Raw genomic sequence first — 61,104 nt, 5'->3', positions numbered from 1 at the left:
GCAAGCTCCGCCTCCCGGGTTCCGGCCATTCTCCTGCCTCAGCCTCCCTAGTAGCTGGGACTACAGGCGCCCGCCACCAAGCCCGGCTAATTTCTTTTTGTATTTTTTAGTAGAGACGGAGTTTCACCGTATGAGCCAGGATGGTCTGGTCTGGATCTTCTGACTCCGTGATCCGCCCGCTTTGGCCTCCCAAAGTGCTGGGATTACAGGCGTGAGCCTCGCGCCTGGCCGAAGCTCCTTCTCTTCTAAAAATCCAAAAATTAGCCAGGCATGGTGGCAGGTGCCTGTAATCCCAGCTACTCAGGAGGCTGAGGCAGGAGAATCGCTTGAACCCGGGAGGCAGAAGTTGCAATGGGCCGAGATCACGCCATTGCACTCCCGCCTGAGGGACAGAGAGAGGCTCCATCTCAAAAAATAAAAAGAAAAGAAAAGAAAAGAAAACTTAAGAGCAGTTGCTGAATTTATGCCTTGTGATTTCAATCATTTCTAAGTGTCCTCTCACTGACATTTACTTAAGGCCATGATACTCTACCATCTTCTAATATCTCATGATTTTCTTGATCCCTTCCCAGTATGTGACCACTCTATTTGAAATAAAGTACAGATTGACTAGCATTTTCCATCAGAGTTAGAGGAAGAGGTAGAGCTGTAAGTTTCAGGTCTATATAATTGGGGGTAGTGAATATAGTGGGTGGAAACGATTTGATTAGCATGTCTCAGTGTCCTGAAGTGCCTGGAAAGAAAATGTAGGTGAAAGGGATTTCCCTCATGTCCAACCCAGCATAGATCAACAGGTAAGTTTATATATACATATATATATGTATGTATATGTATATATAATGGAGTCTTGCTCTGTCGCCAGGCTGGAGTGCAGTGGCATGATCTTGGCTCACTGCAACCTCTGCCTCCCAGGTTCAAGCTACTCTCCTGCCTCAGCCTCCTGAGTAGCTGGGACTACAGGCAAGTGCCACCATGCCCAGCTAATTTTTGTATTTTTAGTAGAGACAGGGTTTCACCATGTTTGCCAGGATGGTCTTGATCTCTTGACCTTGTGATCCGCCTACCTTGGCCTCCCAAAGTGCTGGGATTATAGGCATGAGCCACAGTGCCCAGCCGAAGTTATGTTTTATAGATAGAAAAAAGGCAGCCCTACTGGTGCACCGGAAGCTGAGTGGTCCAAGGACATTAGGATTCTGGAGCACTCGCTTCAGCTTCCTTATTTGAGAAACACTAACCTAGAACAAAGTCAATTGAATCATTGCCTTTCTGCATTTATTTGACTGCCATTTCCCAAGTGTCAGCTTACTGAATTAAAAACCTACCCTGAAATTCTGCTTTCCTTGGACTCTCCTCTGTTGAACTTGGTTGAATAGGATGCCTGACTCCTGCCTAACTTGGCTTTGTTCATCCTGGCTCAGGCTGAAGCAACTGGACAAGTTGGCTCAGAGTCCAAGGAGTTAGAGCCTGCTGACCTCACAGCTACCCTCCCCCTTCTCACATGGCCAGTTCCTGCCCAGTCTAGTTAGTGAATAGTTCTTGGAAAATACCCTGGAGGAGAATAGAGTCACTAACAATAGCAACTCTCTTTTTAGCCTGAACCTCTTAGTACTCAGGACTGTGAACCTAGAAAAACCAAAAATAACATATGTAATTGCAGTGGGTTACCCTAACCATCTATTTCTATTATTACCAACATCCAATTATTCCAGTAGATATTTAGCTGCTTGTCGTGGAAAAATAACTGGGCTTATAGCCAGACAGAGCTAGATTCAAGACCTAGCTCAGCCATTTATTAATTTTATGACATTGGACCAATCCCTAATTTGAGCCCGCTAGAATTGAAAGAGGGAATGTACATGTAAGTGCTTGGAAACGTCCAAAGTATTATACAGTACAAAGTTAAACCATTAGTATTGGGAAATAGGGATAATTTTAAAGTTTCAGGAAACAGAATAATTTAATTGTAGAAAAACCACTTGAATCAGCCTGAAGCAAAACGGAGCTTGCTAGCCAACACCAGTCTTAAAAATAAACAACTAAACTATCCTGTAGTTAGTTTCAGTTTAAAGTTAAAGGCAGTCTTCCCTTTTGTTCATGATGAATTTGGAAATGGGGAGGGACTTATCAGATCCTTTCATATCAGGGAATGACGCAGAAGGAAGGTGGGCCCTTCCTTCTGTACAGGAAAGATGGCCACTGCTTACATGCTGGCTCTGCTGGCAAACTGGTTTTTTTCTCTGAAGTTAAGCCCTTGTTTTTGCCACTTAGAATTTTTATTTTATACATAATGAAAGGGGTTGGTTCTTCAGACTTAGGCATTTTTTATCTTATATCACTCTTGTGCATATATAAAAAGAGAAACAGGCCAGGCACGGTGGCTCATACCTGTAATCCCAGCACATTGGGAGGCCAAGATGGGCAGATTGCTTGAGCTCAGGAGTTCAAGATCAGCCTAGGCAGCATGGCGAAAACCCATCTTTACCAAAAAAGATACAAAAATTAGCCAGGAGTGATAGCACAAGCCTGTAGTCCCAACTACTCAGAGGCTGAGATGGGAGGATCACTTGAGCCCAGGTGGTCACATCATCAGTGAGCCAATGTTGTGCCATAGCATTCCAGCCTGGGTGACACAGTGAGATCCTGTTTTTTTTTTTTAAAAAAAAAAAAAAAAAGAAAAGATACTCCCCCAAGTCTAGATCCCAATGGTAGCATCCTGCTCTAGTTCTTCTTTAACAGGCTCAGCTTCAAAGATTATCATCTACCTCATTGGTCTCATATCCCGATACAATGATCTCTAGCCCCTGGCTACCCTCTGCTGTCTCCAGAGAGCCCTCAGGTTGCTGCCCTCTCTAGTCTTAGACTCTCTCTACCATGTAGTGGAGCCACTGTTCTTTCTTGTAGTAGCACTGGCTTTGCAGTAGCTTAAGAAAGAGCCTATCCTGCTGGATATCTTACTTACAGAATCTGAACTACTTTGTAGAGCAGCTTCCCAATTCCAATGCTGAAATGTCCTAGAATCTTTTATGGTGGGATGGTGCCTGAAGCTCTTGTGAGTAGAGAAGCTGTGGCTGGTGCCTTCTGGGCTGCTCCTTCCCTTGTTCTTTTTGTAATTTATTTATTTACTTTTTAGAGACAGTGTCTGGCTCTGTCACCCAGGCTGGAGTGCAGTGGCCCAATTATAGCTCACTGCAGCCTCGAACTCCTGGGTTCAAGCAATCCTCTCATCTTGGCCTCCCAAAATGCTGGAATTGCAGGTGTGAGTCACCATGCTTAGCCCTTTTTGTAATTTCTAATGGTCTCATGGCTAACGACTGGCAGGAAGATAATTTTCAGATTTGCTTATCTTCATTTGTCCTACTGCTACCTTCACACATCTCCTGTAATGGAGGATTCTCCAATTTAGAGTTCTATGTTCTGTACCTTCCCCTTGTTTCCTATCTTTCCATCTGAACATCAGCACTGACCTGGGAAACTCTATCATCCCATTCATTTATGCACCCTTTATTCTGTTATTATTATAATTATTTTCAGATCCAGACCTACAGATGCAGCCTTTACTCTATAAGATTGAAAGGAGAGATCTCCCTACTGGCCCTTTTGCTGTTTTCACAACACTCCTGCTAGTGGTCTCTACGACTGTAGTCACCACATTCATTCTGCCTTCTGGGGATCCTTGGCAGCCCCTGCCCACATGCTAGACATACTCTGTAAACATATGCATGAAGCACCTGCACAGGTAATTTAACACCCACTGAGGATGTGCTGGTGGTCCTGCTGTGACCATCCTGGCTCCTTTTCCTCCTGGGCCCTGCTGGCTGCTCCTGACATTGCTGTGCTATCTGTTCTGGGCATGTGGACTTGGTTGCAACCAAGCACCCAGCACTGCCCTGGGGCCTGCTGCTCCCCCTGCTACTCCCAACCCTGCTGTTGTCCCTGTTACTGTCCCTGTGGCAGGCCTTGTAGGTTTTGTGACTACAGTGTTCTTGGGAGGCTTCACTGGGCAATCTGCAAACATCATATGTGTGGCAGGTGCATTGGACTCCCTCTCCTACTGCATAATGGAGGTTCATCTTTATCTCCTGCTCAGCAGAGAAGCTCAGAAAGCAGAAAGTGGGACGAGGACGGTCTGCTCCACTCTCTTCCCATAAATGAGCAAACTAAGGGTTTATAACCCGACAAACTTTTGAAGTCATCAATCCAAGCTTGATGCAGGAATTTGATGCAGGAATCCCTCTCTCAAGCAGGCCTGTCAAATGGTCTGGCTAGTTTTGTTTGAACTATTCCAAAACTAGGGAGGGCACTATTAAGGCGCCTCACATACCTTTATTTTCTACATCTGTGCTAGTATTTCTGTAGAAAAGGTTTCTACAATGGTGATTGCTGAGTCAAGGATATACACATTTTGCATTTTGATTCAGGGAACAGATTGTGCCTGGTTGCACACACATATGTTTTAGTGATTTATTAAAAAGAAACAAAAACAAAAACAAAACTCAGAGCATAGCAGTCATGGGAAGACAGATTACAATTCACACAAATGAAAGACTTTCTAATAGTACAAAAATTCAACATCAAATATACAAATGTTAGAATTTTAAAATATATCCTACCACAGACTGGTCTGCCTTGATTTGAACAGTTCAAGGAGAGACTGGATTATCATGATGGCAAAGAGATAATTACAATAATTACAATATTGACTCTGAGATTAGAGCAGCTTATATCCAAGGAATGTCTGAAATTTAGCCTTGTGGCACATTCTGGAGAAGAATCAAGAACCTGTCCAATGTGGCAAATACCTCAATATTGGCCCATTTAGGCTTGGGCTCTTTGACATGAAATACATTTTCCTGGGGAGCCTTGGGGAGTACCAAAGGTTTTGCAGGACCAGCTTTTAGATGCTCTCTCAAAGCACCCAGGTCCCATTTTTCTGAGTTTCAGAAGCCTTACTGCTTGGCTCTTCTGGTCTCTCGTTTAATAATAGGCATTTCCATTGTGTCTCTAGTTGGGATTGCCTAGGGATTAGTGCAACCCTCCCCTGGTGGTCTCAGAAAATGAATGGCTTTTTCTGATAACTAAAGAAGTCTTCCATGTATCTGAAGGGATACAAAAACGCAAAACAAAGAACACACTGTGGCAAGTTCAGGCATAGCTACCGTTTCCCAAATGTCAAGGCAAAAAACCTGGATAGGTTTTATTTGTTTGTTTGTTTGTTTTTTCCAAGGCAGAGTCTTGCTCTGTCACCAGGCAGAAGTTCAGTGGCATGATCTCGGCTCACTGCAACCTCCGCCTGCCAAGTTCAAGCAGTTCTCCTGCCTCAGCCTCCCGAGTAGCTGGGATTACAGGCGCTTGCCACCACACCCAGCTAATATTTTGTATTCTTAGTAGAGACGGGGTTTCACCATGTTGGCCAGGCTGCTCTCGAACTCCTGACCTTGTGATCCACCCACTTCAGCCTCCCAAAGTGCTGGGATTACAGGCGTGAACCACTGTTCCTGGCCAAAACCTGGATAGTTTTAAAATCTTTGTTGGTGCTATGGATTGAATGTGTCCCCCCAAAAGCAAATATTGGAAACTTAATTCCCAATGCAACAGTGTTAATAGGTGGCACCTTTGAGAGGCGATTAGGTCATAAGGGCTCCACCCCTATGAATGGACTTAGGCCAGTTATAAAAGGGCTTGAGGCCGCAAGTTTGATCTCTTGCTTTCTTGCATGCATGCTCTCTTGCCCTTCTACCTTCCCCCATGGGATGCTGTAGCAATGTTTTAGGACCAACAGGTTTGCATGCTGGATGTGCAGTAACAGACTGAGACAGCAGAGTTTGCAGCAGAGAAAGAGTTTAATGATCACAGTGCACAGGACAAACAGACGGGAGGCAGCCCTTAAATTCATCTCCCCAAGGACTTCTGGGCTGGGGTTTTTAAGGGAATCATGGGGGATGAGGGGGCTGGAAAAAGGAAGTCATTAGTTGTGGTAAAAGGAATGAAATAATCAGGACATGGCAACTCCTTTATTTGGTGAGTCAGCTTCTTGTCGGGTCCTTCAGACCAGCTGGTGTCAGTAGTTTCACTGGTATGCAGGACTTGACAGAATATCTCAAAGAGGAAAACTTAATGTTTTATAACGTTCAAGTTGTTATCTATAGAGCAGGGGTCCCCAACCCCCGGGCCACAAACTGGTAATGGTCCATGACCTGTTAGGAACCAGGCCGTACAGCAGGAGGTGAACAGTGGGCAAGTAAGCATTACCACCTGAGCTCCGCCTCCACCAGATCAGTGGCAGCATTAGATTCTCATAGGAGCATGAACCCTGTTGTGAACTGCACATGATCTAGGTTGCTGAGGGGTCTAGGTTACTGGCTCCTTATCTTACGGGAATCTAATGCCTGATGATCTGAGTTGGGGCAGTTTCATCCCAAAACCATCCCCAACCCTGGTCTGTGGAAAAACTGTCTTCCACTAAACCAGTCTCTGATGTCAAAAAAGTTGGGATCTGCTGCTATACAGCATTTAAGGGGACCTATAATCTTGTAACAGGGTCTATGTGATTCTGAGGCAATAGGCAGCAAATAACTATGAGGCAGCAGGCTAGGGAGAGCAAGCTGACCTAATAATTCATGCTGAATGTGCTGCAAGCTTGGTTTATTTTTGTTTTTCCCCTTTCCTTCTTCCCTGATTAATTCGTAAAGTTTATAGGCATAGTTTCAGTTAAGAAGGCCCTCGCCAGATGTGAGCCCTTCAACCTTTGACTACCCAGCCTCTAAGACTGTAAGAAATAAATCCCTGTTCTTTATAAATTACCTAGTCTCAGGTATTCTGTTACAGCAGCACAAAATAGACTAAGACCGTAGGTTTATAATATCTTCCCTTAATAGCCTGGCCAAGTCCAGCATGCTCTTCACAGCCTGTGACTGATTGACCAACAGCATGACATCAAATGGCAGAGGATGGCACTGATGGGTGCTATGCCCACCATCGCCATTTGGACATGGTTGTAAAATTCCATCCTTTTTCCCCTTTTGCTGATCCTGATGAAGTGGTTCTCACATGTCAGTGTGTTTGGCATGTACCTGAATATATCATACTTTCCTTCCTTGTTGAGTAGTTGCTGAAGTTGCCCTTAAAGGTATTAAACCCACTGTGCAGCAGCCTCTGTGGATTGAGTAGTGCAATGACATGAATTCACTACTCACTATTGTTTTTCTTTCTTTTTTTTTTTTTTGACATGGAGTTTTGCTCTTGCTGCCCAGGCTGGAGGCCAATGGCGTGGACTTGGCTCACTGCAACCTTTGCCTCCCGGGTTCAAGTGATTCTCCTGCCTTAGCCTCCCGAGTAGCTGGGATTACAGGCGTGCGCTACCACGACCGGCTAATTTTGTATTTTTAGTAGAGCTGGGGGGTTTCATCATGTTGGTCAGGTTGGTCTCGAACTCCCCACCTCAGGTGATCCACCCATCTCAGCCTCCCAAAGTGCTGGGATTACAGACATGAGCCACCGTGCCTGGCCATGATTATTGTTTTTCAAGAAAACTCTGGCTCTGAATTCTATTCTCTTGAGGAGTCTGCAATAGTTTTCTATACCACATAACAAACTTAGCGGCTTAAGACCACACACTTGTATTACCTCCATTCCTTGGAATCCATGAGGCCAAGAACCCCGGGTCAGAGAATAAAAGGCTTGCTGCCATCTTGGAAGTGGCCGACCACCATTTTGGGAGCTCTAAGAACAAAGACCCACTGGTAACAATAGGAAGGAGCTAATTTGTATAGGAAATCAAAAGTTCTATCTTGGGCACTGTATTAATTTCCTATGGCTGCTGTAAGAAGTTACTACACATTTGGTGGATTAAAACAACAGAAATTTGGAGGCTAGTAGAGACAGGGTTTCACCATGTTGGCCAGACTGGTTTCAAACTCCTGGCCTCAAGTGATCCACCCTCCTTGGCCTCCCAAAGTACTGGTGTGTCCAGAATTGGTTCCTTCTCGTGGGTTCTTGGTCTCCCTGACTTCAAAGATGAAGACATGGACCCTCGCGGTGCGTGTTACAGTTCTTAAAGATGGTGTGTCTGGAGTTTGTTCCTTCAGATGTTCGTGGTCTTGCTGACTTTAGGAGTGAAACCACAGACCTTCGCAGTGAGTATTACAGCTCTTAAAGGTCGCACATCCAGAGTTGTTTGTTCCTCCTGGTGGGTTCGTGGTCTCACCGACTTCAGGAGTGAAGCTGCAGACCTTCACGGTGAGTGTTACAAATCATAAAGATAGTGTGGACCCAAAGAATGAGCAGTAGCAAGATGTATGGCAAAGAGCGAAAGAGCAAAGCTTCCACAGAACCGAAGGGTACCCCAGCGGATTGCTGCTGCTAGCTTGGGTGGCCTGCTTTTATTCCCTTATTTGGCCCCAGCCACATCCTGCTGACTGGTCCATTTTACAGAGAGCTGATTGGCCCGTTTTACAGAGTGCTGATTGGTCCGTTTTACAGAGTACTGATTGGTTCATTTTTACAGAATGCTGATTGCAGTTTACAAACCTTTAGCTAGAGGCAGAGCGCTGATTGGTGCATTTACAATCCTTTCGCTAGACAGAAAAGTTCTCCAAGTCCCCTACATGATTAGCTAGACACAGAGTGCTGATTGGTGTGTTTACAAACCTTTAGCTAGACACAGAGCACAGATTGGTGCATTTACAATCCTTTCGCTAGACAGAAAAGTTCTCCAAGTCCCCACCCAACCGAGAAGCCCAGCCGGCTTCACCTCTTACTGGGATTACAGGTGTGAGCCACTGTGCCCAGCCAACATCTGTTAATAGGGAAACTTTAGATGAATTAAATGTAGAAGAGTTTATTGGAGCAAAGAATGACTCGTGAATCAGGCAGCTCTCAAAATTTCAGAGAGCTCCCCGCAGCAGCAGAGGCAGTGAACTTTTATTGGCTGAATGTGGAAGTAATTACTTGATTGGCTATAGCTAGGCATTTGCCCTATTTGGGTATGGTATAGTGGAGAGTCCCTAGTGAGAGGTTGGTGGGTGGTTTTTGTTTTTGTTTTTTTTTTGAGACATAGTCTCGCTCTGTTGCCCAGGCTGGAGTGCAAAGATGCCATGTTGGCTCACTGCAACCTCTGCCTCCCGGGTTCAATCGATTCTCCTGCCTCAGCTTCCTGAGTCGCTGGGATTACAGGTGCGCACCACCAGACCCAGATAATTTTTGTATTTTTAGTAGAGATGGGGTTTCACCATGTTGGTGAGGCTGGTCTCGAATTCCCGAACTCGTGATCCAGCCACCTCGGCCTCCCAAAATGCTGGGATTACAGGCGTGAGCCATCGTGCTTGGCCGGTTGGTGGTTTCTAACTGGTGAAGTTTTGTCTTGCTCGATTTTTTTTTTTTCCTTTTGACGGAGTTTTGCTCTTGTTGCACAGGCTGGAGTGCAACGGTGTGATATCGGCCCACTGCAACTTCTGCCTCCTGGGTTTAAGCAATCTCCTGCCTCAGCTTCCCCAGTAGCTGGGATTACAGGCACCCACCACCACGCCCGGCTAATTTTTGTATTTTTAGTAGAGATGGGGTTTCGCCATGTTGGCCAATCTGGTCTTGAACTCCTGACCTTAGGTGATCCACTTTCCTCAGCCTCCCAAAGTGCTGGGATTACAGGCGTGAGCCACAGCGCCCAGAAATTTTGTCTTACTGTTTACATTGAATTGGGTTTTAGTTTGCTTAAGTAGGAGTCCAAGACCCAAGACTCTGGAGCCACCTCAACCTAATAGCCTCCCTATTAATTATTTTCACACATCCAAGTGGATATGTGAGTTAGGCAGGTAGATATACAAGACTGAAACTCAGGAAAGGTCTGAGTCAGGGATGTCCAATCTTTTGACTTCCCTGGGCCACATGGAAAGGTCTTGGGCCACACATAAAATGCACTAATGATAGCTGATGAGCAAAAAACAAAAAAATTATACATACCTCATAATGTTTTAAGTTTACAAATTTGTATTGGGCCACATTCAAAGCTGCCCTGGGTCACATGTGGCCTGTGGGCTGTGGGTTGGACAAGCTTGGTCGAGGTAAAGACGTTAATTTTAATAGGGAGAACATTTAATTTTCTTTTATTTTTTTTTTTAAATTTTTGAGACAGAGTCTCCCTCTGTTGCCCAGGCTGGAGTGCAATGGTAGGATCTTGACTCACTGCAACTTCTGCCTGCCGGGTTCAAGCAGTTCTCCTGCCTCAGCCTGCCTGAGTAGTTGGGACTACAGGCACGTGCCACCACACCTAATTTTTTTTTTTTTTGTATATTTAGTAGAGACAGGGTTTCACTATGTTGGCCAGGCTGGTGTCAAACTCCTGACATCAGATGATCTGCCCGCCTTGGCCTCCCAAAGTGCTGGGATTACAGGCGTGAGCCACAGCGCCTGGTCACATTTCATTTTCTGCTGCAGAAAAGAGCAGCAGACCTAGAACTGCTGCTGAGGAGCCAGCAATTAGACATATGGGAGAAGAGGAAGGCAGAGCCAGTGAAGTAAGGAAATCCAAGACATTCCATAGAGGATAAAAATGGGACAATGGTGGAAGGAATCAAAGTGAGATACATAAAAATATGCAATAGAAAGACAATAGGTGATGTAGATAGGATGACTGTATCAATGAAGTTCCTTGAGAATATGAAGGAGGAATGGAATTCAGAGCCCAAATACAGAAACTGGCCATGGGAAGGAAGGATGCTTGCTCCATTTTAACAAGTAGGAAAAAGAAAAGATGAACATATGAAAGTACTTGTGTACTTATGGAGAAAATGTGGGGATTTGAAGCCAATTACTGCTTTTTTTTTTGGATGGACTTTTGCTTTTGTTGCCCAGGCAGGAGTACAGTGGCCCAGTCTCAGCTCATTGCAACCTCCGCCTCCCAGGGGTGATTCTTCTACTTCAGCCTCCCCAGTAGTTGGGATTACAGGTGTGTGCCACCATGCATGGCTAATTTTTTTTTTTTGTATTTTTAGCAGAGATGGGGTTTCACCATGTTGGCCAGGCTGGTCTCGAACTCCTGACTTCAGGTGATCCACCCACCTCGGCCTCCCAAAGTGCTAGGATTACAGGCATGAGCCACCTTGTCCAGACACTTTTTTGTTGGCCAGGCTGGTCTTGCACTCTTGACCTCAGGTGATCCACCCACCTCAGCCTCCCAAAGTGCTGGCATTACAGGAATGAGCCACCACACCTGGCCCAATTACTGATTTAAAAAAAATGAAGCAGGTGCGACAAACCAACATGGCACATGTATACCTATGTATCAAACCTACACGTTGTGCACATGTACCCTAGAACTTCAAGTATAATTAAAACAAAAAGAAGAAGAAAGAAAAAAAGAAAAAAAAATGAAGCATGAAGTAAAATTATTAACTGAGAACAGAGGGGATAGAGTTTATCTAAAAACGTTAAAAGGAAAACTTAAGACAAATTAAAACAATTTAATTGAGCAAAGAATGATTCTTGAATCAGGCACACCCCCTGATCCAGAATAAATTCAGAGAGACTGTACTACTGCTGTGTGGTGGGAGAAAATTTATGGACAGAAAAAAGGAAAGTGATGTACAGAAAATAGGAAAGCGGTGCAGAAACAGGTGGATTGGTTAAAGTTTGGGTGTTTACCTTGAACACAGTTCGAATGGTTGGCCACCTGTGAATGGTTGAAGTATGGCTGCGGTGATTGGCTGAGACTCAGCTCTTTGTTACAAGAGTGGGTTATAGTTTGTTTACACATCCAGTGAGGTTACAGTTCACTACGGAGAAACCTTAGGCCAAACTTAAAGTATGTAAGAGGCAGCTTTACACTAAACTTAACAAAAGAAAGCCTCAGAGTGGGAAAGTCAACCTAAGAGAGAAACCATTTATTTTGTGGGTAATGCTGAGTACCCATTTGAGGTATGAAATTATAAATAAGGCAAAAAGTAATGTTGAAGGGAAGTAAAGGTAGTGCCAAGGGAGCAGAGGTTTCTTTTAGATGTTGGGCCACAGAAGACCATGGAGGCAGTGCCATTTTGAGCTGGGCCTCAGGTCTGGTGGAGGTAGGGTTAGTACTAACCTACTACCACCGAGGAAACTCGGGGAGAGTGAATGACAGTTTATGGGAGACCTGTATGTCCAGAATTCCCCGACTACATCTTCTGATTCTTTCAGTGGAGACCTGAAAACCAGACTCTGAGCAGTAGCATAAGCCAAATGTTATCCTAGACCTGCAGTTTGGCCATATGCCACTGTAAGCATTGACATCACCACCTACCTCTCAGATACAGTTAACTGGCCTGAGGTGTGATGAAAAAAGAGGTGAGAAAAATAAAATCCTGAGGCCCCCAACCAACTGATCAGACTCCCTCTTGGTTAGGACGAATCCTAGGCCCTTAGCCGTGCAGGAACAATGGTGAGCCTCTAGCCCAATCACGAGTGGGCAGTGGGCACCTCACTGGATCAGCAGCACGGTGAACACCCTGCTGGATCTAGAGGGGTGGAAGTCAGCGGCAGGTCTGCCACGGCAGCAAACAGCAGTGATGGACAGCGAGCGAAAGCTCAGCTCAAGCTGTAACAAACACGGACCAGAAGTGCAGTTGCAAGATTTCATAGAGTGAAAACAGAGCTCTCATACAATGGGAGGGGACCCAAAGGGGGTTGCTACTCCCTGCTCAAATGCCTGGGTTTATATCCCGATCATTGTCCCTCCCCCTGTGCTCTCAGGCGATATATGATTTGACTATTTCTTTATCTCCTGCTTTAGCCTAATTTGTATTTTAGTGAGCCCTCTTTACTACCTGATTGATCAGGTGTGAGCTGAGTTACAAGCCCTGTGTTTAAAGGTGGGTACAGTCACCTTCCCTAGCTAGGCTTAGGAATTCTTAGTTGGCCTAGGAAATCCAGCTAGTCCTATCTCTCACTATCTTGTCCACTTGGTTGTTTACTTTTTTAATTTTTTTATTTTTGGAGACAGAGTCTCTCTGTGCCGCCCAGGCTGGAATGCAGTGGTGTGATTGATTTCAGCTCACTGCAACCTCTGCCTCCTGGGTTCAAGCAATTCTCCTGCCTCAGCCTCCCCAGTAGCTGGAATTACAGGCATGCACCACCACACTCGGCTAAGTTTTAGTGTTTTTAGTAGAAACGAAGTTTCACCATGTTGGCCAGGGTGGTCTTGAAGTCCTGGCCTCAAGTGATCTGCTGTCCTCGACCTCCCAAAGTGCTGGGATTACATGTGTGAGCCAGTGCACCAGGCCACTTGGTTGTTTAAATACAAGATTTGATTCTTCTATTTTCTGTATGCTTTACTTCCAGTCCCTCACCAACTCTGCTCAACTTGATGCCCAAAAATATATCTTGAATATATCTACTTCTCTTCCAAAATTTCTGATACATGGTAGAAACACAATAACTATGTAAAGAGTGGATGCATGACGGAATCTTCCCTACCTCCATTCCAGTCTAAGCTCCCATAATTAGTCAATCAACTAGCTTGTCTTGGTTCTTTTCCCTTAGACCTTCCACAATCTATTCTTCACATTACAGGGACATTAATTTTTTCAAAACTGTAAATTAAAGCAGATTATTCTCTAGCTTAATATCCTTTACTTATTTCCCAATGCACTTTGAGTAAAATTCAAATGTTTCACTGAGCACTACAAGGCCACCTATATTTTGGAAGTTTCCTATCTCTCTGGTATCTTCTTTTGCCTCTCTCTTACATCCTAACAATGCTGTAGCTCTCCCAACCCCACCTCCCTGCCTTTAAAGTTGAGGCATAAGACATTTCCTTTGTCGAGAAGTGTCTTTGTTTAACTGGCATTTTAAGGTTTCATCTTAAAGTTTACACCCTTAGCCAGGTGCGGTAGCTCATGCCTATAATCCCATCAGTTTGTGAGGTCCAGGAGGGCGGATCATTCGAGCTCACTTGAGCTCAGGAGTTCAAGACCAGCATAGGCAACACGGTGAAACCCCATCTCTACAAAAAATACAAAAATTAACCTGGTCTGGACACTTGTAGTTCCTAGCTACTTAAGAGGCTGAGGTGGGAGGATTGCCTGGGGCAGTGGGCGGGCAGAGGAAGGTCACAGTGAGTGGAGATTGCATCAGATAGACCCCTTCTCACAAAAAAACACACGCCCTCCCCAGAGGCTTTCCTTTACCACCCAACTCCATCTTGGTTACTGTATCACAGCTCCCTGTGTGTTCCCTTTCCAGCATAAATCACAACTATTTGTCAGTGAATTCCATGACAGAAAGACTTAGCTTTGGTTTGGCAGATACTTGTTAAATGAAGCAAGTGTTGTATTTGGCTAGACCAAAATCATTTTCCCTATCAGTTTGTGAGCAACTTGAGGGCAGAGCCCTAAATCATTCAAGCTTGCGGACCTCTAGGGGGGGTTAGTCCAGTGCATGGTCTAGAATTGCTCAAATCAGCCTTTTGAAAAAATGAATCCTGTACAAGGATAAAGGTGTGGATGGGAGTACAAGTAAGGGTGTAACGATGAGCAGATTTAAGGAAAAGTCAGTCTAAAAGGAAAAGTGAGAAGCCAGTTGCAGAAGACAGCCATTTCAATTCTTCAACAACAAGGCTATACCCCCTCACGTGACGTCAGAGTAGACTTTAAGATATGAACTAACGCTTCTCGTGAGAGGAAAGACAGACTGCTCGCAAGCGTACGCCAGCTGGTGCCCCACCTTCCCTGGGCCCCACCCACTGCCTGTCCTCACTCCCACCTTGAACCAGCCTTTTGCGCGTGTGACGTCATGGCGCCGTGCGTGGCCGCGGCGGTGGCGCAGGGGGCGGGCCCGCGGCGCGGCGCCGGAGGAGGAAGTGGTGAGGTTGTTGCTCACTCAGCGCCTACCGCTGGCTCTTGGGGCGCAGAGAGGGGCCGCAGTCTCTGCGGCTGCGTCGCGCTCCCCAGCAGTCCCCTCCATGTTCCCCGGCGCCACTACTCCCCTTCCTAAGGCCGCCGCTTACCCCGGGGTCTATGGAAGTAATGGAAGGACCCCTCAACCTGGTGAGTGTCCCACAGAATATAGCGTCCGTCTTGGGTGCTTTTGCCTCAGGAGCCCGGCGCCGGCCCCGGCGAGTCGGCTAACCCTTGAGGCTGGGAGGTTGGTTTGGCAGGGGTGGTCGCAGAGGCTGTGAGGGGGTGCTAGGCAGGCCCTGGCCCAGCTGCGGCTCCAGGCCAGTCACTTCAGACTTAGCCCTCTTAGGGGATCCCCAGGAAGCTCCTGGCGCCCCCTGCCGCGGGGCCCCGGGCGAGGGGATGCCACCAGCTGGGGCTGCCACCTCCTCTCTGGCTGGGGGAAGTCCTCCTAGCGCCACGTAGCCACCTCCCTGCAGCCTGGAGAGGCACTGAAGCCGTCCAAGGCAGAAATGGTGTGTGATACTGGTTTTGAGTTCTAGCAGGAGGGTCTGAGTCAAAGTCGCCACGCTTTGGAGAGATGGAGGAATGAATAGCCTCCTCACCCCCCACTTCCCACTAATTTCTCACATACTTTCACATGCATAAACTGAGTCTACCTTCTTCCAAATATATTAGAGACAGCTGGGAAAAAGATAGCCGTTCCTGTTTTCAGCTCAGATTCATCAATTTAGGCATCATGAAAGTGTAATAGGTGTCTGCTGTTCTCAGGAAAATGGCTGATAGCCTGTTTACTTGTGTTTTAAGGCGTTTCAGGTGTTGCAATAAAAAAACATCAACAACAACAAAACAGAATCCCACTAACGGGAAACATGAGTTCTTTTCAGACTGGCCGTTGCATCTTTTAGTTTTCCAGAGAGGTTACCCATTTTGGATGCAAAAGTCAGATTACTTAAGGATGCACGCAGGAAGAACTTCTGAGTCAAAGGTTTGCAATTCTTTGCGATGGTAGGATTGAGGAAAAGCACTATAGAGGATTCGTTTCTCACATTAGAACTCTGAGCCCTAGTAGAGCAGTAGAGTCTGGTGGTTTAAGACTATAGGTTCTGAAGCTTTGCTGCTTGGATTTGAATTCTAACCTCGTCACTTGATAGCTGTGTTATCTTGGGCAAACTACTTGACTTCACTCTGCTTCAGGTTCGTTGGGAGGATTAAAGGAGTAAATAGGTGTAAAGCACTTATAACTGTACTAAGTACATAGTACAGTGCAAGAATTAGCGATTGTAACCAGACCATAAGCCCTTACTTTAAAATCTATTTGTAGAATAAAGGTTTGGACTTGAGCTTTAAAAGCCTAAGATTCTCAGACGAAATCACTGGTACTAGGTTAACTGTTGAGAGGCGCCCCTCCCAGTTTTAAGTTGGGTCTTGCCCCAGGTGATAGGTAAGAGTTATTTACGCTTAAGACTAATTGGACTACATTTGTGAGTTTTTTTAAACCAGGGAACTGGCCATGTGCCGTGGCTCATGCCTGTAATCCTAGCACTTTGAGAGGCAGAGGCCGGTGAATGACTTGAGCTCAGGAGTTCGAGACCAGCCTGGGCAACATGGCGAAACCCGGTCTCTACAAAAAAAAACCAAAAATAGCCGGGCGTGGTGGCGCCAGCCTGTGGTCTCAGCTACTGGGGAGGCTGAGGTGGCAGGATCGCTTGAGTCCGGGAGGTGGAGGTTGCAGTGAGCCGAGATTGTGCACTCCGACCTGGGCGACTGATTGAGACTCTGACTCAGCCAGGGAACTGTCTTGCCGTTTTCTTGTTTTTAAGGCGACAAGTAGTTTGCAATGAAATATAATGGATGGCTCAGTACTGAAACTTCATAGGAGTATTACTAGAAATATTCAGCTGTTTACAAAGCGCTTCAGAGTTCAGGTGTCCTTGCCAAATGACCATTGGTTCAGTTCTAGGTAGCTTCACTTTATTTGGCTGCAGCATAACCCCTGCCAACTGCCCCAAAAATGTGTGGTGTTTTATGAGGAGACTGAAACTGGGTGACAATTGCAGATGGAACTGCAGAATCACTACCAGTTTAGGAAAACTTAGTTAAATGGTGGCAATACTATTTAAATTCTCCTCTTTATAAAACGGATTGAATGTCGACACACAGTCATTTTAAGCAGGCTAGTGTAACTCCATATTCCAGCCATAAAATTTATGTGGGCAAGTGTCAGAAATTTGGCATCTTGAATTCTTTTTTTTTTTTTTTTTTTTTTTGAGACGGAGTCTCTCTCTGTCACCAGATTAGAGTGCAGTGGAGCGATCTCAGGTCACTGCAACCTCCTACTCCCTGGTTTAAGCGATTCTTCTGCCTCAGCCTCCCGAGTAACTGGTATTTCAGGCACGCACCACCACACCCAGCTAATTTTTGTATTTTTAGTAGATACGGGGTTTCACCATGTTGGCCAGATGGTCTCGATCTCCTGACCTCGTGATCTGCCCGCCTTGGCCTCCCAAAGTGCTGGGATTACCGGTGTGAGCCACCATGCCCGGCCGACACCTTGAATTCTTAAACCATTTGAGTCTTGAAAGATTTGATTTCCAGCATAGTTGTTTATTGGAAGGTAACAGTAGGACAGACATTGACAGTTACTTGAATCAGTACCAATTACAGGCCTCTGGCACTCAGAATTGTCACTCACAGTTTTATAAGATGGGGTTTTTGAAAATTCTGACATTCTTTTTTTTTTTTTTTTGAGACAGAGTCTCATTCTTTCGCCCAGGCTAGAGTGCAGTGATGCGATCTGGGTTCACTGCGACCTCCGCCTCCCGGGTTCAAGCAGTTCTCTGCCTCAGCCTCCTGAGTAGCTGGGATTACAGGCATGTGCCACCATGCCTGGCTATGAAAATTCTGACATTCTTTTATGTGAAAACACCTAACTTAGTATCTAGTTGACTCAAGATGAGAGATAGTTCTCAATGCTATAATTTGAATGTCTTTGAAAATTTCGCTAGTATTATACAAGCTTTTTCTTTTTCTATACTCAGAATTAGTAATGCAGTAAGCTGTGTCTAATGACATCGTAGTGTCATCCAAATTCATTGTATAAGGACTCATCACAGTACATGGATTTGTAATCATGTGTCCTCAGAACATCCTCGGAACTTAGTAAGATGGGTTTTCCAGTTTTACAGATAAATAAGCCTAAGCTGAGATAATTAGGTAATTACTTAGGTCAGTGACTTAAATACCTTATGAATCACTAGTTATTTTGATATCAAGACCTGTTTCTACCAATGCTGCCATATTGTACTCATCATGTTCATTTCAATGTGGTTCTCATCTATATTGAACTGTAGATTCTGTGTTAGCATTTATTACCTCTGCTCCAGTATTGATTCTTTTATGTTAGGTTTGGCAGTAAGGGCCTTAGAAATTCCTCACAGTGAATTTTTAAGATCTGGAAGAGACTAGTTTGAAATATTCATTTTAATATGTATCACAGAGGTAATGGATTCTAATTGGTTATTGAAGTTTGTCAAAAGAAAAATTGTACTTCCACTAAAAAAAAATAGCTAGTCTTTGAACTCTGAGTAAGTTTGTTTCATCAGGGTTTTTTGGTCAATTTTTCTTTAAGAGACAGGGTCGTATTCTGTTGCTCACACTCAAGGGATCCTCCTGCCTGAGCCCTCCACAGTAGCTGGGACTACAGGTTTGCACTACCATGCCCAGCTAATTTTTTCAAAAACTTTTTGTAGAGTTGGGGTCTTGCTGTGTTGCCCAAGCTGGTCTTGAACTCCTGGCCTCAAGCAATCTTCCTGTCTCAGCCTCCCAAAGTGTTGGGATTGCAGGCGTGTGCCACTGTGCCCAGCCTGTCAATTTTAAATATGGAAAAATTATAACTTAATAAAATTAGTGTATATTTAGATATTTCTTTCCATATACTTAATTTTGTCAGTGTAACTACTGGTAACAAATGTCAAAACTTATGTGAGATAATTTCTAGTTCTTTGGTTTGTTTGCTGCTGATTCGGAAAGTGATATCAGATCTTAATTTATACATGACTATTGCTCATGTTTTGCTTACCTCCGCTGCAAAGGACAGGGTCCATGTGACTGCCTGGCCACAATCGTTTTCTATGTGTTTAGCCCTTAAGAGTGCTGAGAATGTTTGTTGAGTAACAGCTTCCCTCCAGAGTGGTCAGTTCTCACATCACATGAGGTAGTTAATGAAGCCTCTTACTTTCTAGCTTCTGTAAGAAAAGTAATCAGATATCATGGTCCAAGGAATGGCCTTGTGCATACCTGGAGTAACTATCCCATTTTAATTATATTGTCCTTAAAATCTTCAAGGTAAAAAGATTTGAACCTCTTCTTTGTGCCCTGAAAAATTCCAAGGAAAATTTATTTCTTTGTTACAAGCTGAGCTAGGCATAATGAAAGCACTCTGGAAAAAGGAGGTAGAGAATACTAAGAGATATCCAGCAGTTATTGCTAAGTGGTGGGATTGGCATCGGACACATTATGTATATTTTTATCTTCCTCTTAATAGCTAAATATGAGATATTCCCCCCCATTTTAAAGATGAAGACTTTGAAATACAGGGTAAGTGGTCATGGTAGGATATGAAAGCAAGATTGGGCTGGGCACAGCGGCTCATGCCTGTAATCGCAGCACTTTGGGAGGCTGAGGTGGGTGGATCACCTAAGGTCAGGAGTTCAAGACCAGCCTGGCCAAAAGGTGAAACCAGATCTCTACAGAAAATAAAAATTAGCTAGATGTGGTGGTGGGTGCCTGTAATCCCAGCTACTTGGGAGGCTGAGGCAGGAGAATTGCTTGAACCCAGGAGGCAGAGGTTGCAGTGAGCCAAGATCGTGCCCTTGCACTCCAGCCTGGGTGACAGAGTGAAACTCCATACCAAAAAACAAAACAAAACAAAAATTAGCCAGGTGTGGTGGCGCATGCCTATAATCCCAGCTACTTAGGAAGCTGAAACAGGAGAATCGCTTGAACCCAGGAGGTGAAGATTGTGGTGAGCTGAGCTCACACCACTGCACTGCACTGCACTGCAGCCTGAGCAACTGAGTGAGACCTTGTCTCGGGGGGGAAAAAAAAAGTCTTTCCTGGAATTCTCCAACACTTGAGCTCTTATCTTAAGTATAATTGCATTATATTAGACAGTCAATTCAGTGCTTATTGATTTGAGGTAATTGTTTGCTACTTGTTTGTAGGAGACACACATTGATTGGGAAAGGGCAAGTGAGTGAGATTTCTCTTTCAACTGAAGACCTTACCGTAAAGTCAGGTGAATATTAGATTTTCCTCTGCTGTCTTTTCAGTACAGTGTTCATATGGTGTTCTTTTTCTTTTTCTTTTTTTTTTTTTCTGAGACAGAGTCTCGCTCGGTTGCCCAGGCTGGAGTGCAATGGCGCAATCTCAGCTCACCACAACCTCTGCCTCCCGGGTTCAAGCGATTCTCCTGCCTCAGCCTTCTGCGTAGCTGGGACCATCGGCGCGTGCCATCATGCCTGGCTAATTTTTGTATTTTTAGTATAGACGGGGTTTCTCCATGTTGGCCAGGCTGGTCTTGAACTCTTGCCCTTGTGATCTGCCCGCCTTGGCCTCCGAAACCAAAGGAGGATTACAGGCGTGAGCCACCATGCCTGGCCTGGTGTTCCTTTTCTTTTCATCTTTACTTAACAGCTTTTCCCAAGGACACAGAAGAAAACAAATAGAAAGTTATAGAAAGGGATACTGTTTTCTTTTGGGAAAGAAGGTGGTATTGAACATGTATTTTTGGGGCAGTTAGCATGTGGAAGTAAAAGGTACTTGTCAGTGATGGCAGTCACTTAGTAACCTAGTTGTTGTAGCTAGGATTTTGGTTATAGTTGATGAAAACCCACTTAAAATTAGCTTAAGCCAAAAGAGATAATTTATTGGACTCCAAAGAAGGGTGCAGGAAGGGCAGGGGTAAAATGTAGCTTGGTTTATGAACGTATGGAGCCTGTCAGACTTAATCAGACTCTCCCTCTCTCTTTTGCCTTTTCAGGCTTGTCTGCTTCACTCCTGCTTTCTGCAGACCTATATTTCTACCTGGCTAGCCTCTGAATGTCACATTAATTAGACTTTCTTGATATTCGCTGCTCCTAAGTTTGAAAATCGGGAGAAGGGATACTTTAGGTATCCAGACGACAAGGTAATACAAGAATGTGGGCCCAGTATGGTAGCTCACACCTGTAATCCTAGCACTTTGAGAGGCCAAGGCAGGTGGATCGCTTGAGCCCAGGAGTTCAAGACCAGCCTGGGCAACATAGTGAAACCTGGTCTGTACCAAAAGAAAAAAAAAATAGCTGAGCATGGTGGCACATGCCTGTGGTTCCAGCTACTTGAGATACTGAGATAGGAGGATCACTTGAGCCCAGGAGGTTGAGGCTGCAGTGAGTCGTTATCATACCACTACATTCCAGCCTCTGGGTGACAGAATGAGACCCCATCTCAAAAAAAAAGCAAGGGAATCATAAGAGAAAATATATTTACAGTTCTATCTATAGTTATCAATACCATAAGTTTATGTCAGCTGTTTACAAAATGAATCATCTGTCAGAAATAATGGGCAACCACAACTGTAGACCTCAATGTAACATAACCCATCAAGCAATTAAAAAAACAAGAATGCGGGAAGTCCCACAGAATCATATGGATTGCCTAGGAAGTATAGAGAGGTGGGACTGTTTTATTATGAATGTCATAACTTATTTTGAATTACCAGAGAAACATATTTATGGACTTATTACCCTTTTCTTTTGAGATAGTATCTTCCTCTGTCCCACAGACTAGAGTGCAGTGGCGTAATCATGGCTCACTGTAGCTTCAACCTCCTGAGCTCCTGATCCTCCTACCAGTCCCTCCTGTAGCTGGGACTACAGGTGCTCAGCACCACACCCAGCTAATTTTTCTGTTTTTTGTAGAGATGGGGTCTCACTGTGTTGCCTATGGTGGTCTCAAGCAATCCTCCCACCTCGGCCTCCCAGAGTGCTGGGATTATAGGTGTGAGCCACCGTGCCTAGCCTTTTTTTTTTTTTTCTTTCTTTATGAGGTGGAGCCTCACTCTGTTGCCCAGGCTGGAGTGCAGTGGCGCAATCTCGGCTCACCACAGCCTCTGCCTCCCAGGTTCAAGCGATTCTTCTGCCTCAGCCTCCCGAGTAGCTGAGACTACAGGTGGGCACCACCATGTCTGGCTAATTTTTGTATTTTTTGTTGAGACGGGGTTTCACTGTGTTGGCCAGGCTGGTCTCAAACTCCTGACCTCGTTATCTGCCTGCCTCGGCCTCCCAAAGTGCTGGGATTACAAATGTGAGCCACCGCTCCCGGCCTCAGCCTATTACTTTTAATGGCTGTGATTCTACCAAGAACAGTATTTAAAGAGAGACCAGTTTTAATATGTGTAAACTGTAAAAGTTGTTTTAAAAATAACCACCACCAAGATAGGTTTTCTGTAAAATCTTCAGTTCATAAAAAATGCAATTTAGCTGGGCATAGTGGCTTATGCCTATAATTCCAGCACTTTGGGTGAGGGAGGGAGGAAGATTGCTTGAGCCCAGGAGTTTGAAACCAGCCTGGGCAAGATATCAAGACCCCACCTCTACAAAAAATAAAACTTAGCTGGGTGTGGTGCCATGTGACTGTATTCCTAGCTACTCAGGAGGCTGAGGTGGCAGGCTTGCTGGAGCCCAGGATATTGAGGCTTCAGTGAGCTATGATTGCACCACTCCGCTCCAGCTTAGGCAACAGAGCAAGACCCTGTCTCAAAAATAATTAAGATGAAAATTTTTCAAAAAATGCAATTTAGTCTAGACCCAACAATACTGTCAACTTCTTGATGGCAGGTACTTCCGTCACTTCTATTGTCTTGTAGTACTTAACGAGGGATATATCGAGTATGTACCAGTACCAGGCACCATTCTAAGCACTGTGATGTTTCATCTAGTTTAATTTTCACAAACTCTTTTGTTTTTGGTGCCATCAAATTTACATAAGCAGACAATAACTCTCATTTTAGAGATGAGAAAACTGAGGCAGATAATTGGGAAAGCCGGGCTCATGTGTCTCATATGTGGTCAAATTGAGATTTGAACGTTGGCAGTTGAGCTCTGTCGAGTCTGTGTTTGCTGTGTGTCTAATAAGAATGTAGTAGGAACTCTACTTAAAATATGAAATTTGATTGCTCTGGTGCTAAATAACCCAGAGGAGATGGTGTGTTTTTGTTGAGCTCAGCAATAATCTGAAACTATAATAAGATTTAACTCCTAAATTGGCAGACTGATTAGAGATTGGACCCTACACGGGATGTTTTAAGGGAGTTGGGAGAGCCATGAGGACCTGCTCTGGCTGTTTGAGAACTTTTTATTTTTTTGGTGTTCAATTAACAGTTTATTCTGTCATCACAGAGTTTGAAATTTAATTATGGAGCTACATAAATATCCATAGTATAAGATAGAAAGTGATTGAAGTCATTAGTGACACACAGATAGAAAAAAAGTGTTAGAATGAAGTAACCTGAAATAGCATCTCATCCCTGCTTCTTAGAGTGTATCCGTAAGCCAGAAACTTTGACTTTTCCTGGGTGGAGTCTCAAGCCGTGCTCCAAACCTCCTGAATCAGAATCTTTTTCTTTTCTTTTTTTTTTTTTTTTGAAATGGAGCTTCACTCTTGTTGCCCAGGCTGGAGTGCAGTGGCATGATCTCGGCTCACTGCAACCTCTGCCTCTCTGGTTCAAGCGATTCTCCCTCCTCGTCCTCTCAAAGTGCTGGGATTATAGGTGTGAGCCACTGCGCCTGGCCTTTTAGAATCTGTATTTTAACCAGGTGATTTGTATTTTTATTAAAACCTAGAGCCTTTTGATTTAATAACACTTGTTTTAATAGTATCAAAACATGTTCATTAGAGAAATTAGGTTAATCATAACTGCTTGTACATACTAGCTTTCTTCATCATGTACATTCTGTTCCCAAAAGATCTGTGTAATTTGTGGGTACTAGAAAATGCTCATGTGTTCAGAATGTGTTTTTTGTTCAGTCCAAGTCTCCAGGTTAAAATTCATCCATTTTAATCCCAGAGTCTTTTTTTTTGAGGCTGTCTTGCTCTGTTGCCCAGGCTGGAGTGCAGTGGCATGATCTTAGCTCACTGCAACCTCCGCCTCCCAGGTTGTTCAAGCAATTCTTGTGCCTCAGCCACCTGAGTAGCTGGAATCACAGGCATGTGCCACCACGCCAGGCTAATTTTTGTACTTTTAGTTGAGATGGCGTTTCGCCATATTGGCCAGGCTGATCTTGAACTCCTGGCCTTGAGTGATCTGCCTGCCTCAGCCTCCCAAAGTGCTGGCATTACAGGCGTGAGCCACTGCGCCCACCCTACCCAGTCATTTCTTGTGACCTATTGTTCCCAGGCATATGTTAAGACTTAGAGGAAAGTTTGATTACTACTTAAAGAATAAAAAGTATCTGAAATCCTCTAATTGAAAGGCACCAATCTTGTCTTTAAGATTGTTGCTTGTTTGTTTCTTACAAAAATAGAAGTGGGGTGGGGGGCGGGGGGGAAGGCAAACAGCAACGCATTGCTGGAAGTGCTGTTTTCTACTTTTGTCTTCACCTGTATTTTATACTGAGTATGATTTGTAAACATGCCCAGAATATTTATAATCTCAATTGCAAACGTGATTCTGTGAAGTATTTTATGCAGCATCAAAGGGACATGTCTTTAAAAAGCATCCAAGACAAATCATTTTTCAGCTGACAGAACAGATTTGGTTTTTTTTGTTTTTGTTTTTTTGGGTTTTTTTTTTGAGACCAAGTCTCACTGTTGCCCAGGCTGAAGTGTAATGGTGCGATTTCAGCTCACTGCAACCAGTGTCTCCCGGGTTGAAGTGATTCTCCTGCCTCAGCCTCCGGAGTAGCTGGGATTACGGGCACCCACCACCATGCCCGACTAATTTTTGTAGAGACAGAGTTTCACCACGTTAGCCAGGCTGGTCTCAAACTCCTGACCTCAGGTGATCCACCCGCCTTGGCCTCCGCAAATGCTGGGATTACGGACATGAGCCACTGTGCCCGACTTTTTTTTTTTTTGAGACAGGATCTCACTCTGTTGCCCGGTCTGGAGTGCAGTGGTGTGATCACAGGTCACTGCAGCCTCCATTTCCCAGGCTCAAAATGATGATCCTACCTCAGCCTCCTGAGTAGCTGGGACGCAAGTGCCACATCCGGCTAATTTTTGTATTTTTTGTAGAGATGGGTTTTCACCATATTGCCCAGGCTGGTCTCAAACTCTTGAGCTCAAGTGATCTGCCTGCCTTGGCCTCCTAAAGTGTTGGGATTATAGGCAGGAGCCACAACACCCGGCCACTTTTCACCTTTTTTAAGTGATGTAAAAAACACGTAAAGTTTACCCTCTTAATTATTTTTCAGTGTACAGTTTAGTAGTGTTAAGTATATTTGCATGGTTGTGCAACAAATCTCCAGAACTTTTTCATCTTGCAAAACTGAAACTATGCCATTTGAATACCTACTCCCCGTTTACCCCTCCCCCATTCAATGATTTGTTCCACCATTCAACTTTCCTGTTTTTATGAGTTTGACTACTTTAGATACCCAATAAGTTGGTTTGTATAGTATTTGTCCTTTTATGACTGGCTTATTTTATTTGGTCTAATGTCCTCACAGTTCATCCATGTTGTAGTATGTGTCAGAAGTACCTTCCTTTTAAAGACAGTACCTTTCCTTTGTGTGTATATACTGCATTTATCAATCTCCATCTATTGATGGACATCTGGATTGCTTTCACCTTCTGGCTGTTGTGAATAATGCTGTTATGAACATGGGTGTACAATGCTTTTCGCTTTTTTGTGAAGCTGTGAAGCTTTGCTAAATCATGTGTGAGTTTGTAACTGAGGAAAACCGTTACATGCGGTAGGAAACTTTAGCTGATGATCTCTGCCTTTCTCCTTGCTAGTTAAATGTATAATCTTATGTAAGTTACACGACCCCCACCAGTCTTTTGGGCCTCCTTATGTAAGAGAGGAAAATGCATTCACAAAGTCGTAATTAAAGCAGCTGAAATAATGTATATTAAAGCTTTTTTTTTTGAGATGGAGTTTCATTCTCTTCACCCAGGTTGGAGAGCAGTGGCATGATGTCGCCTCATTGCAGCCTCTGCCTCAGCCTCCTAAGTAGCTGGGATTATAGGCGCCCGCCATCACGCCTGTCTAATTTTTGTTTTTGTTTTTGGTTTTGTTTTTTTGAGACGGAGTCTTACTCTGTCGCCCAGGCTGGAGTGCAGTGGCACGAACTCGGCTCAATGCAAGCTCCACCTCTGGGGTTCACGCCATTCTCCTGCCTCAGCCTCAGCGCCTGTAGCCTGGGACTACAGGCGCTCGCCACCATGCCCGGCTAATTTTTAATTTTTGTATTTTTAGTAGAGACCGGGTTTCACCCTGTTAGCCAGGATGGTCTTGATCTCTTGACCTTGTGATCCGCCCACCTCAGCCTCCCAAAGTGCTGGGATTACAGGCATGAGCCACCGCACCCAGCTAATTTTTGTATTTTTAGTAGAGATGAGGTTTCACCATGTTGTCCAGGCTGGTCTTGAACTCCTGACCTCAGATGATCCGCCTGCCTCAGCCTCCAAAAGTGGTGGGATTACAGCCGTGAGCCACTGCGCCTGGCCTTAAAGCCCTTTTGAGATTCTTAAAGTGTAAGGAGGCCAGTGACTGCTTATTTATCAGTTTTCCTTTGCAATTCAAGAGCAATTACATTATTTGCTGTTAGAACTTCTGATTTTTTGGACTTTGTTCTTTTGATGAGATATCTTTAGAACAATCTTTGTAATATTAGATGTTGGTATCATGAATTCATCAACTATGCAATGTCCAAATTTTTTATTTTAAAAACATAGTAACTTTAATGTTGAAAGAATGACATGATAGAAGAGAAGCTTGGATTTTACTACATGATGAGTGATTTCCTGATTATAGTTTTTAGACTATACAGATTAGTGAAAGTATCTACAAAATAGCTCTTGTTTTGAAAGGAGCTTGTTAAAAATCAAGAAACTAGACATTTTGAATAACAATCTATGATTGTAACTCTTGGTTAATCTCCAAAGAGTGAAAGAATGTGAGTCAATGAAGGAGTTAATTGCCTGGTGTTAACCTTGAGAGGGCTTATGGTAGAAGTGAAAGAAGTTGCCAGTTCCTTTCAGATGCTGTAGTTCCAGGCTCTACCCATTACATTTCCCCAGCTACAGATAGAGCTGTAATAGTGATTTGATATGTGGCAACAAACAGTATTATTTATCTTCTTTAAAGGTAGTTGCTTTTTAAAAGAAATCGTGTTTTATTTTATGATCCAGAGCAACTTAGGGATGTTTGTCTTCTAGGCTCATCAACAGAGCAGACGAGCAGACCGTTTATTAGCTGCAGGCAAATACGAAGAGGCTATTTCTTGTCACAGAAAGGCTGCAGGTGAGTGTTATTAAGTACTCAGTGTAAAACTGAAGAGCAGAAAGTCACAATAGTAATAATGTGTGTTGCTTTTCATATACAAGACTGATACTGCTGACTCACCAGAATATCAGCTTTGATTAGTTTTCAAGTAAGTGTGTTGGATTTCCCAGCTCCTGCTAGTCCAATCTTCTTTCTAAACCATGAAGATGGCATAAATGTGGCAAACAATTCCTGGACACAGCCTTCTGAGCCCAAAGATCCCTAAAAACAGAAGCTGATTGTAACAAGTCTGCCATTTTATCTTAGTTATTATAAAAAAGGAGTTTGGGTTTCAAATAATTTACCATTTCAGGTTCTCAAAATAGTAATTCAATTCCAACCAATTCATTTTCACTGAGTTTCTGTTTTCTAACATGCTGATAATGCAAAACTTGCTAAAGACTTTTGTTACCTAAAATGTGGGAGATTTTTCCTGTGGTCTTTTTTTAGCTTCCCTTCTGAATATCTCATCTCTACATGCATGCCTATAGTAACATGCTGATGATAGCTTTCATTTCAGAATTGTTGGCTTCTTATCAAAGACCTAATTTTACCCTAGTCAGTCAAGCAACCTAGCATATGTTGAACTCAGAAATAGATCTTGGGGGCCTGTTTTTCTTAGACCAGTTTCTGTTGGCTGAGTAACAAACTGAAAAACTTTGGGTCCTCGTTAGTGTAGTGGTAAGTATAAAAATAGAAATAAAAAAAATTTAAAAATCTTTGGGGAAAGGATGTTTTACTCATGCCACATCCAAAGTGAGTGCAGGTCATCTTTCTTAGGGCAGACCCTGAAGTCTTCTGCTGGCAGGCACGTTCCTTTCCCTCTAGGCCAGTATGATGATCAGAGCCATATTCTTTCCTGACAGAGGCTGCCCCTCTCTTGATATTTTACTTGTGAAATACAGACTGCAAGGTGGGCAGTAGATTGGGTAAGTCTTCTCACTACAGGGTTTTTTGCCTAGAAGTTAGTAATACATTTTCAGAGAAAATTTTAAGTTTTGTTTGTTTGTTTGTTTGTTTGTTTTTCTTTTTGGAGACGGAGTCTTGCTGTGTCGCCCAGGCTGGAGTGCAGTGTCACGGTCTTAGCTCACTGCAACTTCCACCTCCTGGGTTCGAGTGGTTCTCCTGCCTCAGCCTCCTGAGTAGCTGGGAATACAGGTGTGTGCCACCACACCCGGCTTGTATTTTTAGTAGAGACGGGGTTTCTCCATGTTGTTCAGGCTGGTCTCAAACTTCTGACCTCATGATTGACCCACCTTGGCCTCCCAAAGTGCTGGGATTATGGGCATCAGCCACTGCGCCAAGCCCTTTTTTTTTTTTTTTTAGTTCTGGGGTACATGTGCAGAACGTGCAGGTTTGTTACATAGGTATACACATGCCATGGTGGCTTGCTGCACCCATCAACCCGTCGTCTACATTAGGTATTTCTCCTAATGCTATCCCTCCCCCAGCCTCCCACCCCCACTTTTTTTAAAAAAGAAATATTTTTGCCACTGAAGTGTACTGGAGGTATCTGCTGTAGGTCCGAGCATACAGTAGATATCCCATAAATCTTTGGGTGTTTTTATGGTGAGAGGGCTTTGTACAGTGTTAAACATGTCAACTAGTGCTCTTTAAATCTTTCCTAAACCATATTTTGTTATGAATCAGATTGTTAAATCTGTAGTCACTACAAAGACGATGTACCGTGTTTAACTATTTAAGAAAACCATGTTTTATGTGGATGCCCCAGTGAAACAATACCTTATGTAACCCAAAATGGTCATGGTTACATATATATAACATATGTTAAGTGGAGTGAATCAGCATATGTTATGCACTGAGCTATGGGATGTTATGAATATATAAAAAGAAGGAAGTTTTAGTCGTAACCTAATCCTTGTCTTTGAAGACTTAAAACTGATGTTGGGCTTCAATTAACCACTTCCCACCCCCAGTCTAAATTCTGTGACATTCTCAGGAGTAGAAAAATAAGACAATCTGTTAGATCACATTAGCTTAAATTATAGAGATAGAACTTAATGTGATTAGTAAATCCCACTGGGTTGATTGGGGGTTTCAACTTGTGTTTTAGAATGGAGTTGAAAATTGACGTGGTTGAAATGAGCTCGCTTTTTGAAATTGACTTGCATCTCTAGGGCTTATAACTGGTGTTGAAAGGTATGGATGTAGGTGTATTCTGTAAGGAAGCAACTTATTTGGAAATCATTTTAGAGATGAGGCAAGAAAAGATCAACATCTGAGAAAGACTAATAGGAAGGAAAGGCTGAAATGAGAGAATTTAAGGGCAAACAGAGGGGGCCTGGGTGTCCAGCTATCAAAGATCAGAGGAGATTCTGAGACTAAAAACATACCCTGAGATTACCTAGCTAAGGACTTTATAGCCTCTTTGTGGTGGTTGTATTGTAAATGTGCTGAAATAAGAAGTTGCTTGATGTCTCTTTCCTTTTGAGGAAAGGTAGGATCTCTTGAGGTGGACAATGAATGACCAAATTAAATGAAACTGAGCATGTGAGCATTCATTTGCCAGATAAGCACATCCCTACGTGAATTTCTCTTCTTTCATACACAACAGAAGAACAAAACCTTAAATAAGTTAATAGCCATTAACAGTGCTTAGAACTCAAAATGAGCATTTCAGAAGATGAGCAGGCCCCAGAGTACACAGTATTTGTATGGATTTGATCAATATTTTGTTTGAAAACAAATCTTAACCTAAGCCTTTTGAAACTGTGGTAACATGAAAATGATTCTATCCTTATTCAGAGGCAGTATATTGCTGTACTTTCTATGCTTTGGGACCAGTTTAACAGATTCCTGATAGAAGAGTAATAGATGTTATTATTTTTTGTTTTTTGGTTTTTGTTTGAGACTGAGTCTTGCTCTGTCACCCAGGGTGGAGTGCCATGGCATGATCTTAGCTCATTGCAAGCTCCACCTCCCAGGCTCAAGTGATTCTTCTGCCTCAGCCTCCCGAGTAGCTGGAAATACAGGCGTGCGCCACCACACTCGGCAAATTTTTGCATTTTTTGGTAGAGACAGGGTTTCACCATGTTGGCCAGGCTGGTCTCAAACTAACTCCTAACACCAAGTGACCCGCCCACCTCGGCCTCCCAAAGTGTTGGGATTACAGGCGTGAGCCACTGCGCCTGGCCAGATGTTATTATTTTAAGACATTCTTCAGATTTCCTTAGTTCCTTTATTGTATCATTTGCTTAATATCTACTTTACATTTTAGCCTCGTATCATAATTAAAGGAAGTAGTTTAACCAGAATTGTTAGCAGTTTTTGAGATAGGTACTCTTTTTCTACATTTCTGTGTTGCTGTACATTTGTATCTATTGTGAGTCTGTGGAAGAAATCCATAAACATGGAATCAGATTTAAAATAATTTTTCTTCTTTAAAAATAACTTTAAACTGCCCCATGTATAAGATTTAAATGTGGGGAATACTTTAAATGACAGTGTGATTCTTGTTGTATTCTTTGTGCTTTGGGATCTCCTTCGGTAGCCTCCTTTGTCATATACAATTTCAAGGTTCTACAAAGTGGGGAGGCATTTCAGTTGGCTAAAGCTTGGTTTTGTGAAAACTATTCGTTTGTTAAGAAAGTGGATTTAAAGCAAACTGTAGTTCAAACAGGGAGACAAATACACGCAGGCAAGATGGAAGGGATGTCTAAGAAAATTTGTCTACAGTGTATCAGAGCAATAGCAGAGCAGACAGAATGTCTCTGCAGATTTTTGGAGTCTCGCTCCATTACCCAGGCTGGAGTGCAATGGCGTGATCTTGGCTCAGAGCAACCTCCACCTCCCGGGTTCAAGCGATTCTCCTGCCCCAGCTTCCCTAGTAGCTGGGATTACAGGCGCCTGCTACCACGCCCAGCTAATTTTTTTTTCTTTTTTTCTTTTTTTTTTTTTTTTTTTTTGGTAGAGCTGGGGTTTCACCATGCTGGCCAGGCTGGTCTTGAACTCCCGACCTCAGGCGATCCACCAGCCTCGGCCTCCCTAAGTGCTGGGATTACAGGTGTGAACCACCACACTCGTCCATCTCCACAGATTTAAACATGAACAAAAGGAAAAGAAACTAGTATGCAGCTGTACAGACTTACTACAGGAAAAAAAGACAAAGTGTTGTGGGAAGGATGTAATTATGGTAAGCATGGCTGGAGCAAAGACTATATAACCAACTCTCTTTTTTCTTTTAATTCTTTTCAAATTGATACAGGGTCTCGCTATGTTGCCCAGTGTAGTCTGGAACTCCTGGGCTCAGGCAATCCTCCTGTTTGGCCTCCCAAAGTGCTAGCCACTGCACCTGGCCCCAGCTCTCCTTTTTCCTGGAGAGGGAGCATCTAATTCAGCAGTCCCAACCTTTTTGCTGCCAGGGACCGGTTTTGTGGAAGTCAGTTTTCCACAGACCTGAGGTGGGAAAATGGTTTTAGGATGATTCAAGCACATTACATTTATTGTGCACTTTATATTTTACAATGTAATAATAGAAATAATGAAATAATTATACAACTCAATGTAATGTAGAATCAGTGGGAACCCTGAGCTTGTTTTCCTGCAGCTAGACAGTCTCATTTAGGGGTGATGGGAGACAGTGACAGATCATTAGGCATTAGATTATCATAAGGAGAGTGCAACCTAGATCCCTTGCATGTGCAGTTCACAGTAGGGTTTGTGCTATGAGAAGCTAATGCCGCTGCTGATCTGGTGGGAGGCAGAACTCAGGTGGTAATGCAAGCAGTGGGGAGTGGCTGTAAATACAGATGAAGCTTCACTGGCTTGCCTGCTGCTCCCTTCCTGCTGTGTGTGTGGCCCAGTTCCTAACAAGACATAGACCAATACCAGCCTGGGGGTTTGGGACCCCTGATATAATTGTATCTTAAGGACTACGGTAGAACCTAGCAGGCAGGAACTCTTAAGTTATGACATCAAATCATTAAATTATTTGGATTAAGACTAGACAGGAAGCAATGCCTCATATCTGCAAAAAGGCAAAAGAGGGACTTAATATAGGTATGAGAGATGCCAAAAATGTTTACACAAGCAAGATAAAAATGGAGATTCATTATGGGCAATTCATTGATAATACAGAACTTGTTATTTATACCTAACCTTGTTCCCAAAAGGTTATAAAATGTCTTACCGATGAATGTATAATAAAATATCAAATGTAACTAAAGATGCATAGATAAGGACATCCATAGAGAGAGAAAGTGGGAAAGGACTAGTAGTATAGTTCACAAAATGTACCATTAGTTCTTGGATTTTTTTTTAAGAACTTGCCTTAAGTTTTCTAGCAGTCATCCTAAAGAGGAAAGAATAATTTTTACATTGGCTATTAAAATTCAAACAAATAGTCACCGAGGATCTAAGATCAGAGAAGTTTTTTGAAGGCCTTCATAAATGACATTATACTGTCCTCAGTAACTTCCTCACAGTAAGTATGTCAACAGGTTCTTAGGGCTTTTAACCGTAAGGCTGATGGCTTAACTCAGAGACAATTCATTAGAAGTGATTCTATAGGAGTCCAAAATGACTTCTATAGATTCCAGGTATTCAGATGGATACAAAGTCATTGATAATCTCATGATGTTTTTGTGCATATAATGAGTAATAGGGTTTGGATAGGTTCTTGTTTGATTTTAATCTTCCCTAAACCTATTTTTCCGATGAGGCTATCTTCAGTTTCTGAATTATAAAATCCATAGGAGTTTTAAATAACAAAACCTTCAAGATAGGGTAGGGAATATTTTCATTTTATTGCCACTGACATCCTTTTGGGGGAAGTTAAGAATTCTATTTAAAAAATCCCCAGTTGTATCAGAATTATTTATCAGAACAGTTCTCTTTGTCATATGAGGATTATTAAAACTCTTCCTTTTACCTGTTAATTACAGAACGGCGACACATATTAACATGCCTGTTTTTTCTTTTAACAGCATATCTTTCTGAAGCCATGAAGCTGACACAGTCTGAGCAGGTGAGACATGTTCCCAATATTTTCAACAAGGGTTAGAAAGGTTTTCTTGTAGAGGCTTGAATTGTGTGTATAGCAAAGCGTTGTGTCCCTCTCAAAATGCTATAGTCAAAAATATATAAAATGGGCAAGGGAAGAGCACTTCACAACAGAAATTAAAACTAAATGAACTACAGTCGATGCCCCAGACATGGAATGCAGAAACTTCTTTTTTTCTAGTGGTTACTCACAGATCTCAGATTGCCAGCCAGATGTACCTTTTAGAGAGCCCTCTTTGGACCATTCCTGATCATTAGCTCTTATTTGATCGTTAGCTCACAGTCAGTAAACAGGCCTGGCCAAGAGGAAACCAGCTGGACTACCCTTTGCTTGTCAAAGATAATTTAAATGTGACCCGTCTCCCACTTGTCTTTGCTTGAGTTCTTAAGCAGTTCAGGTACTTTTAAATTTGTTTCACCAATTGCTTTAAATTGTCTTCTGTGTTTGGGGAGGCCCTGCCAAGTGTTTCAAGATACATTTATTCATAAGACTGGACATGGTGGCCCGTGCCTATAATCCCAGCACTTTGGGAGGCCAAGGCAGGGGGATCATACTTGAGCCCAGGAGTTCGAGACCAGCCTGGGCAACATAGTGAGACCCCATCTCTACAAAAATTTTAAAAAATTAGCTGTGCATGGTGGCACATGCCTGTAGTTCTATCTACTTGGGAGGCTGAGGTGGGAGGATCACTTGAACACCTGAGTTCAAGGCTGCAATGAGCTATGACTGGACCATTGCACTTCAGCCTCGGCAACAGGGACCCTGTTTCTAAAATAAATACATATAAAATATCTTGTTTAAAACTTTTTATTGTAAAAGTATCAGTTAAGGAGATCATTTCTGTGAGGTATATCAGTGGCAGGGAGAGCCACTAGTTTCTCAAACTGAACCAAGGGAACTTTAAAGTTGTGTTCTGTCCCTTTCACTGCCTTTGAAAGTATGGAATCTGCTCGTGATACAGGCATGCTTTGAACTATCCAAACACACTGTTGATAAAGATGACTTTCTTTTTAGCTGTTGGTAGAATTAGTATGTCTACAGAGGAAAGATTTCTAATTTTAAGTTGAGTACAAATGCCATTACACATGGGGTCAGGCACATTGAGGAAAACATCTGATTTAGTGTATTGATTGGGAATAGGACTTCTAACTTTCTGAATGAATGGTGTTTTTGCAAACATAGTATGTAAATTGTAAGTGTTGTTGGGTTATTCAGAAAGGAGGATTTTGGAGTAGTGTATGTTGGACATTACTAAGACACTTAAAATGTTAAAATTCTTCAAATTTTACCTTTCCTTCTATGTAATAGGCTCATCTTTCACTGGAATTGCAAAGGGATAGCCATATGAAACAGCTCCTCCTCATCCAAGAGAGATGGAAAAGGGCCCAACGTGAAGAAAGATTGAAAGCCCAGCAGAACACAGACAAGGATGTAGCTGCCCATCTTCAGGCATCTCACAAACCCTCTGCAGAGGATGCAGAGGGCCAGAGCCCCCTTTCTCAGAAGTACAGCCCTTCTACAGAGAAATGCCTGCCTGAGATTCAGGGGATCTTTGACAGGGATCCAGACACACTACTATATTTACTTCAGCAAAAGAGTGAGCCAGCAGAGCCATGTATTGGAAGCAAAGCCCCAAAAGATGATAAAACAATTATAGAGGAGCAGGCAACCAAAATTGCAGATTTGAAGAGGCACGTGGAGTTCCTTGTGGCTGAGAATGAAAGATTAAGGAAAGAAAATAAACAACTAAAGGCTGAAAAGGCCAGACTTCTAAAAGGTCCAATAGAAAAGGAGCTGGATGTAGATGCTGATTTTGTAGAAACATCAGAGTTATGGAGCTTGCCACCACATTCAGAAACTGCTACAGCCTCCTCGACCTGGCAGAAGTTCGCAGCAAATACCGGGAAAGCCAAGGACATTCCAATCCCCAATCTTCCTCCCTTGGATTTTCCATCTCCAGAACTTCCCCTTATGGAGCTCTCTGAGGATATTCTGAAAGGATTTATGAGTAATTAAAATGGAAGGCCACAGAAAAGGGGAAAAGAGGAAATAATACAGTAATCATTAATCCAGCAAAAAAAAAAATGAAAAGGGAAAACCACATAGAAGGGTCATCCCGGAAATGCTTCATCTGGTGGACTGTGGGAGCAGAGGCATTGCCAGGACTTGGGAAACAGTCACTGTGAAATGCGCCGCATATCTCATTCACTCACTTGAGCTAATGATTCCGACTTGGCAGACACTAAACTCATGGAGGTTCGGTTTCTCCTGATACAAACCAAATGGCTACCTGGAATAATTTCTTTCAAGCAACAGTTATTTTTCTTATCTTCAGGGTTAAAATGTATAAAAGTTATGTGTAATTAATCTATAATGCCATAAATGATAATGCAAAACCTAAATAATATGGTGGCCGGAGGGGCTGCCTTATATTTGAAACATGCTTTCTATCATGCATTGACTGTATGCATTTTGTTAATGCACATTTTGTTTGTTTAAATAAGGTGTGTAAGATACACACCCTTCTAGATGAAACTATATGTGCCACACTTTGCACTACTCATAATAACCTCAAGACTATCAGAAGAAATATTTAAATTTCCATTTTATGAAGAAAGGAACCAAATTATTATGCTTTTTTTAAACAAATTACCAGTTTACATAATTAATCAGGGTGCATTTTAAGTTCTAACTTTGTTTATTGTATAGTGCATCATTTGAAAATACCAAGGAGGAAATACCCTTTGTTTTTAATGATGCAAGAGTGGAAGTAATGCTAGTTGGCAGTATTTGATTGTAAGAAATCAATAAAGTAATTGTGTTTTATACCTTTGTTGAATGTGGTTGATAGTTAAAAAGCAAGGCACTGAGAGGCTTCTCTCTGCGTTGTAAACTTTGAACAGTTGCGGTTAGATGATTACTTTTGTGTGTCAAGGATGTTTTTTTTTTTTCCTTCAGTGTTTTGTAGTCCATTTCCCTTACGACTAGGGTGACAGAGAGTACAGAAGTTCCTGAGGTTTAAATGTGTTATTTCCAACCTTTTTCCTGACCACCACATGGAAAATGCTCAGGGCTGCTCTAGGCTGGAGGGAGCTGTCCCTTGGGCACCTGCCACCCTGTCAGAGCATAGTGTGGGGAAGTGCTGCTTTGGATTCTCTCTGCCAAGCTGGATGATGTTCCATGAGAAAGAAGGGGAAGAGGAGAATATAAGCAAAACATTTGGGTACAAGCTACTGGGCATGTTGAAATCTTGGGTTTGCTGTGTGGAATTACAGAAGTGAGAAATACATTGCCTCCTCTGAGGACAATTGGGTTGAGGAAGTTGGGCTAGGCTCACAAATCCAGTGATGAAACTAGTAGAAATAGGGCCAGGCGTGGTAGCTTATACCTGTAATCCCAACACTTTGGGAGGCTGAGATGGGAGGGTCGCTTGAACCCAAGAGTTTGCGACCAGCCTGGGCAACATAGTGAGACCCTGTCTGTACCCAAAAAAACTTTAGCTGGGTGCAGTGATGGTGCGCCTGTAGTTGCGGTTACTCCAGAGGCAGAGGTGGGAAGATGACTTGAGCCTGGGAGGTTGAGGCTGCAGTGAGCTGTCATCACACCGCTGCATTCCAACCTGGACACTACAGTGAGATTCTGTCTCAAAAACCAGTAGAAGTGACCATGGAGAAATCGTATTTTTTCCTGTCTCATCTTGCAGATGAAACAAAAAATAAACTAGCTTGTTAAATTATTTTGAGCTCTATACTCTCTTAAAAGTTACGTTAATTTCCTGGGCACAGTGGCTCATGCTTGTAATCCCAGCACTTTGGGACACCGAGGCAGGTGGATCACCTGAAGTCTGGAGTTCGAGACCAGCCTGACCAATATGGCAAACCCTGTCTCTTACTAACAATACAAAGATTAGCCGGGTGTGGTGGCACGTGTCTGTAGTCCCAGCTACTTAGGAGGCTGAGGCAGGAGAATGACTTGAACCAGGGAGGCGGAGGTTGCAGTGAGCCAAGATCACGCCATTGCACTCCAGCCTGAGCAACAGAGCTGGACTCTGTCTCAAAAAAAAAAAGTTAGTTTGTTTATCTCAGTGTTTTTTTATTACTATTTTTTCTGTTTGACTATAATTTCTGTTCTGCTAAACATCTCAGTGTTTTAATATCCTAGACTCAGAACATTTTACTTGCCTAACCTTGCTCATAAAACTTGATATTAAAAGCTTACGCCAAAAATAAGTCATGTGTTGCTTAACAAGGATGTGTTCTGAGGAAAATGTTGTTAGGTGATTTTTTTCATGTGAGCATCCTAAAGTGGACTTACACAAACCTAGGCGGCAGAGCCCACTCCACACCTAGGCTGTACAGTCTTGCTCCTGGGCTACAAACCTGTACAGCATGGGCCTATACTGACTAGGCAGTTGTAACACAATGGTATTTGTGTATCTAAACATAAAGGTATGGTCTTATAATGTGTCATGTGGCCCATCATTGACTGAAATGTTATATGGCACATGGCTCTATTAGCCTAGCCATTTCTCTCTAAAAGATGAGCTCTGTTACATTTAACACACACACTTTTTTTTTGTTTGTTTTTTGAGATGGAGTCTCACTGTTGCCCAGGCTGGAGTGCAAAGGCGCGGTCTCTGCTCCCTGCAACCTTTGCCTCCCGGGTTCAAGCGATTCTTCTGCCTCAGCCTCCCGAGTACCTGAGACTACAGGCATGCGTCACCACAACAGGCTAATTTTTGCATTTTTAGTAGAGCTGGGGTTTCACTATGTTGGCCAGGCTGATCTTGAACTGACCTCGTGATCTGCCTGCCTTGGCCTCCCAAAGTGTTGGGATTACAGGCATAAGCCACTGCGCCTGGCTGTGACATGAACAGTTTTCTAACTTACCCCCCTTTTCTACCACTACCACCTCCTTCCAGGGCCCTTCCCTGCCATTACTTTTACCAATTTGATATATATTTTCTAGGGCCCATTTCTTTGCATTTCCAGTAACATATTTATTTGGACTAATTTTACTTTTCTGTTGTCTTTGAAACTTACAGTATTTAATATGCTCGTTTAATCTGGTTCTGAAGTTTTGTGTTAGAATCTGTTACTAGAGTTTATGTGCCTTTTGACCAGGAGTATGTGGTACTTCTGCAGCATCCTAGCACCATGTCTTCTATAGAGTAGATACTGAATCAAACCCCAAAACCCCGCTTGTTTCATTCATTCTTAAGACCTAGCCTCTACACCCATTGCCCCTCTCCTGGTTGGGGTTGTTAGGTGGTGGTGTGTCTTTGTCTAGCATAAGGCACTGAAAGGGATGTGAGAATAGCTTACTTCCTCTAAATAATGCATTCTGCATGTGTAGGAAGTTTAGTGGCCTCTTGTCCTTCATTATTCAGTGGTGGCCTCTTGCTGTTGAATCCAGATAACTGGACGTTAAAAAGTCCAGAAAGGCCAGGTGTGGTGGTTTGTGCCTATAATCCTAGCAATTTGGGAGGCTGAGATGGGAGAATTGCTTGATCACAGGAGTTCAAGACCAGGATGGGCAACGTAGTGAGACCCTGTGTCTACATTTAAAAAAAAAAGAAAAAAAAAAATGAGGTATGGTGGTACATGCTGAGTCCTAGCTACTTGGGAGGCTGAGGTGGGAGGATCACTTGAGCCCATAAGTTCAAGGCTGCAGTGAGCCATTACCATGCTACTGCACTCCAGTCTGGGCAATAAAGCAAGACCCTGTCTCAATCAGCCCAGAAAGCCTACCTCCGAGTTCTCATTGTCAGCTTTTCACAGACTAACAACAAAAGAAACATTTCTTTCATAAATAGTGTGTAGGAACAATTTTAGCTTAACCACAGGTAATGCATACTACCTAGGAACCATATTTAAGAGAAAGGGGGATAGGAGGAATTACGTTTTCAATATCATCAGTTCCTTCAAAACCATGTCTATCCCAGGTGTTTTATCAAGGCTATTGGAATAATGAAAATGTTTTGTCTGTAGATAAGCCAATTCAAAATGGTAAGTACATTATCTTTCTGCTTTTATAAGTCTGTGGGTACCTTTTTGTTTTAATATGTTTTGGATGTTACAATTTTTAGGGTCTTTAAGCAATGTTATTTTATATATAAACCACCTGAGGTCCAGAAGCTTGTGAGTTCCATGAAGCGATGTACCAGACTGGGAGCAGAGCCCAGAGGAAGGTAAGGCCTGATCACCATTTAGACTGTAGTGAGTTTACTGGGCCACACTGGGACTGGGTTGTCTAGTTGTCCTTCTGTGCCAAGGGACCTGATCTTCATGTACACAATATACCGCTGTACCTCTGCTACTTTCTGCTTCCCAAGGAGGCATTGGAGACTATGATATTGTGATTTATAAGAAGAAATAAATATTTTGCTGTTTGTCTGTGGTTCCTGGCACAGAGCTCCCAAGTCTCCTGTAATTTCCTGGCTGGTAGGAACTTTTGTTCTAATGTTATGCCTCTCCATGGGCCCCTGGATAGGGATTGGTCACCAGAAAGACCAGCCCATGATTAGAAGCTTAAAACTTTCAGCCCCACCCCACCCTTTGGAAGGGGAGAGGGGCTGCAGATTGAGTTACAATTGATTATGCCCATATGATTAAGCCTCCATAAAAATCCCTGAACTACATGATTCTTGGAGCGTCCATGTTACTGAACATGTGGAGCTGGTGTGCCCTGAGAGGACACAGAAACCCCATGCCCCTGCCCCATGTCTGTCTCCCATCTAGCTGTTCTGATAAGTACTTTCATAATAAATAGTTAAATGTAAATAAGATGTTTCCCTAAGTCATTCAAGCAAAGGATTGAATCCAAAGGGGTTAGGCAGCAGTGGGGAGTGTTGTGGGAACCTCTGATTTACAGCTGGTTGGTCAGAAAAACAGGTCGAACCTGGGACTTGTGGTTGGGTCTAAATTAAGGGTAGTCTTGTGGGACCGAGCCCTTAACCTCCAGGTAGGTAGAGCCAGAGTTGAGTTAAATTTGTAGGATCACCTACCAGAGAACTGATGTGTGGGAAAAAAACTCACACCTGGTGTTGGAAGTGAAGTACGGAGAGTGAGTTGAGAGAAAAAAAGTGTTGGTTTTTCTTTTTTTTTTTTTTAAAGATCATTTTATTTTTTGAGATGGTCTCACTGTTGCCCAGGCTGAAGTACAGTGTGTCAATCATGGTTCACAGCAGCGTTGATCTCCTGGGCTCAAGGGGTCCTCCCACCTCAGCCTCCTGAGTACCAAGGACTACAGGTGTGCCACCACACCTAATTTTTTAATGTTTTGTACAGTTGGAATTTCACTATGTTGCCCAGGCTGGTCTTGAACTCCTGGCCTGAAGTGATCCTCCTGCCTCAACCTCCAAAAGTGCTGGGATTACAGGCATGAGCTACCACGACTGGCCTAGTTTTTCTTTATTCAGAGACCATCTGGTGAGACTTGAGTTTGTTTTTACACTCAATAGAAAAAAGCTTCATGTCTATTTTTAATGATAACCCTTCATTTGTGTGCAGTTGTGGTTAGAATCTTATTTGAAAATGATTAAGATGAATACTTGTGTGAGGCAGTCTGCCACAGGGTGTTTATAACCTATTTGAAGCGTCAGGGTGTAAACTAATAGTAGCTATTATTTATTGATTCATTCTAAGTCGTAGGTTATGTAAAGATCAAAAGTGTTTAATTTTAATATCATTATATTGTGTCATAATCCCAGTGTAGTCTAATCAAAGATCTCTGGGAGTGGATGGCGTGGCTGTTTAAAAAAGTATAAAGGGCATCCTCAGATTATTTGTTATATCCCAGGTGCAATCTTGTGTTTTTCAGAGCTACTGCTAACCAACACTGCCATCTGGTGGACAGTAAGAAACTTCTTGTTGGGTCCATTAGCCAGGAAGGATATTATGGTGTCGACTCAAGGCTAGGCTGTGCCAATGACTGACATGGAAGAATGAATCTGTTGAGGTGTTACTTGACTTCTGTCTAGAATAGATACAGAAAACCAATTCAAAAAGAAAGTGTCTTTAAGAAGCCTGGGCCAGGTTAGTGCAGGCAGGGACTGTAGTCTTACATACTAGTTTCCTGTCTGATATGACCTTTCAGGTTTTGCTGCCTCGGTTTAATCTCAAGAAGGTTGACCCTCAGTGGGCCTGGAAGTGCCTGGAGGTTAGGCTGAAAGCTATCATTAGCAAGACTTGGTCTAGCTGGGGAGAAGGGTTTGCTGATCTGGAGAATTTGGCAGCCAAAGCAGGCCTGAACCAATACCAATTTCTTTAGAAAAGAATCAACTTGATGTTTGCTCAGGACCTGGGAAGGAGGTGTGGTGGGCCACAAAGAGTTAATAAAGGCTGGGCACAGTGGCTCCTGCCTGTAATCCCAGCACTTTGGGAGGCTGAGGCGGGTGGATCATTTGAGGTCAGTAGTTCAAAATCAGCCTGGCTAACATGGTGAAACCCCATCTCTACTAGAAATACAAAAATTAGCCGGGTGGTAGTGGTGGGCCCCTGTAATCCCAGCTACTCGGGAGGCTGAGGCAGGAGAATCGCTCCAGCCTGGGAAGCGGAGGTTGCAGTGAGCCGAGATCCCACCACTGCACTCCAGCCTGGGCCACAGAGTGAGACACTGTCTCAAAAAAAAAAAAAAAAAAAAAAAAAAAAGTCCTTAGTTGGATGCTGGTAAATGTCTCATAGTAAGAGTAGTTTATAAACATCTTGCCTTATGCTACTAAAAATACAAAGTAGCTGGTATACTTCTCACCTCCATTAAAGTATCTGGGATCAAAGAATGGGGAAATGACTTTCTAGGTATTTCTCTCTCTTTTTTCTTTTTTTAGATGGAGTCTAGCTCTGTTGCCTAGGCTGGAGTGCAGTGGTGCGATCTCGGCTCACCACAACCTCCGCCTGCCCGGTTCAAGTGATTCTCCTGCCTCAGCCTCCCTAGTAGCTGGGACTACAGGCATGCGCCACCACACCCAGCTAATTTTTGTATTTGTAGTAGAGACAGGGTTTCACTATGTTGGCCAGGCTGGTCTTGAACTCCTGACCTCATGATCTACCCGCTTGGACATCCCAAAGTGCTGGGATTACAGGCATGAGCCAGTGCACCCGGCTGTATTTCTAGAACAGCAGGAACAAAGGCATGGAATTAAGGGAGGTGAGTAATCTTGGTCAGAATCATACAGTAGGACAATATGAGATGAAATTTGAGGGAGGCTCAAGTGGATTAGCTTTTTATTTCCTAAAGATGAAGGGGCCAAGATCAGGTTCCGGACTTGCGGAATGGAAAATATTTGGAATAAGCCCTCAAAGTTAGGGCCAAAAGAATCCAAGTGAAGCCGAGTTTAGTTTTTGCGGTCTTAGCCTGTTTCTCTAATGCGGGCGCACTACATTAGAAAAAAGTGGGAGGGCCCTTTTGACTCTCTGACCAGCACCACGGCAGTTGGCAAGAACAAGCGCCTTACGAAAGGTGGCAAAAAGGGAGCCAAGAAAAAAGTGGTTGATCCATTTTCTAAGAAAGATTGGTATGATGTGAAAGCACCTGCTATGTCCAATATAAGAAATATTGGAAAGGCACTCGTCACCAGGACCCAAGGAACCAAAATTGCATCTGATGGCCTCAAGCGTCGTGTGTTTGAAGTGAGTCTTGCTGATTTGCAGAATGATGAAGTTGCATTTAGAAAATTCACGCTGATTACTGAAGATGTTCAGGACAAAAACTGCCTGACTAACTTCCATGGCATGGATCTTACCCGTGACAAAATGTATTCCATGGTCAAAAAGTGGCAGACAATGATTGAAGCTCATGTTGATGTCAAGACTACCGATGGTTACTTGCTTCATCTGTTCTGTGTTGGTTTTACTAAAAAACGCAACAATCAGATACGGAAGACCTCTTGTGCTCAGCATCAACAGGTTCGCCAAATCCGGAAGAAGATGATGGAAATCATGACCCGAGAGGTGCAGACAAATGACTTGAAAGAAGTGGTCAATAAATTGATTCCAGACAGCACTGGAAAAGACATAGAAAAGGCTTGCCAATCTATTTATCCTCTCCATGATGTCTTTGTTAGAAAAGTACAAATGCTGAAGAAGCCCAAGTTTGAATTGGGAAAGCTCATGGAGCTTCATGGTGACGGCAGGAGTTCTGGAAAAGCCACTGGGGACGAGACGGGTGCTAAAGTCGAATGAGCTGATGGATATGAACCACCACTCCAAGAATCTGTTTAAAGTTCAGACTTCAAATAGTGTCAAATAAAAAGTGCTATTTGTGAAAAAAAAAAGAAAAAAAGAAAAAAGTGGGAGGGGTAGTCCAGATATGACGGAAGGATAAAGGGTGAAGGAATCAAGAATACAAATGAGAAGGTCTTTAAAATTGCCAAACACAGATTCCAGGATGTACAGGAAGACAAAGGAGACAGGTTAATTAGGGAGTGGGATAGGACTCAGGGACCAAAGCCTCCTAAGGGATGCCCAAAGGTAGTTTCCGGGAAGGGACTCTTGATTTGGTTGATTGGAAGAACCAAACAACAATTAGCCCTAGGCTTCCTCCAAGGAAATTCCCTAAAGAAAAGTCTTGCTATTCAGAGTGTTATTAAGTCCCAGGGTCTTCGTTGCCACTAATAGATCTTTTTGGAGGGCCTGATATCAGATATTTCCCTATTCTTAGGAGGAGATGGCTGTTCAGGGAAGAACGCCAGATGTTAATAGAAGAAACAGAAGGATATTAAACATTCCATTAAGCTGGTGATTGGAAAAGAAAAAAAAGTTAAACATTGCCACAAAATCCTTTGGTTTCAGTGTTGAAACTAAATAAAACTCTAAGGAGGCAGCAAGATGTTAAATGGGGCAAGAGGGTCATAGACCAGTTTTCATTCTTAGGTAATGTTCATCTATTTGAAATATCCACACTTTGGGCATTGCGGTAAATTCCAGAATGGCACTTGTCTTGGTCTTTAAAGTTGGTTGAATACAGTACTTGAGGTATTGGTTGGATTTTTGAAAGGCAGGCTCATTTATTGAAAGGCTGGCAATGATAAATAGGCTCACAATTCAAAATGGAGGGATACAGACTTACATTGCTTGCCCATGGTTTTGTGATGATAAATCTGTGTGGGACTATGAAGCTATTAGAAATGTTCAGTTTAAGTGTTTGGCATATTGATATGCTGACAGAAAAAATGGTATGCCAATTTTTATATAATGATCTATGCTCTGTAGAGTGGCATACATGGAAAAGATTTGTCAGAAGTAAGCCAATAACCATGATCACCTCTGGGTGGGGGAATTACAGGTGTCCCCCTCCAGGTACCCTCCCTTCCCCCAATTCCTTACACTTCTTAGTCCTCACATTATCTTGATAAGTTTGGGGAAAAAATAAATAAAACCCCTGAGGTTTTTAAGAATCAGAAACAATTTGAGCTCAAATCAATTAGTGGTCACCCCTGTATACCTTTTAAGTAAACCCCTCTCCCTGTAGTTCACAGTAGTGGCTTCTGGCTTACAGGGTATCACAGAAAACTTCAACTTAACTTAGTTTAAACAGTAGAAACACGAGACTATGAGAATTTTTCAGTTGACCAAAATTTTTTCAGCTGACTTGAAAAATCCAGCCACCTGCTAAAGGTTGGAAAGACATGACTGGAATACTGAGGTGGACTCCTAACTCAGGTTGCATACAGGAAAGCAGACTACAGTGGCCCAGGGATAAGCAGCAATTTTCCAGGACTAAGTAATTTCTGGAACTTGTACATTTGGAACACATTTACAACAATCTGTCATGGGACTCAATCTAAAGGGGCTAAATTGCTACTTTTATTTATCCTCTGGGAGGGAATGTGAGAAATAATGGATCAAGTCACATGATACCAATTCAACAGCTATGCCAAATCCTTAATGTTCTAGAATTGGTTTCTGAAATCCTATGGTTTCATTGGTTTTAGAAAGCTTTGATTTGAAGAATCTCTTGGTGTACAAGTCAATTCAGCTGTTGGTTTTGAACATGCAAATTTGTTCCAATATAATATATTATTTGCTTAGGGAGCAATTCATTCTGCAAGAAAATGAACGCAGAAAACTGCACCTCTTGAACCAAGCTGCAGGGAAACACATAAAGCACCCACACACACCTCGAATAGACACTTTCACAGTGACATTGAACTACACCCATCCATATTTCCTTTCCCTCTGATTCCAGATAGCCCACCTTCCAGATAACCCACCTTCTTTTCCCTCTATTCCAGATAGCCCTTACTTTCACAGGAAGTCAAATCACAAACTGCAACCCTTCTGAGGCCCACTTCCATAAGCACACTGAGTCTTCCTCAAGGTAAAGTGCCATATTTGTTTGTAGTGTTTATATATTTCTTAAATGTTTATGTGTAAACCTACTGTTTTTAAATGTGTCACTGGTGAAGTTTTAAAGTGCTATGCCCTAATACCATTTTTCATATAAGCCCTGTGGTTTGTATTTGTGGAACTTTTCATAGTGTAGTGATTTTTAGAAACTAAAATGGAATTCATTTTCCTAAAAGGTTGTATAGGCTGGCCTTTTTCCTTTCTATATGAAATGTTTGCTTAATATTTTCTTGTGCAATGTAATTTGTCTCTGCAAAACAGGAGTAAATTCTAGTTATTCAAAAATTTTGGAGATGAGTCCCCACATATGTATTACCCACTCCCAAACAAATTAGGGGATAAAATAAATATATTAGGTTGGCTATACAATGTTTGTTTGTTTGTTTGTTTGGAGAGGCGGGGTCTGGCTCTGTCACCCATGCTACAGTGCAGTGGTGTGATCTTGGCTCACTGCAACCTCCATCTCTTGCTATTCAAGCTATTCTGCCTTAGACTCCAAAGTAGCTGGGATTACAGGCATGTACAACTACACCCAGCTAATTTTTGTATTTTTAGTAGAGACGGGTTTTCAACATGTTGGCCAGCCTGGTCTCGAACTCCTGACCTCAAGTAATCTGCCGGCTGCAGCCTCTCAAAGTGCTGGGATTATGGGCATGAACCACCACACCCGGCCTAAATTCACTGATAAGAAAAGCGCCTCAGGCTACCACAGTATCTTCTAGATGTTTAATGTGAAAATAATGTGATTATATTTTATCTATAGAATGGGAGAGATGAGACTACATTGACTTGCCTATGACATCCTGGTAGTCGTTTACTAGACAACTATGATAGGAATTTGTCTAACTGACATTCACCTCTTATAAAGGCTATTCCAAGATGCAGCTCCTTCCCTGCTGCCCTTCTAGAACAAGAAATTAAGAGTGAATGACTTTCTAAATCACTCTTGAAAAGTGTATAGAAGTCTCAGTGAATGTGTTTATGCAAAAAGGCCAAATGGAGATCTAATATATACACATTTGCTCTGTCCTTTTTGTTACTTGAAGGGTTGTGCAAATACTACCTTTCCGAAGCCTTCCCTAACCCCAGGCAAAATTTATTACACCTTTTCCAAATACTTTGTATATACCTGTCATATACTATTTAGCATAGATGGGCCAGTCCTCAGCATCTTTTTTTTTTTAAACCATCATATCACCAATGCCTGCCTAACACTTTTGAGTAAGTTGTAAATACAGGGTTTTTGTTTGTTTGAGACAGTCTTGCTCTGTCTCCTAGGCTGGAGTGCAATGGCACGATCTCGACTCACTGCAACCTCCGCCTCCTGGGTTCAGGCAATTCTTCTGCCTAAGCCTCTTGAGTAGCTGGGATTACACACCTGTACCACCACACCCGGCTAATTTTTGTATTTTTAGTAGAGACGGGGTCTCACCATGTTGGTCAGGCTGGTCTCAAACTCCTGACCTCAGGTGATCAACCCGCCTGTCTCCCAAAGTGCTGGGATTATAGCCGTGGGCCACCACACCTGGCCCAAGATAGTTCTATCTTACACTTATGTAGGGCATGGCATGTGCGGCTGGGAACAGTGATCCCTGTCTTTGTCGTGAACTTCTTCCACTTACTAAAGCAAACCTGTTATCACCCACCTTGAACCGTTGTTTCCATATTCCGCAGTAGCCCCACCTGTCAGTTACCATCCTTACTATGGTGCCAGAGGACCACACTGGCTCTTCTTGGAAAAGCAGTCAGTTCGCATCTGATCTTACACTTCCTTCTCATTTTTTTTTTCTTTTTTTTTTTTTTTGAGAAAGTCTGGCTCTGTCGCCCAGGCTTGAGTGCAGTGGCACAGTCTCAGCTCACTGCAACCTCTGCCTCCCAGACTCAACCAATTCTCGTGCCTTGGTCTAGAGAGTAGCTGGGACTACAGGCCTGTGCCACCAGGCCCAGCTAATTTTTATACTTTTAGTAGAGAAGGGGTTTCACCATGTTGGCCAGGCTGGTCTCAAACTTCTGGCCTCGTGATTTACCCACCTTGGTCTCCCAAAGTGTATTTGTTTGCTCATCCAGCTCTCCACATCTTTTATCCTGTTAAATTTGGGTCAAAGACTAAGGGGTGGTGAGGTAGTGTTGGCTTCTGTACTCATAATGCCCTTCCTCTCAAAGTGGAGTCCATTTGACCCACCCCGTACAATGTATGTCCTTGGTATACCCTCCACTGGCCCCAGGGCTGAGGTCTTTTTCACAGACAAGACACAGAAAGGACAATTCTGTTTTAGCTACAGCCAGTTGTGAAAACCTCTGCAGCCAAGAAAGGGAACTAACTTACAAGGCATGCAGCCAGTGACCTGGAGCCTGCCAACATTTCATTGTTATTTAAAAGTCAATTACTTTTCATTAAAAGAACCAGGACGAGCCAAAGTACTTCGCATACTACTAACATTTGCTACATTTTTATATTGTTTCAAAGCATATCTATGTAGGTTTATATAATAATTGCATAACTAGGCCATGTCATAACTTTTGCAGTTGGAAATGTCTGAGTCTGCATCCTGGTGACAGGACTGGCAGCATATATAACCTTGTGTCTTGGCCAACTTGTTATCCCAAGTCATACTGAATACCGTATTGAATACGGAATGATAACTAGCTGGGCGCAGTGGCTCACACTTGTAATCCCAGCACTGTGGATGGCCAAGTGGGCGGATCACCTGAGGTCAGGAGTTCAAGACCAGCCTTGGCCAACATGGTGAAACCCTATTCCTACTAAAACCACAAAAATTAGCTGGGCATGGTGGCGTGGGCCTGTAATTCAGCTACTTAGGAGGCTGAGGTAGGAGAATCCCTTGAACCCGGGAGACAGAGGTTGCAGTAAGCCAAGACTGTGCCACTGCACTCCAGCCTGGATGACAACAGCAAACTCCATCTCAAAAAAACAAAACAAAACAAAACCCATTATATAGAATAACTAAATCACTTTTTCCTCTCCCATGGCTGACTGCTGATCTCATTTGTGAGCATCTTTGATAAGCTGGCATCTAGAAATAGAACACGTTGAATCTATCGATCTATAGTATATATACACAGAGCAAAGTAAAGGTGTAACAGCACTTTTCTGAAGCTTATTAGTTTTACCCGGATGTTACTAAATCCATAACCTATCTACCAAAAAGGGAAGTGACAGAAAACCAGACACTGATTTTTCTGGGTATTACAGTCCCCAGACACATGGCAGAAGACAAATGCATTTGAATGCATGTATTGATTATTCATGAAAAGAAATCCATATTCCAGTAAAAACATTATCAATTAGGGCCAGGTGTGGTGGCTTACACTTTTAATTCCAGCACTTTGGGAGGCTGAGGTAGGAAGATCACTTGAGCTCAGGAGATAAGAGACCAGCCTTGGTAACATAAGACCTCATCTCTACTAAAAAAAAAAAAAAAAAAAAATACATAAGAAAATAATAAATAAGAAATTTAAAAATCACGCCTGCAATCCCAGCACTTTGGGGAGGCTGAGGCGGGTGGATCATCAGGTCAGGAGTTCGAGACCAGCCTGGCCAACATAGTGAAACCCCATCTCTATGAAAAATACAAAAATTAGCCAGGTGTGGTGGCACACGCCTGTAGTCCCAGCTACTCGGGAGGCTGAGGCCGGAGAATCACTTGAACCCGGGAGCTGGAGGTCGCACTGAGCCGAGATCACACCATTGAACTCCAGCCTGGGTGACAGAGTGAAACTCAGTCTCAAAAAATTAGCTGAGCACAGTGATGTGTGCCTGTAGTCCCAGCTACTCGGGAGGCTGAGGCAGGAGAATCACCTGAGCCCAGGAGTTCAAGGCTACAGTGAGCTATGATTGTACCACTGTACTCCAGCCTGGGCAACAGAGCGAGACTGTCTCAAAAAAACATTATACACTAGAATGGGAAAGAACTAAAGTACTCACCACGACTTTCCTTTTATAAAGGCTCTTTGTTGTTTCTCAAATTATTCTACACATTTAAGATAACACCATACCACTGTCTGGAGGGAGCTGACATACTCAGACATAATCCTGAGGAGCATCAGACCCAACCAAAAGGATGGAGAGAAAAAGGCCAGAGGAATTGCTCCAGTAATTAGGGAGTAATCAGTAATGAACTCCCCAGCCTTCCAAAAAGCCTACAAATGTCGTTAAGGATGTAAACATTATGGTCCTCTCCCTTCACCCCAGGTTTACAAGGAATTAGGTCAGTAGCATGGAATTCAGACTATGGATAGAATATTCTTCCGACTATGGATAGAATACTCATTAAGGTGGGTCTGCACTGAAAGAAGCCACATTGCCTGGCTTTATCTTTGTTAGCTTCAGCTATTCAGAATAAGTTGTAAATGTGGTTCAAAGGTGGCTCATGCAAGAGCAAGCAGCAAAAGCTTTTGAGGAAAAACAATCGCCACAGACTGTGGGATCCTGGCAGGCTTTAGGGGACCAGCAGGTGGTGCTCTACTCCAGAACTAACACCTTGGCTTTCACTTAATATCAAAATTAAATCAGATGGAACATATGAAAGCATTAGGCAAAAGAAGCCACTTTATCAGCTGAGGCACATATGGAAAAATGGTATTTAAGAAAGTCAAAAGCTCACCAAAGAAGGTTCACAAAACCATTTGAAATATTCCTCAGGCCAATTTTTCTTTCTAGCCAAGTAGTCATTATCCATCCCATGATGAGTGTAGGTAATTAATAAGAAATGCCACATGTAGGTAATCCATGTGAAATGTAATTGCTCACATTCCTGGCTGAACCTTGCCTGAAGTGGAGGGTGGCATAACAGATTACATGGAGCTAAATGATGGTGACACAGGGAAAAACAGTATAAGCAACTTGCAAGGTGTTACAACGTGGACTCCCACTTTCTTTTAAGCTAAATGCTTTGCTTTCAGATGAGAAGGAAAGGCTATCCTCTCAATATCCTGCAGGTGTCAGTGGAGACCTACATCTTTTCAGCAACCTAAAGGGTTACGAATACGTAAGCCTCAAGCAACCAACTGACAATAGCAGCCAGCTATTAAAACCAAGACTTCAAATTAAAACAGCTTGCTAAGGTCATACAGTAAGTGGCAGAACTCATATTTATACCCAGGATGACTGACTTCGGGCTCTTCTCTGCCCCCAGTGGTATGCTTGTCAACACAGGGAGAACTCTGGAAAAAGTCAATTTTTGATAAAGTCCTTTTAATGGAAAATGTAAAACCCCTTTCAACTTTAATGTACAAAGCCATATGTAACACTTGCACTTTAACAAAAGCAAGCCAATGTTTTAAAAAAATACATCATTAAATGTATATATGTATATATTTACATAGCATATTAAGTTTAATATTTAGCTTTAAAAGTTCACATAAATTTTACCAAAATGAGACAATTTTAAATAAATTACACCTTTTGAAAATGTTTAATTGTACAGTCAATAGCTTCAACAAAATATTGAAGTGTCTGTATTTAGTATCTACTTTATATACTTTATACTTTACAAATTTTACAATTATTTGGCAGTAATTTTCTGATTATGACATGACTGCTGTGCGATTCAGCAATTTCCCAGATGCAGGCAATAGCTGGTGTTTGTGTCCTATTCTCACAGTAACTGTCTCAATGTAGTGAAAAATATCAGTAATTTTAGTAAACTGTACAAGGTCACATTTACACTTGATCAACAATATAGCATAGAATTTTTTATTTTTTACCAAAAATAAATACATCATTTTAAATCTGGCATTTTCACAAACATCATATACACTATAATACAAAACAGCTATATAGTGCTGCTTTTAAAATTCTGTTTGTTTTATAGCTAACATTGAATCACAGGAGCTGTGACATAGGCTATACTGCTGCAGTGTCAGTAACAAGTAATTACTACAAAGAGAATTTCTTGGCACTGATGGTTTTATGAAGCGTAAGTCAGTGTGCATACATATCATCATTCAAGGTTAAGTAATCCCAGTTCAATGACCTAAATATATCAAACTGGATCACACTTAATTTTCTTCCATATCCTCTACTTCATCCTCATGTATCTTCAAGGCTCTCACCATTTCTTTGACGGCATGATACAAAATATTTTTAACCTGAAAGAGATGTTGATATTTCTAATCACTTCAGTTGGACAGAAATTAAAAAATGAAAACTTCCAGATTTTACAAAAAAAACTATTTTAATAGGGGCCTAGGAAAGCCAAATATAAGAAAAATGTTAAGCCAAAAGGGACACTATAAATCATACAATTAAATACATGGTGGTGGTAATCTTTGTCACCCTAATGTGACCAACTAGGCAATGACTGCCTAAGCTGTTCTACATGTATATTTCTGAATATAAAAAGCCTGCAGAACAGGACCTAGAACACCTAACTCTTACCTGTAGTTTATCATCATAATTGATTTCTTCCTTCAAAAGTCTCAGTTCCTGTGTTAAATGAAATGACTCCACAAGATGTTCTGGAGACACAAAATCTTCAGTTACCTGAATACAGCTGTGAAAATTCTGAACCTATCCCCAAAAGAAAAACAGTGAAATATAAGTTTTAGGAGGTGGAGCAAAGAAAAGCCGAGTTATTTAAAACCAATAAACACAAGAGACAATTCTACTGGAGAATTTACTTTCTCCAAAACATCAAATGGATTTTAAAGCAGAAGACCACATTTTATGAGAAAGTTATGTCACTGAAAAGCTTCATGTAAAGTGACTTTGTAAATGGAATATTTTTAAATGATAAAAAGAAAATAACTTTTCCAGGAATCCTTTGGAGAGGCTGATAACCAGATATTAAATTATCAATTTTGCCAACGTGGACTTTTAAAAAATGTGTTACTTTTAAAAACTAACTTGAAAGAATTTATGAGGCAATCTATCTGAGTATGTTTATTGTTGCTCCATTGGCTTTCAGGATTTTGGTCATTTCACTGTTAACTCTTACATCAGAGAATAAAGAAAAGGAAATGAAACTTTGTTAGGAACTGGGCTGGAAAATGTAGTTCCAGACAGATCTAATGACCTCGACTGAGTTTCAGAAATATACCAGGATTTTGGTTATTCGTGCCTTTCTTTTGTGACTTTCTTTCAAATTAGCCAATTAAAGATATCCCTTCAACCACCAGTGACATCAGTACAACAGTTTTTCAACAGTGTTCTCTCTCCTGACTAAACAGTTTTCCCAAGAAGCCAGTCAATAGTCTTATCTGTTATTTGCTCAGCATTTACAAACTGACTTTGCACTTGACTATAGAGCTGCTTTCTATTAATGCCAGTAAAACAAGGAAGGCAGGCCCAAGCTGATCCAATCTGGGATTTGTGGTGTTTGTAGATTGTCTTCTCTTGATATTAAAAAATGTCACAAAAATTCCTGGGAAAGGAGAAATAATTGAAAAACTAAGCATTTAAAGTTATTCTAATTTTAAGTATGCAAAATAAATTTAATTGGGAGGAGTGAGATGAAGGAGATAGTAAGTGGGAAATGGAGACTGTGGGAAAAAAAATCTAATTGATGATAGGGTGATGGAATTCCAGAGGGGCTAGAATTCCTCCTCTGGGCATAATGACCACCTGAACAGCTGCTGAAGTCTGCAGAGTTCTTTAACTCAAGCACTGTGCCTCTATTGATAACTTGGTAGCATAGTAAAGTAAACATTCTCTTTCTTTAATCATTAGGCTGTTGGTTCCTCTGGAGGATGAATATAGTGGATGCCTCACATTTTCAGCATTTCTGTACAGTCTCACTGGCTCTTCATAATGTGTCTGTAGAACAGATGCTCTATTTCACAGAGCAGGAAACTATGGATGAGATGTTCAGCGCCTGTCCCAAGACAAATCAGCCAATAAATGGCAAGTCAACAGGAGCCCAACTCCTGCGGTGTCTTGTCTTAACAGATGCTTTACAGTCCTGCTTATTAACTCTCATACCAGCATACACAGTCTCCAAATGCCCTCTCTCCTTATATCTTTCATTTATCTGAACTTAAGGAGAGTCTTTCCAAAGTTTTAGCATGAAAGAACCTTTTGGTATATCTAGCTGTAGCATGTCCTAAAATCATTTGTAGCTCCAAAATGTATACTTGGTTCTTTTTAAATACAATTTCTCTTTATTGATATTCTCACTTTGTTCATCCATCATTTTCCTGGTTTCTGTTAGCTCTTTGAGCATATTTAAGACAGTTGTCTAGTAAGTCCAATGTCTGGGCTTCCCGGGGAAGGTTTTTGCCAATTTATTTTCTCCCTTTGAATGGGCCATACTTTCCTCTTTCTGTGTATGCCTTGTACCTTTTTACTGAAAACTGGGCATCTGAACATTACAATGTGTAATCATAATCTCTCCCTGCCTCAGTTTGCTGTTGTTGATTCCTGAGGGCTGCAGTCATCCACTTGTTTAGTGACTTTCCAAACTGTTTTTGCAAAGGCAGTATTCCTTGTTGGGTGTGGTCACTGAAGTCTCTGTTCCACTATCTCACTGGTCAGCCAGTGACCTAACAAGAGATTTCCTTAAATGCCAAAAATCAGCTGCCCTTTTCTTCATTAGCAGTCTCTTGGTTGCTGTATAAGTTTTCGATTAGATTCCAGAGTTCTGAAAAAGTTCATTCTGTCAGTCTTTGCCAGCTTATGGTTGTTTTAAAATGACTTTTAGAACAGTAACCTTTATTAGTGCTTACAAGATGCTATTAGGTTTCCTAACGACCCCTACCTGATATACTTTGCATAAAGGCTTGAGGGTTACTTTGAAGAGCCCAGGGGTTCAGTTTTAAAGCAGAACACAACTCAACTTCTCATTTTGATTATCCCTTTTCTTTGTCACATTTGAGTCATTTATATTTCACTTCCTTGACATTGTCTTATTCATACTTGCCTAAAAGCATCAGTTATAATTATAAACAGGTAATGTTAAGAAAATATAATTTGTATTCACAGTAGGATTATTGACACTGTGATTGCTATTTACTCAGTTATTTGTGAGAACTTAGTGTGGAAAGATTTTGCCAAGAAGTCCTTTTGGTCATATGAATACAGAGAATTACAACTTTAAAATTTTCTAAACTCATGATAAATAACCAAACACAATCAATTAAACTCAGTATTTTTGGGCAAAGTTTACTAAAGATTATGTGTTAACTTAAAAAAAAAAAAACAACAAAAAACGGTTGCTGTTTTTAAGTAAAGGCCACTCTAAACCTCAGAATACTACAGAATCCTGGAGGTCAGTGTCATTGCTCTGTGGAGGGATGTACAGGAGTTTCACAGACTGAGTCCCAGTTACCAAGAGAAGATTTGTAAGTCTCCCATTCTAGAATAGTTCTTAGCATATAAAGAGGACTGTGGCTATGCTGCTTTCCCTCAGCTTGCTAAGATTATACCCCTCAGCTTCCTTGAACAGACAGCCCACTCTTCTCTCAATTTGGCTCTGGCAATGGTCATTGTTGACAGGCCAAAGAACAGAATCTTGTTTCTTCCCTATCACTGTTGGCCCCTGTCATGCAGAATCACTTGGTTGAAAATTTTTTGATAGGTGCCTTGGGTTTGCATGAGATTCCCATTTGTGTGGTTTCCAAAGTGTGGTCCCTGGACACTAAAATCAGCATTTCCTGGAAACTTGTTACAAATCTATAGTTTCAGGTCTCTCCCCAGACCCACTGAAATCAGAAACTCTGGTAGTGGGGTACAGCAATCTGCTTTATCAAGCCCTCCATGAAATTCTAACATATGCTAAAGTGTCAGAACACTGATTTAGAGTCTGATTATTCTGAGGGCCACCTACAGCCTACTGGAAGTGAAGTCATGAACAGTTTTCAGAACTTCTAAGACCTAAACAGGCTGTAAGTAATAATGCATCTCAAACATAGGTTAATATTGTAAACACTTATTACTTATTTTCTCTTAAAATTGCATTGCCACCAATTGTGAATTATGGACAACATCCTTTCAACAGAGTATAAAGAGCTGTGTTGTTGTCATTACACACATAGGAGAGGAAAGGTGGCAATTCCCTTTTATATAGCTGGTAATTTCTGTGCCAAAATATGTAGCAAAGAAGTTAGATCTTGTTTTGGATCACTCAGCAATTTAGTGGCAGAGCTCAGAATATAATTTGTCAGTCTAGGTAATATATGCTGCCTTGGTGTATTTAGATATAACATTTTTTATAGATGAAATTGTATTTGTATAATCTATGTGAATTTTCTAACTATCTCAAAGAGAATGTGTATAGTCATAAAGTGGGTTCTAACCTAAGTAAACTTTTGGAAGTAGCCAGAGAAAGCACATATAGGAAGAAGTAAACATTTATATGTTTTACAAAAAGCCCAATATATATAAATTATAGAAAGCCATAAATTTGTTTTCATCTACCCTTGTACAAAAACATGTTGTTATTGAGAACATATTTTCAGGCCTTCAGAATAGAGACTTATTAATAATACAAACATTAAATGCATTATTCTAGGCATGGGAAGAGAGCAATGGAAAAGATAAATCTCTTACTTCATCATGCTTACGTTCTAGTGGGGGTTAAAAGACAATGAGCAAACTGAGTAAATTGTAAAGCATATTTTAAGGTGACAACTCAAATGGAGGAAAATAAAGCAGGAAAAGGTGACAGAAAGTTGGGGGACACAATTTACAGCTTTAAACTAGACCTCACCAAGAAGGTGAAATTTGAATGAAGTCTAAAAAATTGCGAAGAAGCAAGTCTTACAGATACCTGAGAGAAAAACGATTCCAAGCAAAAAAGCTTAACAAGCACAAAAGCCCTGGAGAGGAAACATACTTGGTGTGTGTGGAAGTAGCAAAGAGGGCAGGATGGCTAGAGAGGAACTAGGAGAGCCACATGAGATGAAGGCAGTGAGACAGAGGGGGAAGTGGATATGTAAACTAACCTAACTTTTAACAAGGTCACTTTGAGCCTACTAAAAGACCACTCTTCCCAAAAAAGTAGCAGCAGGGAGACAAGTATAAGCATGAAATCTCTTTGGGGTAACAATGATTGCATCTGGATAAAAGGAACTGGGGGAAAATGTGAGATACTGAATTTTCACTGTGAACTTTTTATACTTTTGAATTTTTCTATTTATGTATTATATTTTCAAAAGAAAAACATTAAAAAGTAGTATTTTCAACAAATAGTACTGTAACAGCCAAATGCCCATATGCAAAAAATTGAACCTCGATCCATACTATACACTACATACAAAGATGAACTAAATTTCATACCCAAATGTAAGACCTCAAACTATAATGGTTCTAGAAGAAAATAAGGAGAAAATCTTAGTGATCTTGGGCTAAGCAACAATTTTGTAGATACTATGAAAATATCATCCATAAAAGAGAAATTGATCAACTGGACCTCATCAAAATGAAAAAACCAGCCAGGTGGGCTGGCTCATGCCTATAATCCCAAAACTTTGGGAAGCCAAGGCAGGAGGATTGCCTGAGCCTAGGAGTTCGAGACCAGCCTGAGCAACATAGCAAGACCCCATCTCCGTAAAAAATTTTAAAAATCAGCTGGGCATGGTGGTGTACATCTACAGTACCACCTACTCGGGAGGTTGTGGTGGAGGGATCACTTGAACCCAGGAGTTTGGGATTACAGTGAGCTATGACTGTGCCACTGCACTCTAATCTGGGCAACAAAGCAAGATACTATCCTTTAAAAAAATGGAAAAATGAAAAAAAATGCTCTTTGAAAAGAGAAGCTACAGGAAAGGAAAATGTATTTGTAAAATACATTATCAGATAAAAGACTTATCAGAAATTGGCAAGAAACACTCAAAACTCAGAAAAAAAGCAGCTAAATAGACAAAATATTTGAGTACATATTTAACCAAAGTAGATATACAGATGGCAAATCAAGATATAAAAAGATGCCCAATGTTTAGTCATTAAGAAAGTGCAAAGTAAAACCACCATGAGACACCACTGTACACTTATTAGAATGGTCTAAAAACAAAACTGACAGTAACAAGCACTAGCGAGGAAGCAGAGGAAATGAAACTCACATAACCCTGCACTGGGAAATGAAAATGGAACAACCGATTTAGAGAACAGTCTGGCAGTTTCTTAAATTTAATCATACATTATAGTATCACCAGGCAATCCCACCATTCAGTATTTACTTAATAGAAATAAAAATCTGTGTTCACATAAAACCATGTATATGAATGTTTATGATAGCTTTATCTATGATTGCCCCAAAGTGGAAACAACCCAAATGTACTTCAGCCAGTGAATGTACAGATTTAAAAAATGAAAAAAATATTCATACAACTACCCAGCAATAAAAAAAGAATCAACTGATAAACACAACAATAGGGATGAATCTCAAATACATTAAGAAAAGCCAGACTTAAATGGTACATACTGTGTGATTCCAAATGTATGGCATACTCATAAAAGAAGAACTATAGGGACAAAAAAGCAAGTTAGTTGCAGGAACTTTGGGTGGGAAGAGGTTGACTATAAAAGTGCAAGAGGAGGCCGGGCATGGTGGCTCACGCCTGCAATCCCAGCACTTTGGGAGGCTGAGGCAAGCAGATCACCTGAGGTCTGGAGTTTGAGACCAGCCTGACCAACAAGGAAAAACCCCATCTCTACTAAAAATACAAAATTAGCCAGGCGTGGTGGTGCATGCCTGTAATCGCAGCTACTCAGGAGGCTGAGGCAGGAGAATTGCTTGAACCCGGAAAGCAGAAGTTGCAGTGAGCCAAGATCGCACCACTGCACTCCAGCCTGAGCAACAAGAGCAAGACTCTGTCTCAAAAAAAAAAAAAAAAAAAGTGCAAGAGGGAATTTTTTCGGAGTGATGGAATTGTTCTATATTTTGATTATGTTGTTACCTAACAATGCATTTGTTGAAACTCACAGAATTATACATTAAATAAGGTAAATTTTACTATATGCAAATTATGTCTCAATTTATAAAAATGACTACCTAGGTTAACTTTATAAAAACTGACATTGGATAAACTGAATATGTGAATAAAGATCTTCAAGGGAATCTACTTCGTATTATCAAAGGATTATTCCTATGTACCAAAAGATTTATAATACTAGTCTCTTAAATAGGCTCTTCTTTTGAGGGCATTTACATTTGAATACAGATTAGCTGTTTTCTGCTAAGAGGCTAGCAGTCAAAGAAATGGTGTATAGGGTGTACAGGTTAAACATGAATCATAAATAATATGACATCTCCGAAATAATCATAAGTCCATGGGAAAATATAACCACTTAACGTAAATACATTTTTTTTCCAGGAAGTTATCATAGAGAAAAAGGTACATTTATTATGACATTTGTTTTTTACTACTGTATCATAAATACCATTTGAGATCTAATAATGATAAATCTGACCCTGAATCTGACACATCCTAAAAGCTAAGTAGTATTTGTATGGAATAGTGTCATAAATGCTAAACAGTCAATGACTATACTTATATAAAATGTGAGAAAATTTCCTTGGTAAACTAATATACATCAGCTACATCTCAATTACTTAGCAGTGGAAAAGGTGGAGAACCAACTCTTGAGGAAAAGCAGTTTTTTGAGTTTTTTCTGGTTTCCCTGGTACACCTTGTTAATATAAGGGCTAACCTGGGCGGTAGTAGCCCCATTCCACCTATAGGAATCCACTGTGTACTTTTAATCCCATCCTCCATAACCACCCCATCTATTCTATGCCATTTTTCCTGGTGTTGGAAAAATTAGGTATTTTAAATTAGGTATTTATTTTAGTTTTTATATTTTGTGGATTAAGTTACATAAATTACATACCATCTTTCTTTAGACAGGCCCCTGCTATGCTATCATGCTGAAGAGAGGCAGGAGGTACGCTTAAAGCCTGATAAAAAGTCTGTATACTGTGTCCCCCCATGCTTTTAAGACTCACTATTCAGAGGTACATATGTCACTAGGAGGGCTTAAAAATCAGATTTCAATCTATTAAATCAGAGACAGTATACAAATAGAAATCTGGCTCATGTTAAAACAATTTAAAATCTTAAGGTAATTATGTCAGATTTCTGCAAGTACTGGGATGTCATTTTAATAAAGGCAGACTGGTGCAGGTAATTCTCTTATTTGTGTCTTCTATTTATATCTATACTAAGAGCAATTTTTTTTTTTCCAAAACGAGTTCTTTCAGTCAGTAAAAGATATACTAGAAATAAGTTTGTATATACCTGATGAAGTGCTCCTGCTGGCAAAACAATAGCATCACCAAGGAACTGAATAAGAGTACAGGTTCTGACTCCATACTCTTCAAGCAGCCTTTGACGGAGCTTTTTATTCACATACCAACTTTGATCACGTATTGGATCATGTTCTGGTAGAACTTCAAGGCCTTGTTCTTTTGAAATCTGAAATATGAATTAAAATAGACACCCCAATTTAAGTAAGGAAATGGTAAATCCTGTTCAGTTAAATTTCAATTTTATTTGTAATAACAAGTCTTTTGTTCTCAGAATCAATGGAACAACTGAATGAGCTTCTTCAGTTAAAAAATAACATTCTGCAATAATTTGGAAAGCCAAAGAATATAAAACAATACAGCAACACTGAAATGCTGTTAATAGTTAGTACTACTTCCTGCCTCCTTCCACTATGAAGTTTCCATCTATCTGGTTTCCTTCCTTCCTTACAATTGTTTCAAAAGTATAGCACATAGATGAGGAACAGGGTAGTTGTTTTTTTTTTACCAAAAGCCAAACCATTCATATGTATGGATTTCATAAACATTTATTGATCCTTTTTTAAGGTAAGTATAAATACCTTTACATGGCTAACCTTCTAGTGCTTGAAAAATCAATTTCAAGGGACTTTTTCATCCGTTAAATAATCTGCTTTAGAAGACACAAATGATCATACTTCAGATTAAAATACAGGTAGGTATTCAGGGATAAGATGGTACAAACAAGGCTATAACTCTTTTACTTCACATTGATCACAGACAGAACTTATATCCTTTCAGAAAGATGATGTATCAGCACTGAAGATTTCTTAAAGGAAATCTCCATAATTACGAAGTTTAAAAAGTACCTGAGCAAAGGGTTTGAACCTATTACTTCAGGTTGATACATACATTTCTTTCAGAGTATATGACAACTACAGGCAAAGTATGATTACTCAAAATTTGAATCTATTCAGTAAGTATCATAGTATCAGATGTGATAGAGTAGAATCATTCCCTAGGTCAGCAGCCAAAAATATCTATCAGATTCAAAGAAAATAAAGATCCAGGCCGGGTGCGGTGGCTCAAGCCTGTAATCCCAGCACTTTGGGAGGCCGAGATGGGCGGATCACGAGGTCAGGAGATCGAGACCATCCTG

At 41.8% G+C, this 61,104-nt stretch overlaps 2 protein-coding genes and 1 pseudogene across 7 annotated transcripts in view; 2 read left to right on the top strand and 1 right to left on the bottom strand.

Moving 5' to 3' along the window:
• Nucleotides 1–12,365: 12,365 nt before the first annotated feature.
• Nucleotides 12,366–36,240, top strand: NRBF2 (nuclear receptor binding factor 2). Of its 3 annotated transcripts, none has more exons than XM_011964337.1 (4): nucleotides 12,366–12,537; nucleotides 27,285–27,369; nucleotides 33,336–33,376; nucleotides 34,721–36,240. In XM_011964337.1, exons 3-4 carry the CDS (start codon nucleotides 33,353–33,355, stop codon nucleotides 35,426–35,428), a joined length of 732 nt encoding a protein of 243 aa, XP_011819727.1. In that variant the 5' UTR covers nucleotides 12,366–12,537; nucleotides 27,285–27,369; nucleotides 33,336–33,352; the 3' UTR covers nucleotides 35,429–36,240. The 3 variants fall into 3 exon arrangements, with proteins under 3 accessions (XP_011819727.1, XP_011819725.1, XP_011819726.1); XM_011964335.1 differs by lacking the exon at nucleotides 12,366–12,537 and adding an exon at nucleotides 14,755–15,008; XM_011964336.1 differs by lacking the exons at nucleotides 12,366–12,537; nucleotides 27,285–27,369 and adding an exon at nucleotides 14,761–15,008.
• Nucleotides 36,241–42,777: 6,537 nt separating this feature from the next.
• The window catches only part of LOC105527853, a 26,062-nt pseudogene continuing 7,735 nt past the window's right edge, over nucleotides 42,778–61,104 (top strand). The window contains exon 1 of the transcript XR_001004275.1: nucleotides 42,778–43,649. The product of XR_001004275.1 is annotated as a 40S ribosomal protein S3a pseudogene (transcript). The remainder of the gene's footprint in view (nucleotides 43,650–61,104) is intronic.
• Nucleotides 50,956–61,104, bottom strand: part of JMJD1C (jumonji domain containing 1C) — a 310,806-nt gene continuing 300,657 nt past the window's right edge. For all 3 annotated transcript variants that reach the window (XM_012002668.1, XM_012002670.1, XM_012002669.1), the window contains 3 exons: nucleotides 59,959–60,135; nucleotides 52,160–52,291; nucleotides 50,956–51,870 (listed from right to left, as the gene is read on the bottom strand). In XM_012002668.1, coding sequence (XP_011858058.1) covers nucleotides 51,781–51,870; nucleotides 52,160–52,291; nucleotides 59,959–60,135 — 399 coding nt within the window. In that variant the 3' untranslated portion in view covers nucleotides 50,956–51,780. The remainder of the gene's footprint in view (nucleotides 51,871–52,159; nucleotides 52,292–59,958; nucleotides 60,136–61,104) is intronic.

This window comes from Mandrillus leucophaeus, unplaced genomic scaffold, assembly GCF_000951045.1.
Source record: "Mandrillus leucophaeus isolate KB7577 unplaced genomic scaffold, Mleu.le_1.0 Scaffold694, whole genome shotgun sequence".
NCBI lineage: Eukaryota > Metazoa > Chordata > Mammalia > Primates > Cercopithecidae > Mandrillus > Mandrillus leucophaeus.
This window is presented reverse-complemented; position numbering and strand designations above follow the sequence as displayed.

Excerpts from the sequence above, each read along its gene's own strand:
- NRBF2 (XM_011964335.1), top strand. The coding sequence starts at position 14,979 with ATGGAAGTAATGGAAGGACCCCTCAACCTG. Across the intron at positions 15,009-27,284 it reads TGGAAGGACCCCTCAACCTG|GCTCATCAACAGAGCAGACG; the intron begins GTGAGTGTCCCA and ends TTTGTCTTCTAG. Across the intron at positions 27,370-33,335 it reads TTGTCACAGAAAGGCTGCAG|CATATCTTTCTGAAGCCATG; the intron begins GTGAGTGTTATT and ends TTCTTTTAACAG.